Source organism: Chamaea fasciata, unplaced genomic scaffold (assembly GCF_029207755.1).
Source record: "Chamaea fasciata isolate MVZ Bird 193981 ecotype frontalis unplaced genomic scaffold, bChaFas1.0.hap1 SCAF_4, whole genome shotgun sequence".
In the NCBI taxonomy this organism is placed as follows: domain Eukaryota; kingdom Metazoa; phylum Chordata; class Aves; order Passeriformes; family Sylviidae; genus Chamaea; species Chamaea fasciata.
Window position 1 is genome coordinate 64,857,527 of NW_027094089.1, and position 72,089 is coordinate 64,929,615.

The following is a 72,089-nucleotide window of genomic DNA, read 5'->3' on the forward strand; positions in this document are numbered from 1 at the left end:
ATCTCTTCTCCCTGGGATCCAGTGACAGGACACATGGGAAGGGCTCACCCTCGTGCCAGGAGACATTCAGACTTTGTTTATTGAAAGGAACAGGCTTCCAAGAGCAGTAATCAATGCCCCAAACTTACCACTGTTTAACAGGCATTTGGACAATGTTCTTAATAATATACAGAAACACACACTGAATCTGAAACTTAATTTGAGGTCCAAAGGCATGATATATCAAAAGTGCTTCTGCACTTGAAGAGTTCAGATAGTATTAAATTGACATCTGCATCACAGAGCACTAATTAATTACCCTGATTCTTGGAAGAAAAATTGTACAGCTGCAACCTATATGCCCTGGATCATGTGATTTCTGGCTGGTTTAAGAGCCATCATTTATTATAAAGGTCTATTATTTTTATTTAGTTTTTGGTATTTCTGAGTGGTGACTGTCATATAACCTTTTAGCAGGCCTCTTCAGTAAACTCATAGGTCTCATCATCACACTGACATGGTTAAATATGAAGCAATAATGTGCAAGATGCATTGTGGTGTGTGTTTGCTAACAAACTGATGGGTTCCCTGTATTTGCCCTGGTGTCACTGCTGGGTTTATGTTCTCTTAGTTACTATTATTACCTTCAGGGTCTAACTGGCTTGGCAGTGTTTCTGTCTTGAAAAGGAATGGATAGTTGCTCTTGGGTGAATTGTTTTTGAATGAGTACACTGAAGTGAAAATTGTTGCCATGAGACCACTGTCTTGCACAAAATATTCATACAAAACTTTCTGATTCTTTGACAGTCCTCTACATCCTAAACACGTCTGGTATGATGTAACACTTTTGCCCATGTTTTTGATAAAACTACAAAATAGGTTTGGCCAATTGTACTTATTTTTCTTTCTGCCTTTTTTTTTAAACATTTTTACTTTTTTTCATTTTTTTTTACATTTTTATGATTATTCATAGGTGACGCCAGCTTTTAATTTGTTTAATATCATCTGCATCAGTCAATATGTTGCTAACTCAGTAAGTCTTTCAGATCAGTGGGGGAGGAGAATAGTGGGGAATAAGTCAACTCTCTTAGAAATTAAATATCATAGTGATGATTTCTGTAACTTCTACATTTAAATTTTTACCTTAGAAGTCAAACACACCTCACTAAGTAAGAAACTCATATTGCGTTGCCTTAACGTTAATCAAAACACTACTAACTGTTCACTATATTAATTCCTTTATCTGCTTATTCTAGAATGGTAGACTAATCTTACTGCAATTTAACAAACTACTGAGTTATTTGCTTTTCCAAGTTATAAAAAAAGTTATCTTGTAAATTTTTTTGATAAATTACAAAGTGTTTTTGTCTTAATACACAGCTTAAAATTATCAATAATTAAAAATTAATCAAATTTGTAGAATTTCTAGTGGTTATTGGTGTGTTTTCCTTCAAAAACTCTGCTTGCAAGTAATTTCTATGTGTTTTGACGGAGCAGCTCTTGCAAACAGTATGCTCTGCCAGTGTGCAGGCCAGAAATCCTGTGTAAAATTCAGAGATGTGAGAGCATTGTCCAAACACTTCTGGAACCCTGCCAGGCTGCTGACATGACCACTACCTGGGGAGCCTGTTCCAGTGTCCAGACACCCTCTGGGTGAAGAAGCTTTTCCTGATATCCAACCTAAGCCTTCCCTGAATCAGCTTCATGCCATTCCCCCCTGTTGTGTCTCTGGTCATCACTTCCTCTCTGTTCACAAGTTTCCTCAGGACTACAAAGCAATTACAACACTGACACGTAAGTGGTATAGTTAAAATAAGAATAAACCATTGGACATACATAGCACAGAAGAGGAATATTTAGCTGGAGATAATGCAGATTTAGCTGGGATAGAATTTGATTACTGCTCTCTGCCAACTGTTCTTTAATCTGCATCTCGCCAGTGCATAGTAAGACCTAGAGCAGGGAATCCCACTGCTTCATGTCTCCAGGCATTTAATCAATTTGATCTTAATGAAAGAAAGACCCAGTCCTTTGCTTGCTCCATGGAAACTTTCCTGTTCATTTAAGACCTTGTTCCCCCACTGTTAAGAGGTTTTCCAACAAATTAACCTGTTTGTGGACACATAAAGAAACTTTTGATTTGGAAGCAGTGATAGTCAGAATTGAATTCTTGAAATGAACAGAGGGGAAAATGTGGAAGGGAATTTGTTTTGGTATTCATATAATTGTTGCCATGAAAATTCTGCTTTTTGGTATAGGCCATATAAGTGATGCACAGGTAAGAAAATGAAGGATCAGAGTAAATTACATTCCACACAAATACCAATACTCTGAGACCCATGAGGTGAAGGAGGTGAAATGACTAACCTGTAATGAGGACATCAGTTTAATTATCATACTGGAGACTGGAGACAGGAAAAAGAACAGAGTAAGGCAGCCACTCCTAATGCCAGTATCAGCATTGACCAAGATGTCAATGTTTAACACAACTAGTGACTTCCTTCCTCAGGAAGAAGCAAAGAAGAAATATCCTACAAAGAAAAACTCACTGGAAATAAAAAACTAGACAATGTGAGCAAATGGCACAGTAAACATAAAAGAAATTATCAAAAAGCACCTTTTGAAAAATTTTAGTTGCATTAGAAATTAAAATAGATGGCATCATAATCAGAGGTGGAAGAAATGTGAAAAATATAAGCATAAAGGTCTAGGGAGATAGAGAAATGTCCCTCAAAAGGGACATAAGAAAAGAATGATCAGCCATCACCTTAATAGCCGTCGAATAGGAAGGTTGTCAGAGAACACAGAGCACCAACAGACCAGCAGGGTGTAAAAGAAATAGCAGAAAACATGGCCTTATCAGAATACAGGTTGGTTGTCTGTGTATGTGCCCATAGTGGAAGGGTTTCCAGCATTTTCAAAAACTCTTCTCTGAGGGTGTGTATATATCAGAAGTGGTAACTAAACTTAGGCAGCAACTAAAGACCTTACAGAACAAGTAAACAAAATAAATAGCAACAACTGCCACACTTATTCCCAAGCAATTAAAGTAAGACAGACAATGAAATATTTGAATTAAGTGGCTTCAGTACATCACCACTGTCTTGGTTTAAAAAGACAAGTGTCCACCAGGGAAAGCTGGAGCTTCCCTTGGGATGGAGAATATAAACCCCCTCCCTCCACATTATTATAATTTCGCAATTAGGGGCTTTCAGGCAAAGATATGAGAATAGAAATAACAGTTCCTTACTAGTACGTACAACAAAGCAAAACAAACAACAGCAACTACAGCATTAACAAAAAAAAACAGAACCAGGAACCTCCAAGGCTTTGCTTCACAAAACCGGGGACAGATTGATCTTGGTGCCCCTGTGGGACTCTGAGAGCACCAAGCTGGAAAGGTGGAAAATCTCAGATTGCTGGATGAGATATATCAGAAACTCCACTGGTGGTAGCTGGAACGGCAGGGATGTCCTGGCAGGGCAGGGCAGGACAGGGCCACAGAGTAGCAAAAAGCTACCAGTGCTGAAGAAGCTGCGATGCTGGGACAGGGCTGGCCCAGCTCCAGCAGGGCAGGAGGAGGAGCTCAGAATTCCTGGGCACACCAGCAGATGATGGTAGATTTCCCAGGACCGAACTTGGAGGTGACAGTGAACTCCTCTCACAGCAAGCAGCAGCCTGGCCGTCCTCTCTCCAATGCCAAAAGCAAGAGAGCAAAGCTGCCTCCAGCTCTGTCCTTTACTTGCCCCAAAACTCGCATGATCTTCCCTCTTCTGACTTTTGGCCACCTCTTTGTTTTGGTCAAGCACCCATAAGTAACCAGTAGTTAGTCTCCTAGCAACTTATGGGAAAAAATTCTGTAAGTAAAAAAGACAAATCTAACCCCCAACAATCACTTAAAAAATCCTTTGGTACCTGAAGATTAGAAATTGGTGAACATGATGTTTACACTTTTTTCAAGACTATAAGGGGATGCTCAGGAACCTGCAGATAATAAAGACAACTTATATTCTGAACAAAATAACTTTAAAAACCATAGTGAAAAACAGAGTTCATGGTCTTGGCTTTTGCAAATTGTGTGAATCCCTTCAGATGACAAAGTCTACTCCATCACAATCTCTGGAGCAAACTTCCAGGTCAGCACAGGTTTCTCAGAGATTTGATGAGTTGCAATGTCACCACAGAGAAAACTAGAAGGCAAGTTCCCATTGGAGTGGTGATTTGATACCCGCAAAGAGGGAAGACAGTGGCTGTACAGTATCAGTATAACAGACAGACACACTGCCTTTTCCTGTGCCAAGATGACAGAAGCACAAAATTGTGCTAAGCATGGTGTTAAGGCTGTTTTTCAGGAAAGTTAGGAGGAACTCATTTGAATGCAGGTACAGACTGATGCTCTTCCTTATGTATTTGGGAAAATGACATGCAAAGAAATGCACACACTGGACTGGAAGGAGAAAGGGGTCAGAATAGTGCAGGACAGACCAGTTTGATTTGTTTCACAATGGTTTGTCCAGGCATATAGAACAGTAAAACAACAAGAGGGGAAAGATTAGAATTTGAGCCATTAACCTGACCTAGGCACTTTGGGGAGCAGATCATGAATGATTTTGTCTTGATGATAGAGAAGAAACTCGTTGCAAAGATAGAAGGCAGGATGCAAAGTCACCTCTGGGACACTGTGCCTCTGCTCTTCTGCTCTCAGTTAAAAGCAACTTCCACTCCTATTCTTCTGCATCTGAAACTGCACTTCCCTTGGTTCTGCCCAGACTATCATCCTCATATTTCATACAAGATATTCCATAACCTGCTTCTGCCCCTCTACCAAAAAAAAAAAAAAAAAAGAAAGAAAAAAAAAAGAAATCAAAAAACAACAACAACAAAACCCCAAACCAAACCAACAAACAAAACACCAAAAAAACAAACAAAAAAACCCCTAAAAACAAACCACACTTCAGAACCACTATTTCCTTGACTGAAATAGTAAATTAGGAATGCTAACACATTACCTACCAGGTGGGGGGTATTCCTCTTGGCATCAGACAGTCACCCATTATGGAAAAGCTTTGTGAATTGCAGACCTTTGATTAGCTGCTGCTCCTCATTGTGGTAAAGAATGACCTACACAAATCTTTCTTTCCTGTTTCTCATGTCAGTACCTCCCTCCCACCCGAGTGCTGGCAGCTCTCTCCCCAGCTAGTTATTGACTCCAACCATGTTTTCAGAGCAACAAAATAGTCCTTCCTCAGGGCTGTAATTGTTGCAGCAATTGTCATTCATTCTCCAGCAGGCAGTGGCTGTAAATATTTAACTGACCATCCCTGATTTAATACCAATTTCTGTACATATTACCAAGTTGTTACCTACTTCTGTTGCACATCTGTGGTGTGCCACCCACAGACTTGGTCGAGGTGCTAGGTAGAAAAATGGGGAAAATAAAAAAGAACCTTCCATCCTACCCCACTCATTACAAAAAATTATGATTTGGCATCTAAGAACCTGGTATTTATTGTTATGCTTAGTGGTGAAAAGGCAAAGTCCCACTGAATATATGTTTGAAAGTGTGTTGATACAGCAGGAATTGGTTTAAAATGGAAAACATATTCATTTTGAAAAGAGACAAGCATATATTGGTTATCTGGCATCATGGTCAAGTGATGTTTGGGTGCTTGATGCCTCCTGATGCAGTGGATCATGATGACAAGGTTGTTGAAAAGCTAAATGAAGAACACACATACTCCTGTTCTTTCCACAAGTCAAAGAATTAGTGGGTTTTAGAAACATTTTCAAAAGTCTGCTGTTTTGAACAACCTCAGTAAGTTTCTTGAAGGAAATTACAGTTGTGTTTCTTTCAAACTACTGTCTCACTTGTTCCAAAGACTTGTCTATACAATCCCTGTGAACAGGTTAAATGAGAGAGTGGAAGACAAAAGGATTTAAGGAGTTGTATATATATCTGGAGAAGTGGGCGAGCAGTACCATGCAAGCACTGGATACAAAGAAAACAACCTCCCATTAATGTCACAAGACAGAACAATACAACATTCTTTTCCCTACAAGCCAAAATGACCCTGTTATATAGTTGTTGCATAAACACAACTCCCCCCCCCCCCCCCCCCCCCCAAATGCATTCTGGTTTATGCAATTCCATCATTTATAAATTTTTTTTTGTAATCCATCACTAGGCCACAGTACTTTTAAATCTGATTAGTAGCAGTTCTTTCATAATTAACCAGAGACAAAGTTTCTCCAAAACTACCATTTTAACATCATTATGATGTTGCTCTGTTTGGCCTGATTAACCAGTTTGATATTATTACAGCCCTGCGTAATTCTCCAGGATTGGTTTAGCACAGACAAAGTGCTTCTTCTGGTTTTGGCTGGGGTAGAGTTAATTTTATTCATGGTAGCTAGCTAGGGCTGTGTTTTGGATTTGTGCAGGAAAAGTGTTGATAATTTTTGTTATTGCTGGGAAGGGCTTGCACTGAGCCAAGCCCTTTTCTGCTTCTCACCTCACCAGTAAGAAGGCTGGGGGTGCACAAGGAGTTGGGAGGGGACACAGTCAGAACAGCTGACCCCATATGACCAAAGGGATATTCCAAAGCATATGACATCATGCTCAGCATATGAAGCTGAGGAGAAGAAAGAATGAAGGACTTTGAGAGCAATGATGGTGTTTGTCTTTCTGAGTCACCACTACTGTGATGGGGCCCCGCTCACCCAGAGATGGCTAAACACCTGCCCAGCCATGGGAAGCAGTGAATGAATACCTTGTTTTGCTCTGCATGTGTGTGCCTTCTTTTTTTCCTCTTAAACTGTCCTTATCTCAACCCACGTGTTTTGTCTTTTTTTTCTTTTCCAATTCCCTTACCCATCCCACCACAGGGGAGTGAGCCAACAGCTGTGTGGGGTTTAGTTGCTGGCTGGGATTAAATGATCAAAGTACTTCATTAACAGTAAGATGTTTCTTTTGGTGCTTCTGCTCGCACCAGCTGCAAGGTCCTAAGTCAGAACTCCAGTTGAAAAAGAAATAGACACTGAGTGCAGCAAACTAAAGAGCACAAGCCACCTGTGACCACACCACAAGCAGCATTAAGCTAGAAGAGACAGTACTGAATACAGTTATTAACAAAGATGCCTCTGTAAGAAAGGCACACAGATCTCAAAAAGTAACTGGGTACCAAAGACATGGTTATTGTTCTAGCTCTTCTTAACCACATGCTTGTTTTTCACAGGTGCAGTCACACAGAAAGTAACTGCATATCATTTTGTTGCTCTTAGGAGTAAAATGTAAGTGCAATAGCTTCTGGCAAATGAGAACTTTTATTTCCCTCACTGAGGGCTCAGCAAATATTTCTGCATCCCAACCAGATTTTTATAATCTCGTGCAAGAATTTGTTCCTGTGATTGTTATACATCGGTGCTGAGAATGTTATTTCCCTTCTTTTTACTTCAGCTATTAAAATAATCGCAGACAAACTCTGTAAATGCAGAAAGTTAGGCACCTTTTAGAAAATTGCCTCAGTAATTACAAAGAGTACCAAACAAACTCCTTACTTCTTAACATCTGCAAACCTAACCCTACTCAGTTAGTGCTTAGCTACATAGTTCCTGTTACAGCTGTAATGCAGCAATTTGCATATATATGTACAGTGTATACACATTTGTTAAAATACAGCAGGAACTGCCAACAGAAAATTATTTGAGACTAACTCAGCTGCATGACTTTTAATCTCATCTATATGAAGTGTTAAGGGAAGATTCACCACCCTGTGAATTCATCAGCACAGAGTATAATTCACAGTCTCTATGAAACACTCATTTTGTGTGTCCTGGTGATAATTTCTGGCAAGTACTCCATGACAAGCTGTGGGCAACATCATGCACAGCGATGAGTAGCCAGAGTAGCCCTTCATCTAAGGAAACATGGAAGAAAACAGGAGCTGGATATTTCACTGGAGAGACATACAGGACAAATACAAAAAAGGCACATGTGAAAACCAAAGAGAAAGAGAAAAATGAGAAAAAGGTGGAGCAACTGAATAGAGGGTAGACAATTATACATAAAGAGGCACTGAAATGATGTATAAAGCCAGGCAGAACATAAATGAGGAATCCTAGAAAAGAGAGGAGAAACTCTAACATGTGGAAAGTGTCTCCTGTCAAGTAGAAATACTCCCTCTAACAGAAGTAATCATTAGTTTAGTAAATCTTACTATACAGATGCTTACTACACAGATGTTTTCCTGGGATTTTAATTTCAAGGATCAAAATGCAAGACTCAGTTTTCCCCCCTGTCTTGGTTTAGATAGACAGGTATCTACCAGGGAAGATCGGAGTCTCCTTTGGAATGTAAGGCAGCCCCCCCCCCCCCCCCCCCCCCCCCCCAATTATTTTAAAATTGCAATTAAAAGGCTGTCAGGGAAAGATTTTGGGAATACGTATGGCAGTTCTTTACTAGGGATATAAAAAATACAAATGTTGTAGTACAGAAGAATAAGCAAGCAAATAAACAAACAAGAAATCCTAGAAAACCCTGACAGTCAGAAATACAACTTGACACCCTGTTGGTCAGGGTGTTGAAAACAGTCCAAAAGTAAGACCTCCTGGAGTGGCAGGTGTGGTCCTGTTGGAAGCAGAGATGGTCCTGTAGAGAAAAAAGGGTCCAGAGATGGATCCAGTCTTCATTTGGGAGTCCCGTGGGAACACTGGATGACTGGTGACACTTGTGGCTCCTTTTATCTAGATGGAAATGGTTTGGCTCCTCCTCCCTGGGTAGAGCATCTCACGGGATTATGTAATGTGTCATGTCATTGGTGAGCTTTAATGGCCCATTAACACAAGATATCGCCACGGAGGGAATGGGAGGGTGAGCAGAGATAAGAAACAATGCCCCACTTGGTTTTAATAGCCGGCTTGTTATCAGAAAGGCAGTTGCACCCTCCGTCCTGGAGTTACAACAGATAAAGAAAAAAAACACCTCCCCAAGTGGGTTTCAACAGATGGAATAGAATAAACTTCTTTTTTTCCTTTTTGGTTACAAAACCCAAGACACCCCCTAAACACTGAAGCTATTGACAAATACTTTATACTAATCCATGGTGCACATAAAGCCATGGAAATGGTCAACAAGCTGTCCTGGGGACACTTGCACAGAGAAAGGAAACACAGATGACTCCAGTGCAAAAGAACAGGTATCAGTAACTTATGACTCTGTCATTTGGACTCCGTGTCATATGGAGAACACAGGCCAAAAATGCCTTGCTATGGGGTGTGCAGGAGGGACAAAGGAAAAAATGTAGTGTTTGTACAAATTCCAGAAGAGGAATATTCATATTTCTTTGGCAGCTCTGCTTCCCTTTGAGATCACTGTTAGCACACATGACTTCATCCTCCACATCACACAGCTCTGCAGGAGCTCCAGGAAAGACAGCCCTCACCTGCCCCCAGTCTCATTATTATCATGATTATTACACCTAGAATTACCTTGACCTGGTAACTCTCAATTAATGCAAAATTGGCAGAGTTTTAAGATGTGAGGAGTATCTATTGACTGAGGGTTTTTTTTAACAGAGGGGAAGAAAACACCTGACAGATGACTAAAAACTTGCAGCTACAAAGACAGAGGAAGGTGTACACCAGAAGAGAACCATCATGCTTTGAATTCCCTTTTCTTTCGAGAGATGAGAGGACTGCATATCTGTGCTGATACGTGCTGGTATGTGCTGATGGCTGTCCTACTGTGCAAGGAGAAGCCTTAGTGTGCCAAATAGTTTCAGTTACAGAGCTTCCCAATTAGTCCTTAAGTAGGATTCCAACTTTTTGTATAGCACACTCTAAACTCTTCCTAATATTCTGCTAATTAATAGAGCAAGCGCACACTGATTTTTGTTTGGAAATGCAAAATTTTTAAGTTGCTGCATGTCAACAGCATGTTTCCTTTACAACTTATATGTCTTGCTTTTTATTTCCCTTGGGAAAAATTGGGGAATCATAGAATGGTTTGGGTTGGAAGGAACCTTAAAGATCATCTGCTGTGGGCCAGGACACCTTCCACCAGACCAGGTTGTTCCAAGGCCCATCCAACCTGGCCTTGAACACTTCCAGGTGTGATAAATGAGTATGATTTATGTTGACAAATCGAAACAGTAATCAATATTTTTTAAAAACAGTAGTTTAAAATGTAACTTTTTTTAGGAGAAGAGGGAGTGGGGAAGTCTCCCCCCCTCCTCCAGCAGATGTTCAGCAGAAAGGAAGAAACTTAAGATAACAGTGTCTATATTTATCTGAGATGGGAAATTTCTGGGAAAAGTCCAGGGAAACATTAATTAAAAAAAATTTATTGCCTTAGTGTGCCAAGAAACTATTCGGATGTGCATATATAGTATTTACTGACATAATATAGGCTTAGTACACATGTGTAACCAATGGGTTCACTGGAAGGACACAAGAGGAAGATGAGAGCTTTCCTCCCTGCGACCCCCGAAGGTGGGGAAGACCACCTAAAAGGGGTGGTGGGATATGCGCAGTGGAGGTGGAAATGGATGGTGATAAGGGTGGTGATGAAAATTTTATGAATCGAAAACAGGTGGGAATGGGTGGTGACAGAGATTATAAAAGAGCCGAAATGGGTAATTTTTATTCATATACGAGGCTGGACAGGTCCTGCTCATGTACCCCGCAGCATAAATTTGCTTATATATTAGAACCAATATTATCTACTGTTAACAAAATATTGTAACTTTAAGCTGCTCAAATTAAATTTGCTGCTACATTTAATTTTGTTTGGGTTTTTATTTCTGTTTGGAAAATTAGGCAGCACATTCATTTATAGCACAGGGATGGGGCATCCACAGCTTTTCTGGGAAGCCTGTGCCAGGGTCTCACCACCCTCACAGTAAAGATTCTTTTCCTTATATCTTATCTAAACCTATTCCCCTTCAGTCTGAAGCTATTTCCCCTTGTCCTGTCACCCCATGCCCCTGTAAATAGTCCCTCTTTATCTTTCTTGTGAGCTCCCTTCAGGTGCTGGAAGGGCACAATTAGGTCACCCCAAAGCCTCCCTTCCATGCTCAACAATCCCAATTCTCCTGGCCTTTCCTCGTATGCTGAAACTGTATTTAAATACACAAATATTTTCCTTTTTGTAGAGTAATTTGAACCATTTCTCAACAGCAGTTTTTATGAAGATCAACTGGTGTTACACTGAGGAAACTCCAGTATTAGAGAGCACTTACCAGACACAAATGTATTAAAGGAAAAAACAAATTACTTTCCAGACCCATTATGTTGGCAAATCAATACAAATAAATGCTTAAGAGGACATGACACGTTAATTCCTTTGATAAAAGTAGGCTTTATAAAGTAGCTGCTTTTTATATTAAAAAAAAAGTGTTACCCAAAGTGAATATAATTTAGCTCATTTCAAAGCATGTCAAAATGGCTATGCAGTTACCTGCTTCACAGCTAACTTTTGCCAGGTATTTTTTTTGTTTGTTTGTTTGGTTGGTTTTTTTTGGTTTTTTTTTTTTTTTTTTTTTTTTTTTTTAAATTGCATTGGAAATACAAAAATCTCCATCTTTCAAAGAAAACACTTTCAACACCCCTAGCGCCAATGATGCTTCCGGTTCCCATGCCACTGGGACCAGAAGTGGTCATGATGGTGACGAGAGGGAAGCTATCCAAGTTGCTGGTACCCCACAGTATCGGGCCTTGGCGGTCAACCACAGGCCCTGCACCTCTCTTGTTAAAACAATCCCCTCTCCGGAGGAGTCCAGTGATTCCTTGACCTCCAGTACCAAGCCTAAGGATCACTTGATAGAGGTGTGGAAGCTTGCTGCTAGGGATGGAAATTGGGAGATAGCAGAAAAACTAGCGGCACCAGTTATTTTCAAACAGGGAATGAACCCAAAAAGGAAGCAATACCCTATGGGAAATTGAAAGAGCAAAGCTTGCATAGACCACGGACGGAGGTCACCTTACTTCGCAAATTTACTCAGTGTAACTTTCTAGACCCATGTGCTTGTGCCACATGATCTCTGGCATGTAATGTCTCCTCTCACCTATTGAACTCCTTTTGTGGGAGTCACTAAAAAAAACAACTAAAAGGCTCTAAATAAGAACTATAGAAATGAGGAGACAAGGGCCTGTGGAGAGGGGGATTTTGAAAAGCCACATGATCAGGCTCAAGATATTCCTAGGGCTGTCCTTGAAGACATAAAACATGTTGCCCAAACCGTCTTATTCCAGACCCCAGATTGCTTCATTCCACAACAGAGTTTTGCTGATATTCCCCAGGGAGTGAATGAAACATATAAAGTTCATTGACAGGCTTTGAGAGACAACAGATTGACTGACTGTCCACAAGGGAGGAGCTGCTTAATAAACTGGCAATGTCGAATGCAAATACAGAGTGTAAAAAGATTTTAAGGGCTCTTCCCTTAAACCCAGAACCCACCATCCAGAAGATGGTAGAGGCCTGTGTGCGCCTGACAACCGTAGAAGAGACAGTCACCCTGGCAGTCAGCAAAGGAGTGGCAGAGAGTCTGGTGGCAGCGAAAACACCACCACAAAACAAGGAAAATATGATATGCTTTAAATGAGGTGAACGGGGACACATACAAGTTGAATGTAACAGGGATTTTTTACAGCAGCACTCTTGCTCAAACTGTCCATCTGCATCTTGCTTGGATTGTAGAGAAGATTATAAATATTGTGCCTAGTTCCAGTCCCACCAACAGGTCTACTACCAGCCAGCATCTGATGATTTGGTAGGTAATTTTTTAAATTTCCAGCTGAGTGTGAGGTGGCTGCATGCGACAACAACAAATACCAAGCTGTTTCGCCCCTCTCTCCTGACCATCTCAGAAAGTCAACATGTGAGGAAGTCATTTATGATGACACGTACTATAAAAAGGAGTGCAAATTCTGGGAATCCTACCTGCAAGTCCAACCAGGGACCTGACGCACGTTGGTAAGTGCACTTGCAATCCATTTCTACAATGAAGTAATCTACTGCATTCCAACAGGTAAATATGGCCCTTTGGAAACCCCTAGGGATGTTTTAATTATTGGGGACTCTAGTTTCAGACTTGACTATTTACAAGTGTTACCAGAAGTTCAAACCGTAGGATGAAATAATGAAATCACAGTGACTGTTGTATGTACCGATCAACCTTGGTTTTTACCTCAACATATGTCTATCGCTTAGGCCTTTCTGTTACCAGACTCTACAGATATTGTCCCAGAAAATCCTACTGCTTTCTGGGAGATTGTGGGCCATGACAGACCCATCATGGAATGTGGCCTATTTAACAAGGGTAATAAAGTCTTTCTTTTAGGAGTGGTGGACACCAGAGTAGATGCTATGATCATCGCCCATTCTGAATGGCTAGACAAATGGGAGCTTGTCCCAGCAAATAGCATCATCTTGGGAATAGGAGGAGCAGCCACGTCAATGAGGAGTAAGAGAACCATCCTCATTGAGGGACCTCTAGGCCAGATCATAACGGTAAGGTCATTCGTAATAAGAGCATCTATCACACTGTGGGACAGGGACATTTTGTCACAAGGGGAGCCAGGCTAGAAATCCCTTCTCCATGGGATGGATAGCTGGGGCCACTGTAGAGTGTGTCACCCCTTCATTAATGTGGAAATCTGATGACCCAATTTGGGTGAATCAGTGACCCCTAACTGAGACCAAGCTAAAAGCACTCGAATCCCTCAGAGAAGAACAATTACTCTAAGAACACATAATACCATCAAACAGCCCATGGAATGAACTAGGTTTTGTAATCAAAAAACCTGGTAAACACAAATGGCACATCTTACAAAACCTTAGGAAGATCAGTGCTGTCATTGAGGACATGGGTCCCCTCCAGCCTGGCTTACCCTCAGCCTCAGTGTTACCCTGAGACTGGAAACTAGCCATTATTGACATTAAAGGCTGCTTCTTTAACATTCCACTGCACCCCTGAGATGCACTGAGGTTTGCCTTTTCTGTACCATCTCTAAACAGACAAGCCCCTCTCAAATGCTACCATTGGTTAGTTCTTCCTCAAGGCATGAAAAACTCACCTGTGATTTGCCAAATGTATGTGGCCCACATCCTTTCACCTGTTCATAAGAAGTTTCCAGATGCTATCATTCTATATTATATGGAGACATATTGATTTGTGCTGAAACTGACTCCTATGTTGAGCTTTTACTCAAAAATGCTATCCAGACTGTTGAAGAAGCAGGATTTCAAATAGCTGAAGAAAAAATCCAACACACCTGCCCAAGACCTACCTAGGACTCTGGGTTGGTGAGTGAACCATTGCACCCCAGCAACTCTCCATCACGGATGACCCCAGAACTCTAAGGGATCTACATCAATTATATGGCAGCATAAATTGGGTTCGTCCACTCTAGGGATCACAGTGGAGGACCTTGCACCACTCTTTAACCTCCAGTGAGGCTGCAAGGACCTCAACTCCCCAAGAACCATTGTGCCAGAGGCCCGGAAGTCCATCCAAAAGGTATCTCATGCCCTAACCACGAACCAGGCTCATCGGGTGGATGAGCCATTTACCATTCCAATTTGTAGTTCTGGGTAAGTCACCCAGATCTAATGGATTAATTTTTCAATGGGATCCCACCCTAAAAAATCAGCTCTTAGTCATTGAATGGGTGTTTAGGTCCCATCAGCCAACCACAAGAAGTGATAGCTCAACTCTTTAGAACTAGAGCTTACCTCCGGACCCTAGCAGGGTGTGACTTTACATGCATCTATCTCCCATTGACTTTGTAGTCCGGATGCTTTGCTCCAGTTTGCTCTTGACAGCTACCCACAGCAAATTTTGATTCACTTACCAAAACATAAACTATTTAGTGAGACTTTCAACTTAGTACCAAATTCATTAAAACGTCCTTTGAAGGCTTTGACCGTTTTTACTGATGGCTCAGGTCAATCGCACAACAACTTGGAGAGATCCTGAGACTCAGGAATGGGAGTCTGATGTCCAAATCATAGAAGGATCTCCACAAATTGCAGAATTAGCAGCCATCATCAGAGCTTTTGAAAGGTTCGACCAACCCTTAAATCTGGTCACAGATTCAGCTTATAGAGCTGGTATAGCTGAAAGGGTAGAGCACTCTTTAATAAAGGAGGTGTCAAATCCAAATTTATTCCACTTGCTCTCGAAGCTAGTTGTTGGGGGTTAGGTTTGTTCCTTCTTTCTCTAAAGAATTTTTTCCCCATAAGTTACCAAGGAGACCAAGTGTTGGATACTTGAGAGTACTTAACCGAAACAAAGAGGTGGACAAAGTTGGAAGGGGGAGATAATGCAGGTAAAAGACAGAGCTTGAGGCAGCTGTGGGCTCTTCTTTTTCCGGCGTCTGGGGAGAGAGAGAACGGCTGTTGCTGGCTGGAAGTTTCACTGTGGCCAAAGGGATCCAGTCCTGGGAAATCTACTATCACCGGTTCAGCCTGAATCCTGAGTTTTTTCTCTGCCACCCGCGGGAACTGGGCCGGTTCTGCCTCGCCTTCGGCTTCTTCGGCGCTGCTCCTCTTGCTGCAGTGTGACCCTGCACCCCCTGTGCTGCCAGGACATCCTGCCCCTGCCTGCCGAGACACCCTGCCATCCCAGCTACCAGCCTGGGATTTTTCCACTGTTTCAGCTTGGTGCTCTGAGGATCCTGCAGGGACACCGAAACCAAACTGCCCTGGGTTTTGTGAAACAAAGCCCTCAAGGTTCTTGGTACTGTTTTCGTTTGTTATTAATGCTGTAGTTGTTTGGTGGGGGTTTTTTTTGTGTGTGTTTGTTTGCTTTGTAATACATACTAGTAAAGAACTGCTATTCCTATTTCCCAAATCTTTGCCTAAGAGCCTCTGATTGTAATTTATAATTGAAAAAGAAAAAAAGGGGGTGAAGGGGAGAGGTTTACACTCTCCATCCCAAAAGAAACTGCAGTTTGTTTTTTTTTTTTTTATTACCTAGCAGATACCTGTCTTCCCAAACCAAGACACTAGTCTATCTTCTCTCCCACCAAGAGGAACCTTATCACATTATGCATGTAAGGTCACACACTGACCTTCCAGGACCCATAGCAGAGGGTAACCGGAGAGCAGACACCTTGGTGATGGCTGTACAGACTACTTTGCCAGACATCATTAGCCAAGCCAAGCTGAGCCATCAGTTTTTCCATCAAAATACCATCTCCAGTTCGAATGTCTAAATTATCAAGGGAACAAGCAAGAGCAATCATATGCTCCTGTTCCAACTGCCAAAGATTTGCCTTATCATCCATGGGATCTGGGGTTTATCCCCGAGGATTAGAAAGCTTGCAGATGTGGCAGACAGATATAACTATGCTCCTTTTGGAAGTACATTCATGTCTCCATAGACATATTCTCTGGAGCCATTTTCGCCTCAGCCCATGTGGACAAAAAGGCAAAAGATGCAAAGCGCCACTTTCTCCTGGCCTTTTCCACTCTGGGCATCCCCTAAACCATTAAAGCTGATAATGGCCTTGCCTACACTTCAAAAAGTTTCAGACAATTTCTAGACCAATGGGGAACACTGAACTGGCCTACCCCACTCCCCAACAGGGCAGTCTATTGCTGAAAGAGCCCACCAAACTATCAAAAGGATCCTTGAGCAGCAGTGTGTGGGTGTTGAAACATCATCACCCATTGAGAGACTGCGTAAGGCTCAATGTTATAAACTTCCTAAACAATTCATTCATGGAGCCAAAACACCCTGTATCATCAGGTACTACTCCAATTCTAGTCAAGCCCAGCTTTCTGAGAAGCCACCTGTGCTAATCAAGGACCCCAAAACTAAACAAATCATGGGCCCTTTCTCGTTAGTAACTTGAGGGAGAGGGTATGCCTGTGAATCCTCAGGGTCGGGACCAAAATGGATTTCTGGAAAAGATGTGAAGCCCTGTGTTGCGTCACCAGATTCTGCACCTGCCAAAGACCCAGATGAACAACAAGAAACAGAATTAAGACAAAATTGAGCAGCTTAGAGAAGGAGGAAGAGAAAGAAACCTCATCCCCAGCCACCTCCCAACAACCTGCAGACTAACAACACAGTTTGAGAACCTCACATTAAATTTTCAGTCACTCCTTTCTGTTCATATCATTCCATTTCTTCTTCCTTAACTTACTTTTACCATTTCCCCCGTCTCTTTTTCTCATCTTTTAATAAAAAAAGAAAGGGGAAACTGGGGTGTGTGGGCTTTCTTCATGGTTTAAATACTTTCTAAACAATCTGTTTTGAGTTAGTTCTTTATTTTACAGAACAACCCATTCTCCGTGACTCTTCACCACATTTCTGATGGTGGCAGACCTTCACCCAGTCATCATAACCATCTGGGTGCTCCTTGCCTTCCTTCCAGTAGCGATGTGGATTGTGTCTCAGCCCAAACAAAACATCTGGGTTACCTTAGCAAAGACATTACAACAAGACAGTCTATGCATGTCCATGGGGAGTGTAAATGATCCTCTATCAACGTGCCTGGTAGGAACTCCCTTGACAAAAAACAATTATCCGTACACAGGTAAGAAACCCAACCCAGCAGGCACCTGGGATGAATGGACCAGGATTTTGCCACATGCACCAGAGGAACCCCAAGAACTGGACTTATTGGGGCCCTCCCAAGCTATGTATTGTGTTCAGTTTTACTATAGGAGGTCAAACCAGCATTGGACATTCAGTGAAACTGGTAGATCTATGGCTGGATATGTATATAGGAAAAATGCAATACCTAATGATAAAAATAGATACACACCCATAAATTGGTGCAATTACACCAGCCCCATCTTTTCTTGGTCCTCATCCCATCCCAAGGTATTACCCCAGGGGGTGTTTCTTATCTGCAGAGACAGAGTATGGGCAGGGATACCCTCATGATTCCAAGGGGGTCCCTGTAGCCTTGGCCAGCTCACCACCCTCACTCCAAACACTACATTAATAAAAGATTGGATGGAAGAGAGTGAATTGGCTTGCCAAAAATGATCATATGAACAATTTGATGAAAATTGCAATAGTCAAATTAACAATTTGAGTGAAGGAAAGAGGGTTGTGGTCTCCGTTTTTTTAACCTTGGGTGGCTGCAGCTAAGGCCCTCGGTGAGCTTTCTCACCTGAGTGCTGGCTTGGTATGCAGGCCAATGCAATGTCCACCGCCCTTAGTGATCTTTTAGTGGATGAGGAGACTACCAGGCACACGATGTTACAAAATGGGGTGGCCATTCATTTTTTACTACTTGCCCATGGACATGGCTGCCAAAACTTCGAGGGACTCTGCTGTTTCAACCTGCCATCACACAGCAAATCAATCCTCATGAACATTCAGAAGTTGAAGGGGCGAATTAAAGAACTGAAGGAAGAAAAGAACCCAGATGGGATCATAGTTTTCAAACAGTGGGGACTGACTGAGTGGGCCTTGTCTATTGTTAAAGGAATTTTGGGGATTTTAGTTGTTATTGTCATAGTTTCACTGATGTTTTCTTACATATTTAAATGTCTGAGAAAATCCATAGGAGAGGTCTTTTTAATAAATAAAGAAAGGAGAGTTGTGGAGGCCTGTGGGCCTGCTAGGGGACTTCTTGGGGCTATGCCTTGGAAGAATGTCCTCTAGACCCTATCCTCTCCTATGGACCCCTTGTTTAACTGACATGCTGTCAGTCAACCCCAGCACCACACCCCTCTGTTGGTCCATTGGCCGTTACACCCCTGGCTGACCATATATGGTCAGGTTTCTAGTAGGTTCTTTGTTCCTAATAACTCCATTGGTTTATACCCCTTTCTGTTTACCTTCCTGTTTCCCAACTGGTTATTGTACTCCCTTCTCCCACCCACACCTCTCAGTGATTGGTTGTTATGATTGACTCCACCCCATCTACAGACATATAAGCCTGGGCCCTCTAACTGTCAGTGTCCTTGTCCCTGGGTCCTTCTGGTGTGTAGGTGAAATAAACTACCACTGGGAATCCACATAAAGCCCCTTCCTGCCTCCGCTGTTATAGTTAATCAGCTGCTGCATGTGAGGGTGGTGTTTGTTGTATGCCTGGTGGGGCGCTCTCCTTGTGGGGACACTTCAGGAAGGTTGCAGCAATCCACCAACCACCCGTGCTGCAACAGTTCCCCTCACTGTTCTCAAGTAGTTGTTGAAACGACACATACCTCCTTGTCAGGGTGCTCTTAATGGTAAGCACATACTTGGTTCAAGAATCCTCTTTTCCATGCCTTTGTTTGGGTTTTTTCCATGTATCATTTTGAATATGCAAAGCTAGTCCATGGGCAGAGTGTCTGACAATCTTGTCTATGCTTGTATTTTGCAACAGGTTTAAACTGATACCTCTACCTACAGAGACCATAAACATATTAGGGGACTGTGTGGACATCAAAGGTGTCACATCACTTTGAGTGGTACTGAACTGAGCTGGTATCAGGTAGGAGCTGAGAATCAAGGCATCTTGGTCATTCCTCCTACAAATAATACTCAAAGGCTGCAGTATGACATACATGAATGCAGGATCCCATTTCAGATATCACAAACTTTACTGAGTTACATTCACTGCTGAAGTAAAAGCAAACCTACCATTTTTCTTTTCTGAAGACATCCTGAAACCAAGAATCAGGAACACCAGTTTACAAGTCTGTTGTGTTTAAAAATTAAGTTTGGGATAAGACATAAAGCACCTTGACAGAACAGAGTCAAGTTCCATGCAAAAACCCTTATTGTTCTGGACTCGCTTTACTGCTAAGCAAAGGACTGTGAAATAAGAGCAAGACTCAGAATTTCAGGTAAAAGCTAAAACATTCCTTCTGATTTTACTACTTTGGTGGGCAGGAGTCATATCCTGCCCTATGTTTTGAAAACGAGAAGAGTGATACAGTATTTCACCCAGATCAAGCTGCCACAGGTAATACGTACTTCAGCCAACTCATTAGCAGTCTGAATAATAACAAACAAACAAAAACCTGTAACTGCCGTATTTGACCACTGTATGATGGTATTTGCATCTATTGAAAGGGTGCCTCAATTTGAATGGAAGATGTAGAAGGCTTTTTTTTCTTTTTATTGAAAAAGCTGAAAGAGTAGCTGGCTTTTTAGTTGAGTCAGCTTTCAAGAATCAGGAGAAAAAAGATACATTAGGGTTTCCACATTTCTTGATTTTAGCTTATCTATAAAAACACCATTTGAAACATAAAGGTTGAAATAGACTTCCAAATGAAACCTGAGATAAATATGACATAAGTACACACATAAATACATTTGGACATCAATACTACACATAAACATCTGGACATTTCTACATTTTATTAAGCTTTTGCAACTGAGAACATTAATCACTAACTTAATGTTTCTCTGCATTTATGGAGAGTCTCAACATTCCATTCAATTTTGCTTCTTTCTGCCCCAAAATTACATTCCAAATTAGCCAGGCTGTCTGTGGGGAGGCTGGAATGCAGACAGTAAAGAACAGATTACCTTAATTCTATTAAAAAAAAAAAAATAATCTGAAGATACAACTTTTTCCAAGTCCTTACGTTCAGATTTGCTTTTGAAGAAAACATGCCATTCAGTTTTTAAGATCTTTCCGTCTTCTGCCTTTGCTGGAGATACGTATTACATATTCTGAAGCAAAATTAAACAGTTTATTCACATTTTCCTTCCACCTCTCTGCCCATTCAAGTGAGGGGATGATGCCATTATATGCTGCTCTCAAATCTCACAGCAACAACCATTTAGCCAAAAGGTTTATTTGCGTGACCCACTTCTCCCTGGTTGTCCCTGAAAAGACAAGGAGTTTAAGAGTGACAACTGCTAGTCCTGAATTATACCAACGAAAATCTCAGAGCTCTGCAAGAAGTTGTGTATTAATGGAGAGACAGGCCTCATTTACATCATGTACATTGATTAGGTTCTTCAGGTGGTTTTTAGTAACTTCCAAAATAAACTTCCCCATATTTTCACTAGGTGCTTGAAGGGAGGCTGGCAGGCCTATAGCTTCCAGGGTCAACCTTCTTGCCCTTCTTGAAAACAGGGACAATGTTCACCAGTCAACTGAGACTTCTATGGACTCCCAAGAATATTTAAAAATCATTGAGAGAGGCTCATGATGACATCATCAGTTCTGAGTATTCTCATATGAATCCCATCATGCCCTGTAGATTTGTAGGGAGCCAGCTGGAACAACAGAACCTGCACAGGCTCAGGGTCAGCTGGTAGTTTGTCACTCTCACAGCCATGGTACTCCAGCTCAGGGCACTTTGGACCCCCTTAGTCCATCAGCAGTGTTGGAGACAGAGGCAAGGAAAGCATTAAACACCTCTGCCTTGTCTCTGTCCCTGTTTGGGAGGTGACCATTCTAATCCTGCAATAGGCCAGCGTTATCTCTGCACAGCCTTTTACCATTAATGATTTAAGTAAACTCTTTTCACTGTCTCGCACAGTTCAGGCCAGCATCAACTCCAGTCCTGTTTTGGCTGCATGAATTTTTCTCCCTCACAGAAGCATCTCTATTTTTCTCCCATGTCACCTGACCTTGCCTCCACTGGCCATATATGTTCTTTTTCTTGCTTTAGCTCCAAAAAACTCCCTGCTCAGCCAAGCCAGCCTTCTGCCTTACTTGCTTGACTTTCAACATTTTGGAGTTCCTGTACATTTAGGAGGTGGTGCTCGAAAAGTGGCCAGCACTGATGAACTTCTAGCACCTTCTAAAATGTTTTCCCAGAGATCTCATTACTAGTTCCTGAAGTTTGCTATCCTCATGTCCACAGCTGAGTCACTTTTCCTCCTGTCAACAGATTTTTAAACTCAATCACTTTGTGGTCACTGTGGCCAAGATGGCCATCAATCACCTCCTCTGGCCACCAGGCCTCCTCTGTTAATGAGCAACAAATCAACGAGGGCATCTTTCCTACTCAGCCCCTTTACTACCTGTGATGCCTTGGTATCATCAAGTACCCAGGAGCTTTAGGAAATATTCTGGACCCCTGAAAGACAACACAGTCATCTGTCACAGCCAACACGGCTTTGTGAGGGGAAAGTCCTGTTTGTCAACTTTTCACGACAAGGTAACCCACCTGGGTGGGTTAGAACAGAAATTACATCAACAGAAACCAGTTGATGTAATTTTTTTTGACTTCAGTAAAGTTTTTGATACTGTCACATGATCCTTCTGGACAAAATATCCAGCTCACAGCTGGCTAAACACATCATGTGCTGGGTGAGCAACTGGCTCATGAGTCAGGCACAAAGGGTTAGAGTGAGTGGGGTGACATCAGACTGGTGACCTGTAATTCGTCAGATTCCACAGGGCTTCATCCTTGGCCCTGTGCTCTTCAACATCTTCCTACAGGATCTGGACACAGGACTGCAAAGCACACTAAAGAACTTTCCTAATGACACTAAACTGGGAGGAGGTGTTGACTGCCTCAAACGCAGGGAGGCCCTGCAGAGAGACCTCGATGAATCAAAGGGCTGGGCAATCATCAACTGTGTGGAGTTCAACAAGGGAAGGTGCTACACTGTACCTGGGATGTGCAACCCTGGATGTATGGACACACCAGGGAATGAGAGGGTGGAGAGCAGCACCACGGAAGGGGACCTGGGGATCCTGGTTTATGGCAAGCTGAACATGAACCAGCCAAGAGGGCTGTCTGGGGGGCATCAGGCCCAGTATCACCAGCCAGGCAAGAGAGGGGATTGCTCCACTCTACTCTGAGCTGGAGCAGCCTCACCTCAAGTCCTGAGGGCAGTTTTGGGTGCCACAATATCAGATAGAAAGGTATTAGAGAGTGTCCAAAGGAAGGCCGTAAGGATGATGAAAGATCTGAAGGAAGAGCCTTATGAGGAGCATCTGTGGTCACTTGGTCTGTTCAGCCTGGAAAAGAGACTGAGGAGAGACCCCATTGGAGTCTGCGAACTTCTTCGTCAAGGGAGGAAGGGGGTGGACACTTAACCTCGTGTCTGGTTACCAGTGACAGGACACAAGGGAATGGCCAGAAGTTGTGTTGGGGGAGTTTCAGGTGGAGTATTAGGAAAAGGTTTTCGCCCCCAAGGGTTTGGGTACTGAAACAGGCTCCCCAAGGAAATGGTCTCAGCACCTGAGTTTAAGATGTGTTTGGACAATGCTCTCAGGCACTTCATGAGATTTTTGGGGCCGTGAATCAGGCCAGGAGCTGAACTTTGATGATCCTTGTGGGTCCCTTTCAATCCAGGATGTTCTATGATTCTACTCTGTGTTTGTAGCTGCAGGCGTGTATCCAGCTAAATGACAATGTGAGATAAGTATCTTCCGTATACAGGCTTTGAACTTGCTGCTAAATTCAGAGGAGCTAAGAAAAACATGTAATTTTGAGTCTTACAAAATTCTGCATTAATCTGTAAAACAGGACATTTCACATTATTACAGACAGTACCCAGAGGCAGATCAACTTACATGTGCCTCTAAGTATATCTGCTAAAAGGAATGAACACAGCTGAAACAATCCTGGAGAACTCAGTATGGGCACCAACCCTGCATCTAAAAGCTCCATTGTAACACAACTAAAAGCCAAGTGGCATCTGTATGCTGTCCATGAAAGAACACAGGTATTTGCCTGTTTCCAGGAGCCCTCAAGTTCAAAGTTCCCTTCCTGGTCTGTTGTCAGTTACTGCACATGAAAGCTTTCCTTTTAAGAGACACAAATAAGAAGCCAAGTAATTTTTCACTGTGGAAAACATTAGAGTGTGTCTTTCTTCAGGAACACTGACCTTCTTAAAATCTCTAAAGATTAAAAAAAATGTAGTAAGAAAAACAAGGTACAAAATATTGTTTGTATCAGGCACAAGAGTGCGTAAGAATTCTTCATATTCCACCACAGCCTACTTTCTACAGCCAGTTCAGTATTTTGAAGTTTTCAGTGGTATCTCTTGCTGAAGCCACCTACTGATCATTTGTGTGTGAGCTAAAACTTGAGTACTCCCGATTTAAAACCCAAATGAAAACCAGAAACACTTATGATTTAAAAGGTTAAAATTACTTTTTTCAGCCCAAACTCATTTACATTTTTTGCATGGGCAAAACCCCAGCAACTCCAGAAAAATGTATGAAGTGTTTTGGAAGATAAAAAAACTACATATGAAAAATTGAAACATTCACTCCAACTGCTGGGAAGAGGACCAAAATATAACTACCCAAAGCGAAAGGTTTTTTCCACTTCAGAACAGCTGCTCTACACTGACAGCATTCTCACTCTGCTTAAAGTTACAGATCTGAGAACCTAGACTACAAATGTAAAAATGCCAGCAATGAAAGCAAGTCTTTGACACAGTAAAATAATACAGCAGTCTCTAGTGCCACTCAAGAACTCATCTTCCCTCTTGAAGAATAGATAAAGGCAAGTCCTACCATTTCACAAGGCAAAATGCCCTAAAATTTTATTCCTGGAAAAACAGGATTGGCCATTTTTACAGCTACATCTGGAAGTGCTGGACTGCAAGGTGCACTTAGTTATTGTTTCAAGGCAATAGTAATAGAATTCTTGGCTACAGCTGAATTTAACACCTTTGAAAAGGCCAGTTTCATGTGTTAAGAACTTGACTGGACAAGGGCACAGGCAAGTCAGTGCTGTCCTTTCTTAGAGCAGGAATTTGGACTGAATTACTTGTTGAGGTTCTTTCCAGTCTGGACCATTCTCTGGCGTGGCCATTTTGATACTCTTAGAAATTTTCAAAGAAACCAACCCAGGAAATTAGCATTTTACCTAAACTCTTGCATGTAGTGTAATTCATCATGTTCTTGCAGTTAGGAAAGTTGAGGAACTTGAAAGTGCCACTCTGGAGTCTATACAGTAAAACTAACACAGAAACCAGGATTCCTTTACATGCTTCTTTGGTGAATTATTTTACACTTCTTACAGGGAATTCTCATTTTATTTCATACACTATACACTAAAATTGCAATCAACAGTATTTCAAAAGAAACCAGTTTCCAAGTTCACCACACTTTCCGTTTCAACACTTAGGCATTTAAAATACATTAAAATTAGATTAATAATAAAGCAGACCTGATCTGAAGTCAGAACTTACAAAGAGCAACATCTTTGCATTATTTTGCCATGACTACTTTCCGTAAGTGATAACTACACAATGATTAATGATTAAAATGCAGATCAGTTTACAGCATTCACAAAAACAGACTTGCCACATGAGTCTGAAAAAAGCAGCAGCCTCTCATAATTTAAAAGTGACTATCCACATGCTTGTTTTATTTGCAAAAACCATCCCCCCAACCCCCGTATTTACTGATGAAACCAAGGACTAGGTTATTTAGAATGATTAAAAACCATTTTCAGGCTGAGTCTGAAGGGGGGAGAGGGCAAAAATGATGTATTTCAGTGGTTCCTTTGCACATAAACAGACTCGGCTGGACAAAATATTTAAACTAGCAGAGGTTTTAAATTACATACATCAGTGCTGAACAGTTCAGGAGACAATTTTATACACACCCCTCCAATCTAACAAAGAGAAATGCTAGGAACAGCCAATTGTTTTTTAGGCTTCCTGTACACTTTGACCGCCACTACTACTACTACTACAACACCACAGATTGGTATGATTATTACACTCTCATGTGGAGCATTAGAGTAAAACTAAACCCTGAAGTTATCAGTGGAAAGTCAACTAAAAATGGCACTTACACATGCACACATCAGTTTCTATTTTGCTTTATTTACATACTTAGTTAATGCAAGCCTTGCAAGCAAACTGCAAGACACCCAAATTTGCATTCTGTGCAACTCTGCCCCATACCCATTTTTCATTGTTTTTATACAAAGCAAGAGATGCCCATTTGTCATCCTCTGCCACACTGCAGCAAAGTAAGTCTTCCATTTACCTGTAAATGATAACATTTAAATTTGCTTTGGTCATTTTTAGTTTCTATTTTACTAACAGTTCCATTAACAGTGAAGTTGGAAACATTTTTAAAAGACCAGTAAAGCCATCAGTCCCCTTCTTACAACTTCAGAAAATAAATTCCTTTCCACTGGCTAACAGTCCATATTAAATATCAGATATGATGCTTATAAAGCAGATACTAACAATTCATATCCATTCCTTATGTCAGAGAACTGGTAAGAGGAAAAGTGAATCCTCAATGCAATCGCATTTGAAATCTGATCCCCTTTGTATGACTGCATGACATATTCAACTTGTGTCTGTAATTTTTAAACAGTCCTTTTTTAATTACACTTCGGAAACTATATCCCCATTTTTAAAACAAGTCACTCTACAGTGTAAGGAGAATACACAGAGTGGATTCCCTGAAGTTCATTTTCTAAGCCATTTAAACAATAACTAGGTTAGCAAGTCAATCATGTCCAATGGGCCAGATCCAGACCTGGACAGATTAAGAAACATTTTGAAGCAGTGTTGAGTAAATAATTTTGGTAAGCTGTAAAACTGCCACATGCAAGGTATACTGTACTATAACAGCTCCAAATCCTTTATAAAAACCTTGCATTCCTTCTTCCCGTTTTATAGTATTTATGCAGTCTTTCATTCCCTCATACTGAGTATTGATTGGAAGCACTTCATAGCCAAGATCTGTATTGTCAATTATTGTGCGTGTCCCCTGAATATGAAGGCGGTGCAAAACTGTTTCCAGTGGGTAAAGCATGACATCAGCACAAAGGCTAGCAGCGAAGCTAGCAATAAGTTCTGGAAAATATGCATCCAGCATGTTCTGCACAGAAGTGGAGCTCTCAGTTGGAAGGTTGTGGGAATTATCCCTTTTCAAAACAAACAGGACAAGCTTCTGGATGATGGAACTGATGACATAGTGAAGAACTCCGTGTAGAGCAGTGGGAAAAGTCAGGACCATCAGAGGAAGGAGACGCTTGCTATGGGGTACTCCCAAGCCTACAACTCTCCCAATTCCTTCTTTGATGCAGTCCAGGATGCCAGGATTGTCTCGAATGATTTCACTCTACAAGCACAAAGAAGGAGTTACAACTCATACTGAGCACTTCACTATCATCCTGACATCCACTCTGACACTTCATCACTGCTGAACTTTTTAAAAAAGAGCTGAACACTTGCGTGCTATTGTGTCTACACAGCTGTATAAATAAAAGTCCCTTGTTATAATGGTCTTCACAGCATTCAATTCAGCTTCTTAAAGAATAGACCTATCTTAAAGAGGTGAGGGGTTTTTAATGTATATTACAGTCATCTGTGTTTCTACCAAAGAAATTCAACTTTTAGCCCACTGCTGAAAGTATCAGAATGCAAAAAAGTCATGAACTTAAAATATCTACATCTGGACCAAAATGCAAGGAAGTACTTATTTAATTCAAAATTCCTTTACTTTAAAGACTATGACTATAACCCTTGAACTTGAATCTACATAGACTTATATAACTAGTATTTAAAGGTCATTTTTGACATGAATTTAATAGATTCAGTTGTGAATGTTTTCATGGCATATGCATTTAAAGTACTATTCTTTACCCATGCTGTCTCTTAGTAAAGAAATAATTCTGTTGATGTACTGAGAATAAAAATCACGTAATAATTATTTACTCTGTTACATGCCACCTGTCAGTATGGGATTAAGCTAGAAACCTTATTTCCCCTACAAATGGTTATACTCCAGTGCTTTATCATGTGGTTTACATACAAAATTCAAGATTTTGGTGTTCTCCTAAATGTCCAAGTGTCTGAATCCATGTGGTCTGTGTCCTGACCTCATGCCAGAATAAACCATCAGAATACTCCTCAGTATTTTGAGGAAATATTAACAGCCTACAGAGCCTTCATGGTCTTTTCTATGTGGGAGAGAAACTAGTTCAAATGCCTGAAAACATAATGTTGTTGCAGACGTTAAGTACAAGTTAAGCAGCACAACCCCTATTGACTCCTCTTCTGTCCCACACCACTACTGCCATTGCACTTAAAACGATTCTTGCTTTGGCCTAACACACCACCATGAGGTTTGCGATGCTAATGAAAAAGAACAAATGTGACAGCTACAAATTTCCACCATTTACAGCTATTTTGATGAAATGTACTGACTTGGAAAGTGGCAGACAGTGTTGAACAGCATGGTTTATCAGATTTAAGACAATTAAAGTCAACATAAACCTGCTAGTAAGGAAATCCAACAATCTTTTAACTTTTCTGGTTTGTCACTGGTCATTGTCCTCTTGCAGCACAGGAATGTATTGCAAACCTGGCAAACCAAGTTGCTCCCCTGCACTGATTAATACAGCACAAAAATCTTCACAAACATTATCATTACCTCTGTTGTGCTTCTAATAAGCTTATGATGTTTCCACTAACTCAAGAACATATTTCATGCTTTATATAGAAATATTTCATATTACTATATTTCAACATATATACACACACACTTGTTCACTAAAATACTGCACACAGCTGAAGCTACTGATCTCAAAATCCTCAGATCTCAGTGGAATTTTCATAACCAATCCATTACAGAGAAGATCACCTACCTAAAAGGCTGACAGAGATGCTTTTCTGGTTTTTTATTGCTTTCCTATGAAGTTGCCTTCTAGCAAAGAAACTTTATATTTAACTTCTTTATGTTTTATTTGCTGGAACATATAGGTACAGCATGTCCCTATTTCATATGCAATATATTCCAATTATCTACATTAAATGTCCTTTCTAATTCTAGATTTAGTTAAGATAGTACACTAATATACCCTTCATAGTAAACACCCACTTCAGCAACGTCATACAACCTCAAGCAAAACAAATGCAACTACTGCAGCATAAACCTGAATTCAAAGATTCATTTCTCCACATAATCTCATCTATTAAGAGTAACAGTATCTTCATAAATGTTCCAAATATATGTAAGTTACCTGTACAGTTTCAATCAGGCTTGCAGAATAAAAAGGCATTGCTATCACATGCGTTAACCTGTAGAAATTAACAATGTAAGAATTAACATAATGACAACACTGTAATTTTAGCCAAACATGCACCTGAAAGTTGATAGTTATCTACCAAATTATTCCTGAGAGAAAATTATCTAAGAATAACTCAATTACTAAAATGTACATCAGCAAGCTGAGATAAGCTTCAGTCAAAAGTTTAGTTCTATTTCCATATGGTCAGACTGATTAGGAAGAATCTAATCTTTTACATCAGTTGAGTTCATAGACACAAGGACTTAGTATGAGAAAACCTGTGAAAGTGGTGTGTGTAATCAAGATTGCTCAAAAAAATCAGCATTTGTAAAGTACTGTTAGCATCTTGTCAAGTAAACACAGCAGCAGATAAAACTTATGTCCATTTGGTAGTTCTATTATGTTTAGATAATAAGACATAACACACATGCTATACTTACCCTTTGAGTAAAAGGTGTCCACCTATCTGCCTGAGGTTCCATTTATGTGAAAGCTCTCTAAAAAGAGAAGTATTTACCACAATATGAAAAATCACCCACATGTAATTCTTAAGTAATTCTTCCATGAATGTCAACAACCAGTTCTCATATTGGTGTTCTACTATTTATGTTGAAGTATTTCCCGTATTTGGAAAGACACAGCAAAACATTTAGTAAATCATGTTGAACTTCTGGTAGTTTTTTGGGCTTGTCACACATTCTATCAAAAAAGGTTTCAGTTATTAATTAATAAGATGCTTGCAAGCTCTCACAGCAACTGACTTTAACCAGTTCTGCATTTATTTAGCAACCTTCTGTACAAGCGCTTAAAGCAATTATCAGGGAACACTGGAGTACTTTAAAATCGTCATACTTTTCCTTTATCAAGAAATCATTTTTATTTCATTTTGGTTTGGTTGCACTCTTCTGTTCTTTAGGTTAAGTCTACTCTGTTGTTTCTTTCCTAAAAATCTACATCATATACTGGCACAGTCAGACAAGAACAAAACAAGTACAAGAGATCAGATTAGAAGTTGCACAGTAATTCTGTACAGACATAACTGAAGTTTTTTGTCCACACTTTTAGTTACACACTTCAAAATACAAACAGCAAATGTTTACATCCCACTTGACAGAAATGTAAACCCACCTAGGTCAAGATACAATTCAAATACCAAATGTACTTACAATGCATATGGTCAATACTCTAGCTATGAGGTATATAGATACTTGTCTGAAGTGCTGGGGACACTAGACTTTGCATTTTTAATAACAAGCTGTGATGTGTTCAGCTTCAAGTGTTGTCCAGGAATCACAATCAGACACTGCCTGCAGTTAAAATAACTGTAATCTAAGAAAGGCAAGATTTTACCCTTTTTGAAGATTTGTGTGTTGTTAATAGCTATCACATTTTAAATACATAGTTCAATCACTAAACAGGAACAGATCGTTTTTACCGTTATGTATTTCAGATACTTGGATCACATCCACTTACCCATAATACTTAAATGATGTGGAAAATTAAACCAGCCAAACTAATGTGTGAAAGCCTAACCTGTCAGTCCACAAGGCATAACTCTCCCTGCAGTGGAAGAACAATGATGCAGTAAGTTTGTCTAGTACAAAATGTTCACACCCATTTCTGGGCTCCTCTCCTAAAACAGGGATATCTTTTCACATAACTATAATATACAATTGATATTTCACTTCTCTGTGCTCTTTGGAGGCTGATAATGTAGTTAAATAACCTTTTAAATCAGATTTGCTGGCACAGCTGCTACAAGCAATAACATTCTCCTTCCTTAGACCACCGAAACATGCAAGCCACCATTAAAAAGGAAGAGAGAGCATTCAGCAGAAACCTGCTGCTGGGTGGTGCATGTATGAGACAACCATTTAGCCAGATCACTTTCTGAATCCAGTTAATTTCCTGACTGTTCACATACTGTGTTTCCACAAAGATGGGAGTAGCCCAGAGGAAGGAATAACCTGATTCCAGCAGAAAGGTTTGCCTCTTTTGGCAGCAGCACCAGCTGCTGAACTCGTCCACAAGTAGAAAATCACTCTTCAAATTTATGAGAATTCAGAACTATGAAGATATAAACACTATTATCACATCTCATGAACTTAAGCATACCCTAGAGCTGTATCTAAAACACACCTGGAGGAAAGCACATACCTGGAAATTTCAATTACCTGTGAAACAGAGCTGACCAAAAACCTAATGAACACACTCTATACAATTTAAATATGAAATGCTTTTACTAATGCTTTTCAACTTGCAAATGCCTACTTTTACTAGTATGGATGCATGCATCATAACAGTATTTGATTCAGGCTAACTGTATTTCTTCTTTTTAAACAGAGTAGCTTCCATGTCCCTAAATATTTTTAGTAAAAAAATTACTAAACTTCTGTAGCAGAAGATTGACACAGTGATGTAGAATGATGAATATTGCTTTAAATGAAGTCAGTAATTTTTAGTTGCATCATCTTTTTTATGGGAATACAGAACAAGGTACATATAGTTGTTGGTCAAGGAAGGCAGAAGACAAAGCTGCCAGACACATGGATGCTCATTTACCATGTCTTCTCATTTACTAATGCAGGCCATTCTGCTCTCCCACCTACCAAAGACAATGCAAATACTCAGCAAAATGTAGTGCTGGCTCATTAGCTGTGCAAGTTTTCTGTATTTAGATTAATAAGACTGAGAATTTTTACCTTAGATATGGTATTTGCTATTACCACACAAAAAAAACCTAAATAAAAGAAGAGAATTATGATTTTTTTTTTTAATTACAGAGTTGAATACCAAAGACCAACTTGCTGCAATATTTCTACACTCAGACCAGTAAGCAGACACAAATAAATAAAGTTCCCAGGAAGAATCCCTCACTATTTATGGATTATAAGGTTGTCTTTTCAAGACAACCACACTGTGTTTGGAAACACCTACTTAATGTCTGGTTGATCTCATGAAGTAATATTTTTCAAACAGCCTTACTAACACTTTGAAAATAAGTCAACAACTTATTAATTTGTTAGAAGCAGTAAAAAAACCCCACGCAATACCTTGGCAAAGGTGTAAATTCACTGATGATGCCTTCTGTTCCCAGGGTTATGCCCTGAACTATGAAAGTGCTGCCCATTCCTTTCCAGAGAGCTCTTGGACCCTGTATGTTGAAATATGCAACATAAAACTCAAAAATATTTTCACCTTATTCATTAAAAAATTTCAGTAAATTTAGACCACACAGAGCTACAGTTCTACCATTCAACTTTGTCATTAAATTCAGGTAACAACTCTTTTTTAACCTATGAAGAAATTCTTGTTTTTCTGTAATTTCGAAGACTTGTCAATAATTTTGGAAGGATGTCTCTGACTGTTAATACTCTATATTATAAACGTAACACCATTTTCTACGGACAAAAAGAGCTTGAGATGTCAAAAGTACATCCACAAAAAATTCAGATTTAAGAATTTCTTACTGCCTTCTGATCTGAGTTTAAGGATTGCCATTCCCCTGCAGAATTGGAAATGTATTCAGTACTATCTTTGGAAGGAGTCCCTTCAGCAATAATTTTATCCACATAACAATTAAGGATCTTTTAGAACCCTAATGAAAAGAAAATCAGTTTCAGGGACCTTTTGTTTTCTAACATCCATAAATCTTTCCCTACTAAGCACTGTATTTCTGAATAAAATAATGGTTAACTTGATCTTCTTGGCACATTTCTGTAACCATAAAAAAACCCAGACCCTTATAATAGCCATGTTTTTCAACACCATCTCCATAAACACTTGGAGATTTCAATGTACATACATGCTGTAGGAAATCTCAGTGCTCAGATATAGCCTGACACCAAATACTAACCTGTGTTTTATTGATGCAGTACATGATATTGACAATAGTAAATGGTGTGAGATGATAATTCCGTGCATGATAGTTAACCTGTTAAAAATATAAATAAGGGCAGTCTTAGAAACACACTTGCAAATACGACAACTCTGAAGAATAAAGACTTTTCAAATATAAGAATTTTATCTCGGTAAAGATCAGCTAAAAATATGAGTAAGTTCTCACTGAAATTTAGGGAAATGGGCAGCCATTTTAAGTATTTTTATGTTGAAAGTTTAAACAATAAACCATACACAAATCCAAACCTATGAAAAAAAGCATCCTGCTTGTAAATGGCAATCTGAAAGTTGCTCTGCAGACCCCGAAACACTTGCTGTAATTTGCCTTCCACTGCCCAAACAAAAAAGAAGGAAGATTTTTCAAAATAAGCTAAACTACGTAAGACAAAACATGTACTCTACAAGTAAAAACTTGTTAATGTAGCCGAGTCCCCCTAAAAATTGCAAAGCTTCCTATACTACATACTTTCACACAGAGTATGAAAATACAGAGATGTGACAGTACACAGGAGGTTTGACTGGAATAGGTAATACAAAAGACATACCTGACACTGACGACGTAGAACAATGCAAGGATGTGCCAACACATTTTCTGTAAATAGGCTTTAAAGGAAAATTGTATTTAATGCATGAGAAGCCACTAAAAATCTGTAGAAAAGGCTTGTTAATTTTCTCTAACAGCAACAGATCAGTATTTGGAAAAGTGAATTTTCTAGTGAATTAACAAGGCATTTTTGATGGCTACCCAACAGCCTCCCAAGTAACAAGTTACATAAAATCTGACATATACATTTACTACGAAAAAGCCCCATATATATGTAGTATGCACATATTTTTGTAAGCAAAAAAACCTTACAAAATTTCTTAATCTCACTTTTCTTCAAGTATCAGGGTACAAAAGAACCACAATTATGAAAGGATTAGTTCCCAGTTTTATGCTTATTCTGCATACTGTATTATTAATCAAGACTCTCCTTAGGAGGGCCAGAGAAGGACTGGTACTAACAGCTGACTACTTATTCACCAAAAACACTTCTGACCCAAACCAACTCTCCCACCACTGCCAGAAGTTGTATTTCAATCAAAACTTCAGAAAAGTTCTCACTTCCAAGGCAGAATTCCTGGTTGCAGCCATTCAGAGAAAAATACTCATTTCATCTCAAAGTGCCTGAGTGATCAGAGAATTTACCTGTATGTTGTTCAAACCTGGGACATGGATTAGAACAGTAGAACATCCAGGATTTTTACAAACATCCCAAGCTACAGGATCATCTGTGGTAGGTTTCTCAACTACCGACAAACAAGTACAAGTGGCACAGAAAAATACTGCAGTTTTTTAACTATTGAGCTAATTAGTAGTTTGCTACTAACGAAAGAGCTAAAACTTTCCCTGGATATCAGTATCTTAAAGTTCACCACTTTCTCAAAAAATACTGTCAATAATCAGGGTCATGACAATGAAAAATAAAATGGCCATTCAGACCACTTGGTTCGATGAACATCATGGTCCCAGAATACTAAGGTAATAAACCTGAAGACATTTTCACCTTCTTAGGAAACATCTGCATTGCCTAAAAATATTAATAAAAGTTGCAAATGTCAAAGGAATTTTCTGGGGCTACTTTCAGATTACTTGGACAGCGTACGCACATCCTGGGCATTCCACATGAAAAACTGTTTCTTACATTCACGTAAGTATTTTTTGAGCAACAGTTAAAGAAAACAGAAACCTAAATGGTGGTAGTAAGCTTCTAAACACATTTCAACTGCTTATGGCTATTGGAATAAAAAAACAGTATAAAAGTTTATGTAGGGTTTATGAGACAAATTAGAGTTTTACTATTCCTTTGTCACTGAACACAACTCTTACCTTGCAAGGCCAATACCAAAGCCAGCAAATCTGTTCAACTGCTCTGAAAAAGAAGACAAAAACCAAAACAAAACCAGATCATACAGCAACAATAATCACAAAACAGGAGAAAATGCCATGCACGGGATCTGAAAAACTAATTTTGTCCTATACATGCACCAGAAAATTACAAGCAGTAAACCACAATATTTATGGTAGCTCAGCAACACAGGATATAAACAAATTATTCCCCTAGAAATATCTGCACTTTGGACTGCATTTGAGTTTGTACATTCTTATATAAAATTATGCTTTTCCTACAGGGAAAAAAAAGAAGGGAGAAAGCGAACAGTAAGGCAGGGAGTGTTTTAATATCCAAAAAAACCAACTGAAACCAACTACTGAAAGATTTAGCATGCATGAGTTTACAGTAATTCTGAAACAAATTTAGATAACTGAGGTGAGAATGATGTTAAAACAGTAAAAAAGCAAAATTTTGGGAGAAGTTACACAAAAAGCCACAGATGGAGTAAAAAACATCAACATAAAGCAAATTTTCAAGCCACTTGTTTATCTCCAGTCCTTTGCAAAAATCTAGTTACTGGAGAATTAAGAAAGTAATGAATTCAACTGTCTGTTGTCTGCTACCAGACAGACATTTGCACATTGGGAATTATCAGAAGGGATTTTAAGGCAAGCATCTGAACAGTAAAGGCATTTTAAAGTTAATGCTCAGCCCTACAGTCTTCAGACTGAAAGCAGTCTGAAAGGGATGGATAAAGTCAGCAACTTCAGTGGGGCTCCACACAAATGCAGCAGCACTCCCAAAAATGGTAAGATACCATTTGCAGCTGCTGGATTCAGTAATTACAGCAACTCCTTATCAGTCCTCCAAAGTGCAGAATGAACACACCTTCCACATGTAGACAGGGGGAAAAATGCAGTGTCCAACTATGCAAGGGTACTTAAACAGTGCTTCAACCAGTGCATACGTGGATGGAGTCCACCTAAAGGCAGTAATCTTTTTAAGACTCGAATAAAAACCCCGCACTACAGGCAGAAAAGAAAGACTGGCCCAGTAATAAAATTCCTTTTCAGGTAAATTAGTATTTCATAAATCTTGTGATACTCAAGTGTCTATAAACTGCTCCTTTTAATTAAAGACAAAATGTAGTACCCTAGATACAGCAAATTTTCCTTAATTCACCTCAATTTCATGAAGACCTAAAACGACTTTACTTATGCGGGCTTTTACTCAGCTTCCTAACAACTACTGAAAAAGCCTTGAATTCAGTTGCTTCCTTAAATCCTATGAGTCCCACAGTTCCCTCTCTATCACGCGTGGACGGGGGAAGTTTACGTCAGCAGGTCAGGTTTCAAACTCGAGAGAAGCCATGCAGTCTAAAACACCAAGACAATAACACAGCACTGCTAGACCTTAAAGGCACTTCCGGCCCTTAAAGAGGGCGGAGTGTTTCCACAGGATATTTATTGTTTACATGGGCAACGAAGACTAAGCTGATTGCACACTGCTTAACAAGAAGCTGCGGGTCGCGTTCTGGCACTCTCTGATCACATTAGCATGGAGCGACACAGTGCTGGAGAGCAACAGGCAACGACGGAGCAGTCCGTGTTTTTCTAAAGGACTTCCTTCTTTGGCGTTTCAGCACCGCCAGTAAAAAGGAGGGCCCAGGCGGCGCTCGGCCTGCCCGCCGAACAGCCCAGGGCCGCCGCCCGCCCTTGCCCGGCCCGACGGGTCCTTGCCCGCGGGAGGTGGGAGCCGGGGCTCAGCGAGGGACCGGGGAGCGGCCAGAGGCGGCGGCCGCCCCCGTGCCAGCCCAGGCCGGGCCCTCCCTTACCGGCGCCGGGGCCGCCCGCCCCGAGGTTGGCCTCCTCGTTGGGACCGGCGCCGCCCAGAGGGGTCCCGGCCCCATACGGCGGCGTCTTCTCGCCCCAGTGCAGATTGCGGCTGCCGGGGATGTCGGGCGGGCTGGTCACCCAGGGGCCCAGCTCCGAGCCACTGCTGAAGGGCCTGGAGCCGGGGCCCAATTCGTCGCGGCCGACCCCGCGGTAGCCGAGGCCGTCGAAGCCGTCGGGGCGCCGCGGGTGCATAGCGGGGGTGGCCGAGGGAACCTGGTGAGGCCGAGGGAAGCGGGAGAAGCCGCGCTCCAGCCGCACCGGCGGCAGCCGACCCGAGCTTGCCGCCCGCCCTGGCACTTCCGGCTGCGGTGAGGCCGCGCGCATGACCGCCGATGAGGCGGGGCCGGGGCGCTGGGCCAATGGCAACGCTCCAATTGTCCGGCCCGAGGCGGGGCGTCCGGCTCGAGGGGTGGGCGGGCGAGGGCGCCGCGGGGAGGGGGCGGGGGGGGCGTCCGACCTTCCCGCCCGGGCGTGTGGGGAATTCCTGTGTCGGACGTGCTCCTGGCCTTTTCCCGCCGGGCCGCCCCTCGTGGGGAGGCCGGCGGAAGGAACAAGGGGTGGCCGGGGAAGGGGGCTGTGCGGGCATAAGACAGCACTTTCCGGGGAAAAACGTTCTTCTTATCGATCCTGGAGATACGAACAACACAGCACACGGCAAGCGCAGGGACGAGGCCAAGAAGGGGGGATGGACTATGGAGAGGAATACAGATCACCCAAGATCCCGATAGCCCTCCGACCCATTTTCGTAAATGGTCTGAAAGAACAGATTGCTCATGACAACTGATTGCATAGAAAGTGAGGGACACTGCAGGACAGGGAAGTCAGTCCATAGAAAGTATCCCCCAAGTCCAGGCAGTGCCCATAGGATATCCCATTGGCTGGATGGATACAGCTGGATCGGTTCTGACACCAGGATTAACATCCCTTCAGCTGGATCAATGCTGGAACCAGGAGTGGTGATCTTTTTCTCTCTTCCTCTTTAGTTCACCTCTTCCTTTGTGTCTTCCCTTTAACACTACCTGTTTATTTAAAACTCGTTGCCATGTGCTTATATAGAAGGTCAGGGACTAAAATACCAATTTCCATGCTGAATGTGTAATTTACTAATAAAACTTTCTGATTATTTGCAGTCCCTCTGACTTTCGTTGGTCCTTTTAACCATGAGCATTTATGAATCTTCCTTCCCCTTAGGAGTGGGAAGTCACACCTTGTGGGTTTAATGATCCCACAGAGTCACAGAATCACTTTGGTTGAAAAGACCTCCAAGATCATCACGTCCAAACTATGACTGTCAACCAGACCTGGCACACCCTATCTTTCCTTAAACACTTCCAGGGACGGTGATTCCACCACCTCCCTGGGCAGCCCATTTTAATGACTGGTCACCCTTTCTGTGAAAGAAATTTTTCCTAATGTCCAGTCGAAACCTCTCCATGCACATTTAAGACCATTTCCTCTTGCCATGTCGTTTGTTGCATGTGAGAAGAGGCTGACCCCCTCCTTGCTTCAATCTCCTTCCAGGCAGCTCGTCTTTTCCTGAGAAGCCCAACAAGGTCTCCCACAACTGGGTCTTAGTCTGACACACAGGTGTTCTCATTTTGTGCACTAGGTTAAGCCAGTGTTAGTGCGTTCAAGTCTAAGTATAGCACAGATGGGAGGAGTCATCCATAGCTGTGTGAGAGGGAATCTCATTAATGCATATAAATATCTCAAAGGCAGATGCCAAAGGATGGTGCCAGACTTTTCAGTGGTGCTGAGTGACAGGACAAGGAGCAATGGCCACAAATTCAGCACATGAAGTTACAACATAGCTGTACTGTGGTGTGTCAGTTTTAGTCTTCCTGAAGTAGTGGAAATCACAAAATCAGAATAGTCAGGGTTAAAAAAAATCTTTAAAGGTCATCTAGACCAACTGCCCTGCAATAAGCAGGGACATCTTCAATTTCCAGCAGGTGTTTAGGGCCGTGTACAAACTAGCCGTGAATGTTCCCAGAGATCTGGCTACAGTCTCTCTGGGCAACCTTTGCCAGTGTTTTACAAGTCTTATAATACTCTCAGTCCTTCAGCTATGTCAACAGCGCTACTCAGCTTGGTGTCATCTGCGAATTTGCTGAGGGTGCACTCAGTCCCACAATGTCCATGTTATTGATAAAGATACTGAACAGTACTAATGAAAAATTAAATATTAGTGTTAAACAGAATTTCAGGTGTGGGGTCCATGCCTTTTACACAGTGTCCCTAGACCATTCCCTGGTGTTTGACTGTGCTCCCATAGCACAGAACCTATTTTCACATGATACAGCAGAACTTTGAGCTGCTTTCTTTTCTTTGAAAGAAAATACAGAACAATTCAGAGGATTACTTCTGCAGTGGGAACAAATTGGCAACAGCCTAAGTGCACTGAGCAGGAATCACAGTGGGACACAAAGCTTCTGTGCTAATGATCCCTTAAATTTAATTCCCATGTGACTTAATATAGAGCCAGGCATAAAGTTTCTGTGCTTGGTCTTGGAAGCATGACCAGCCTCCAGGAGAGAAAACAGAATGAAGAATGTCAATAAGAGAAACCAGTAAACCACAATTCCTCAGAAAAAAATAGGAGTAAGAGTGTTGTTCCAAAGAAACCACAGTCTTTTTCCACACTGGAAAGCAAAATTACAATTGGAATAGCCAGATCCATTGCTTTTTCTAAAACAATATTCATTGACTAAGTATGTGTGTGAGAGGGAGAACTGTTCAGCATGAGGAAACTATTAAAATTAAAATATATATTCTCTTGGAAAACGATGCTAGTAGCTACTGCTCTGTTAACCAGTTAGCAAAGGACTAGACTGCAAAGCCTACTACTACTGAGATTTGATTTACACCACGTGTTTGAGATCTGCACAGTGGCTAGCTGCCCTCTCATTTGTATAATGGAACAGGGCAGCTGTGTTCCACGGCAGCCAGGGGCTTCCAGCACCACAGCTTGAAAGACAATTGAATTTGGTCTATATATTGGGCTTGTGTGACTGCAGGAGTGACTTGTGTGGGAAGACAGCAAGACCTGCCCCTCTGTCAGGCACAGCCAACTCCAGTTGGCTCCCAGCCAGATCTGCCATGGCCAAAGCTGAGCCCATCTGTGATTTTGATAGCAGGAGAGGGTAAGGGAAAGGTGGTTTTTCCAGTATCCTACTGTCCTGGGTTGAAGTATATTCTATCACCATCTTCAAGAACTGTTGAAACCAGGTGAGGCAGTGCTCCCTGCCTCCTCCACTCTGGCTTATCTTCTGTTAATGGGCCCATCAGCACCTTTGCCACACAGCTCACAGATAACCCCCTCCTGGACTACCTCCTGTTAATGGGCCCATCAGGCCTTATCACGTGACTCACCATCCCATCGTGAGATGCTCCGCCCAGAGGGAGAAACCAAGCATTCCAGCCTGGATATAAGCTGAGACTCTGAACACCAGAGGGGCGTTTACCCACTGGATTCCCAGAGGTCCCGAGCTACCAGACCTTTCTACAGGATCACTGCTTCAGGAAGACCACCTCATCTAGACTGCTTCCATCACTCCACTCAGGTTGTATTCTGACTCTGTCAGTGGTCTTTTGTATTATCGCATCTATTTTATTTTACTTTCTTTCTTTTTTTCCTATTAAATTGTATCTCTGACTTGGAGCCTCTCATTTGTTTTGCCTTCAAACTACTACACCTACTCTATTTTAAACTGGCAATAAATTAACCTTCTCCAAGTGAGGGTCAGGTTTGAATGTTAATTTGACATTGGCTTAGATGGGACACCCAGTAGTGCTTATGTGATTTGGGGGTCTTCACCCCATGCTCATGTTTTACTTCCCATAGCAATTCAGGATGAGAACACAGATGCTTGAGTACCAGCAGGAGGCTCACCCACAGCCAAGGAGAGCAGCAAACTCACAAGCTTTTTCCTCGGTCTCTCAGGCCTGATATCCATAGTGTCCTTTGTTACATCCCAGTGGTGGATGTCCAAATAGCTCTTTCCCTTCAGCTGCTCATATGTTGAGTGCTCTAAGAAGAAAATCTTTGGTTTGCCTCACAATTGTACTAGGCACATAAATAAACCCTCAAGCATCCCAAAAGGGCCAGCAAAAGGGAGCCTGGGGTTTTAATATCTGCTGGCAGTCTGGATTTGAATCTGTGATATTTTCCTGCTGTCAATCTCTGCAACTCCCTGAATTACCCAAACAGGAAGCTGGAAGGTGCCACAGGCTCTTGGGTCTCTCCCTCACACTAACAACTGGCACCCAGCATGTCTGTGCTTTGGCTGGCTGGTGCTTGTTCACCAATGCCCATCAAGAGTGATCGGTGCCAGGAAGAAGAGTCTGCAAATTGCCCTCATGGGGAAATTTTCAGTTCTGAGATGAAAAGAAACAAGTCTGGAAGTAAATGGGTCTTTGCAGGGTTGTTTCTCCTCACAGCTGAATCTAATGTGGGTGGTTGGGTAGTCCTTTGCTGCTTGTGCACTAATACCTCTACTTCAGTCTTCTTTTGTGTACAATGTGTAGAACACCTGAAATATTAGATATACCTCCAAACCATAAGAGTGACACCCAATTGCAAAGCTAATATATGATACCATGTACAATGCATTAATGCTCTTCTAACGTTTTTGACAGCAGAATACCAAATTCTGTAAAATGCTGCATATGTGATTAATAAATAGCAAGCCATGAGTAAACAAAGTTCAGAATCTGTTCCTCAGCTGAGCTGAAGAAGCATATATGGGAAATGGGAATCAGAACTAAAGAAATTAAAATATTCTTGTTATAGGTTGTTATTGGAGTAAACCTACCTGATATGAAGTGGTGTTATCCGGGGTGGGGGGGTGGGGGGTGGTTCATGAGAAGAGTGCATTAAAGAATTCAAAGAATTTGTCTGTTATTAAGATTTGGATGTAATTAATTCATCTACACAACAACAGAGATGTGCAATGGCATATGTGTACATGTGGTGTGCCTCCCCTGCACACCTCCTGGGGCCTCACTGTGATCTGAGAAATGCTCATTAGGCCTCGATCTTCACAAACAGCACCTGGGCTGAGCTCCTCCTGAGCCTATCAAAATCAGTCTGTTCCCAGGAATTTGTACTATCTAATGAGCTCCCGTTTTTTAATTAACAGCCTTGGAAACTTATTTTTCTTGCCTGGAAAACAACCCAAGCAGAATAACAATTTTGTTATCAAACTTTCAAGGAACATACTGGCTCAAATTGCAGTCAGGATGAAAAATTATTATGAATGAAACCCACTCTCTTGTGACTTTATAAACAATGGCCCAAAGTGAGATCCTTTGAGCTCTCCAGGACAGCAGAGACTGTGACCAGCACCTTCCTCTCTGTGGGGCATCTCAGAGCCAGAAGACTCTCAAGTTTGCTAAAGTTGGAGGATCACTGAATGACAGTGATGGAGCCTGGACTGACACCCCCGCTTCTGCAGGCTCAACCGTTTGCCCATTGGGAAGATCCAAAGGCATCAGATGTGTGTCCTTCACTGAGTTTGAGGGGAATTTGTTCCAAGTACTCTGTGAGTGTCTTGTAGAGACTCTTCAGGTCTGTGTGCATGAGGGTGTGAATGTGCTATGGCAAATATACAAGGAATTCTGCTCTCCTACATTCTTAAGTACTTCAGATTTGTTAGGTTAGGGTCATGAGGTATATTAAATTCTGTATTAATCTTCAGATAAAATGTTTAACTTAACCTATCATTTAAGTGCTGTTAAAGTTGTAGGCCTAAACTGTTGGCCAAGTCTGGGGCACAGTTTAGCAGAGGGGTGTACCCCGAAACTTGTGACACACTGGGACAGTCTTCCTTACCCTGTTTATCCTTCCCCCTTCCTGTCCTGGGTTGAAGTATATTCTATTACCGTCTTCATCAACTGTTGAAACCAGGTGAGGCAGTGCTCCCTGCCTCCTCCACTCTGGCTTATCTTCCGTTAATGGGCCCATCAGCGCCTTTGCCACACGACTCACAGATAACCCCCTCCTGGACTATCTCCTGTTAATGGGCCCATCAGGCCTTATCACATGACTCACCATCCCATTGTGAGATGCTCCGCCCAGAGGGAGGAACCAAGCATTCCAGCCTGGATATAAGCTGAGACTCTGAACACCAGAGGGGCGTTTACCCACTGGATTCCCAGAGGTCCCGAGCTACCAGACCTTTCTACAGGATCACTGCTTCAGGAAGACCACCTCATCTGGACTGCTTCCATCACTCCGCTCAGGTTGTATTCTGACTCTGTCAGTGGTCTTTTGTATTATTGCATCTATTTTATTTTACTTTCTTTCCTTTTTTCCTATTAAATTGTATCTCTGACTTGGAGCCTCTCATTTGTTGTGCTTTCAAACCACTACACTTTCCTATCGTTATCCCCAGCCTCCACAGAGATAAGTTTTGGGTTGATTTTGGATTTTGATTGACTGGTTTTGGGTTTTAGTTTGCTCCTTCTTTGTGTGTTTTAACCAGAGCAGTAGTCATAAATAATAGAGGGAACCTTGCAAATTAGCTACATCATACTTTCTGTTTTATATTAAACCTGCTTTTGCCTATGCCTTTGCTGTGATTCTTTAAGTGACCTTATAACATTCATTTGCCATAGAACATTAAGAAAAATAAACACATGCGTCCATGAATCAATACATTGGCACAGCATTAGGTTTCTGTTGCTGCCAACACAGGCTTAAGCAGCACCATCTTGTGACAACAGGTATGAAACTCTCTGTAGGGTCACACACCTGGGTGTTAACGCTGCACTTGCCAAATGGGGAACTCAGCTTCTGGCCATTGCCACTGATCTTGACCCAAATCATTCTCTTGCCAGCTACTTCAGCCTCACTCTGTTTCACTGGCGCTTAATTGAAATGCAGACAGCTAATCCAGGTATCAATCAGCTCCCAGAGCACCCAACAAGGGAGCTGCTGGGAACTGGGCTTAATGTCTGGTCGTTTTAGTTTGTTTTGGAAGCTCTACTTCTGTCATTATAGGTGTCCTGCTGGTATATTAAGTCTTACCTGGTGTAGTAACTCTTATCATTGTTAGAATCACACCAGGAGTGAGATTAATCTGTCTTTCTTGCTGAGGCTGAAGAGAAATGCAGAAGAAAACCAAGTTGTATGTGTCATCAGTGAGGCAATGCATGGGGTTTTTGAGGTATATGGACAGATGTCAGTTTAGATGCTGAGCTATAGGTAGAAAAACTGTTAGGTAGTATTAATAGACTTAATAGACTCCTCACCTATTAAAAGAGAGAGTGCACACGCTCTCCTGCACGTCAGTCCATCTTGGAGTATGCCATCAACTCTCCATGAATAATAAATAATAGTGATAATAGCAAACAATGCAAGAAAATCATGTGATAGAAAGGAGGCTGTGGCTGGTGGCAGAGCAAAGGACAGAGATCTGTGGGCTAAATGTCACCTCTGACAAGTTAATGAATCTGTGTAGTTTCAATCTCAAATGCCTGATGTAGTTTCATGGGATTTCATGGGAAAAATGCATTTGCAGTTTCTTGGGATTTCTACTCCTTTCAAATTAAGCCAACCCTCATGCTTTATAGGCTTTTTGGTCCGACACCAGCATCTAAATAGATGAACATAATGATGATTGCTGCCACACTTGCTGTTACCAATAATTTTTCAAAAGGTCATGTTTTCTGTCACTGCTTTAAAGGAGGCTGTGAGGCTTGGTGCAAATGCTCAAACATGAACATGGAGTGCTAAACATAGGCATGTAGTGTTAAACCTTAACACGTGGGGTGTCCTAGGGTACTTGTTGGTTCAGAAAGACACAGGTCCTGTTGTAGCTCTTGTGTCACATCTGCAGGCCTCCTCTGGGTGGTTTGTCTAAGCAAAGGTATCTTAAGTGTGCCCACCCCACCTGGGTGCTCTTCCTTGGCTTTGGGATTGCGGAGATTCCCCTGCTCTGACACAGTTTCTGGGTTTTCATTGTTATGTCTCCTTGTGTGGGATGAACAGAGGAGTGCTTCCTCACCTCATGGCGGTCCTGGAGGAACGAGCACACTCAGAACCTCACAAACTTGCTCAGGTATGATAGGTGGTACACTTCCAATAGCTGAGACAGTTATTTCACAATATTATTTCAACTTCGTGGCATGTTTTTTGGTGGTGCTAGGGACGGACACAGATCCTCTTCCAAGGAGCTCACAATCTGTGAAAACAAATGACGGATGGAAAGCATACCAAAAAGTGACAAGGTGAATGAAGTACCTTAGTAAATACTCTTTTCTATGCTATTTATTCAAGTAATTTATTCAGATTTTTCCATTGATTCTTTTATCTTCTGTACCATGCTTAGTGTTTTATAGCTGTTTATTAGCTGTCCTTGCAGTACTACACTGAGGCTGATCACCTCAAAGTTCAGAACTTGAAAACTGGCAGAGGTTAAATCTTCTCAGTCTCACAGTAAGACAATGAGAGATTTCCAGCAAGGTTAAAAGATAGGCTCCAACTATGCACACCTTTTTTGCAGTAATTGTTTCTATTTATAATGTGCTTTTACTTTCTTAAGAAGTGTATAATTCAAGCAACTTAACATCATATGTGTTTGCTTTACAGATCAGAGTTATAAAATCAAACTCTGATCTTGCCCCGCCACAGATGCCCAGGAACACACCACACCCTGTGAGCTTCGGTGACCATTACATCAAATTTTGCCTACTTCTTCTCTTCAGCATCCCATGAGGATGATCCCTTCTCTTCAGCTGCTCCAGAGTGGGATGCTGGCTGCTGCTTAAAATAAACCCTTTTCAGAGCATTATCTTGACCTGGGGTAATTTTCTAATTTTTTGCAGCCGAAATTCTGTATCCCTTCCTGCATACTGCATATACCTGGTGCAAAGTCCACACTGTTCCTGGACAGAACACCACTTACACGTGCCACATACCACCACTTTCCCCATTCCTCCACCCTTCACCCCACTCCCTATTAGCTATTTCTTAGGTAGCTATTCCTTACCCTTGCCATGGACAGGGAAATTCCTGGTCCTACCTGCCATTGTGCCTTCTCACAGCACAGCCAACATCTGAGCTAAAAAAACACCCTAAGTAATTTAAGGCAATTTGGGTCATAACATGTTCAGAGTATTGGATTCTTTGGTTTATGCAGAAGGACTGCTGATGGCTCACAGACGTTTAGTACAAAATTCCCAGTTCTCCATCTGGAATTTCTAACACAACCCTGTTCCACCTGTGCAACCTTTCTGCTCTGGTCTCTTTATTCAGGCAGCCTTATCCTGTTTAGAGAAACCCTGAAAGTAGGATACGTACAAGAAGGGCGTCAAACTGTTTGAGTGTGTCCAGAGGAGGACCACTATGAAGGTGAAAAATCTCGAGGGCCGCATTTACAGGGAAGGGCTGAGGTAAACTTGCTTGTTCAGCCTGGAAAAGAGCAGGTGAGGGGTAAGCCTATTGCTTCCTCATGGGGGCCAGCAGCTGGGGAGGGTCAGGTTGACATTAGGAAAAGGCTCTTCACTGAGTGTAGTGGGGCACTGTAATGACTTAAAGAGCACAATCACCTGTCTCAAACACTGCTACTACGGAAGGACTTTGCTGTGAGATGAGCACAGGTGGGAGCAACAGCATGGCTCTAACTCCAAGCCTGGTGTAATTGAGATGTGGCTAGGACATCCTGGGTAATGGATGCAGACAAAAATTGCCTCTGTGGCAAACTGTGTAAAGAAGCAACTGCTCATAAGGTCAAAGATCCCTTCAAGTTATGGAACAGATTGCACCTGTGACCACTGACGCCCCCACCGCCAAATATGCCTACATGGATACCCAAAACCTGGTCTGTAAATTAGGCCACTGTGGAGGGAACTTGACATAAGATAAAGGTGTTACTGTTGTCTCAGTGTTATCTCAGGCCTAGGGATAGGTAAACAAATCTGGGAGAGAAGAACGTGTCACTAATAATGGACATAAAGAATGCAGCCTAAAGGAAAGCAAACTCAGCAACCATGCTGATACCAGCTCTGAATGGGTAAAAGGTAATTCTGGCAGGGAGAGATTGTGACTACAAGTCAGAACCCACCAACTTGAAAGGAGAGAAGGACTGAGCATGGGACTAATTAGTGTGAGAAGGAAGGGAAACATTTAACCAATAGAATAAGAGAACTGTGTAACTAGTTGTGAGAGACTGGAATATTAATGCTTAATTACTCAAACAATCTGCCATTTACAGTCACTGCCCAGTTCAGAGGAGGTGCACACCCATCACACAAGGCAACAGCTGAGTGTTGAACAAGATAAGGGAAGAGACTGATAAGAGGCAAATCCTGTGAGATGGAATCGTGCTTTTCATCATGCCAGTGTCCATACACAAGTGGCTCAGCTGTGAAGACTCCCCTCTGAGGAAGCACCAGGACATTCACAGTGGGTCTGATGGTGTTCATCTCTGCTGATTTGCCATAATTGACACAACTGATACTACACCCATGTAAGAGGCAGCTGTAAAGTTTCAGAAACTGTCATAAAACATCAAATATTTCCAAAGCATCCCTTGATCCACAACATTCCATTGTAAAACTCACCACCCCAGGGGACGTACTTGGGCATTCTCACCAAGCCTGAGCCTATAGTAACCCACTAGATATTTTTGTTTCAGAGCCTTTCCCCATCCCATATGGATCAAGATTGCAACCATCACTTTGACAAGACTGTAACCAACATGTGAACAAATGGATGTAAAAATCGCAAGAATCAAATCTTGCCATAGAATCCACAGGTGGTGATCATGTGGCTGTCTACACTTATCCTTTCTTTCTCTTTCTTTCCTTTACCTTATACATTTTCTTAAGTGTTATTTTTATACTTTTATATTGCAGCATTTCTAACCAAAATGGCTACATTTTAAAAATTGCCAAGGACCTTATTTTAGTTTAATGGTCGGAAGTTTGCAAGTAAAAGTTTGTTATTGATCCTCCAGAGACCTTTGTTTGTTTCTCCTGCACACTGCCCAGGGTGCACCAAACAAGACTCCCCTAAACCTGCCAAGCAGACTGAGGCACTGATTAATTAATTAATTTCGTTGTTTGCTAGAATGTATAAGTGGTGAAAAGTTTTGAACAACTCCCACCACTGAGAAGCCCTGGGTGATTAAGTACCAACAGAATGCCACTGGATCCTTGAGTGGTGACTATGTTCTCCTTCATCTGACTGTCTATCTCTCTCTTCTCTTTTCCATTTCTTTCTCTCTCTCCACCTTATTTTACTGTTCAATGAAATCCATATTGTTGACTTTGGCATATGATCAGATTTCTACCTTAATTCAGGCAGAGGCATCTTTCAGTAATCAGATCATATCAGGCACTGGAACAGACTCCCCAGTGAAGTGGTCATGGCATTGACCTGGTGGAGTTCATCAAGTGTCTGGATGATGCTCTTAGTCATAGGGTTAATTTTAGGTAGTTTTGAAGGGAGCAAGGAGCTGGACTTGGTAATCCTTATGTGTCCCTTCCAGTTTGAGGTATTTTATGAGTCCCAGCACAGCATGTTCTCCCAATGGACAGAAACACTGAGGGCACAACTTGGGTAATTTATACCATGGCTGGTTTCTCCACATTCACAGCAAAAAGAGGAGAAATCTGGATAATCTGCATGACACTGCTATTTTCCCCACCTTGCAGTAGTTTTGTGGCAAGAAACTTTCTAAAGCTGTACAATATTTCAGGTTTATTTACAGCGAGGTCTGTACTGATTAGTATAGACATTTCAATTCAATCAACTGGAGTGCTAAAACTGTACTTGAAAAAAATACCTTTTGCTTAACTTTAATAGCATTTTTGTTTGGGAAAAATCAATGCCAAACAAAGAAACTGTCATTGTCAGCCTTATCTAAATTTGTTTGTTCATGCTGTAACATATATTTGAAAAGCACTTTCAAGTTTTAGAAGGAGAGTTAAGGTTAAATATCAGCAACAAGGGGCAAATGCAGCTGGTTACTTCTTAGATGGTTAACAACATTATGTGGATATCATGCTCTTCCAAAGTCATTACTGCAGTTTTGTCTTTAAATCACCATGGAGAATTTGTGATAAGTTTAACAAAAAATGTCACTGAAAACAAAAAAAGAGAAATTACAATTCTGAATGTGATGATGGAAGCATTTGCAGACTGGTATTGTTTGTCCAAATCAATAGAAGAGTGACTGATTGATGACTAATTTCTGCTGACTTTATTTCTTACTAAATTCGTCACAGCCAAGGTTGCAGCTAGGAAAAAAATGAACAAACAAAACACAAAAAACCAACATACTGAAATGGAAGAAAATTAGCAGACAGCAGCCTCAGAGAGAATGGTAGGGGGACCACTGGAAATTTCAAAACATCAGTCTTTTGCTGTAGTGGTTACCTTGCCAGAGTGGCAGATATGTTCTTGCTTTCTATGGACCCAATGAGGACACAGAAGGCAAAGTGAAACTAGATGCTTAATGTGTCTAGTGCCTTTGTCATTGCCTCTTCTCATAACATGAAGGAAATGCTGTATGAATCTTTGATTCATACTTGATTTCAGATCCATTTTTACCCTAAGAACTTTGCACATTTCCATAATCCACAGCAAACCAGTCCTGAATAATGAGAGTTGAAAGCAGGTCTCTATGGAGTGATAAGTCTTTTTCATCCCTCTCTCTCTAAAAATGGCTTCCCATGCAGAGGGGTGGAGGAATTCAGCAGAACTCCCTCTAAACTACTGCCCATCCTTCTCCTCGGGCTTAGTATCATTTTGTGCGTCCCTGAAGTGATTCCTGCTCCTACAGGCACACCATGGAAGGTCACACGTGGTGCTTTGCAATGGGAATACTCACAGAAAGCAGAGTATTCATGGCCAGTAGTGGGTGCCCTGCAGATCTCTCTGCTAAGCCTTTTCCAGACTGCCTATCTCCAATGCTTAAATGCCCCTCACTACAACTTGCTCTCTCACTGTGCTTAACTTTTAACCACTTTTCTACACTCCATGACCTGCCCACCTGGCCACCAGCCTGGCAGCACTCCTGGTCACCAACCGTTTGGTGACTGCAAGTCAGCAGCAACAGCATGACTTCATATGCCTGCTTCCATTTCTGGCATCATGTTAAGCCCACCTGAAACCTTAGCTTCATGTTATGCCTCTGATCCTCGGAAAGAATTTAAGCACCATTACTTCTGCTTTTCCTCCCATTAATAACCTGTTTTTTCTAATCAGTTTAGGATGAAGCATTATTTGCTTTATGCATTAATAGGTTTAAAAATCTATTATCATAGTAAGAAACTTAAATCTAGTGATTAAGGCAAATAAATTCCTTCGGTAATTGCTTTTAATCTCACCAAGTCAAATGATTACACAGCTATCATGGGAAGGTATTTGCTAGGTAGTGTGGATTTGCTTCAGAAAGAAATCCCATTTTTCATTAATGCTCTGACAACTCCTCAGTCTACTCACATAATTTGCAATGCTCTAAATGTACCTTACCATCACTCCCTGTATCTACTTAGCCACCTGAACTCTTGCAAAAGTTCTTTCTCCATAGACAGTATGGAACAAACTTGTCCCTTGCTTCCTCCCTAGTCTTTTGGTTCTGTACATATGTACTTGTATAAGTTCATGTGGGGCTGTAGTCTTTTTGAGGTCATAGGATTTCCCTATTGATGAATATAAAGCTATACAAGAGTGTCATTCTTTGCAGACTGAGGGAGTTAAAATCTGACCTGCAAAAGGTTCAGGTGGCTATTAGTTGAAGAACCTTACATTGCAATACATGTGATGCAGTGGTTTTCATCTCCTCTGCCACTTAATTTTTTACTGTGATGTCTGCCACCCCCCTTATTCCTTTGTATGTTTCTAGTCACTTTCTAATGGATAGTCATCCGTTTTCCTGTTTCCTAAGTTGCATACTCAAAAAGATTAACATTTTTGCTTTTATGTTTCCTTGTAATGCTCCTTTACTATTTTCCCCTTTCATGTTTCTGGAGGAATAGAGGCAGTTAATCCTCTTTACATTGATTGCCTCAGATTCTCTCATGTTTTTCTGTCTAAATTTTTTCTTTTAGTCAATTCCATTCATTATTTTCTTCAGTGATCAAGACATTTTTTCTAAAGAACAAGCATTCTCATTACCAGCCAATTTTCTCCTTATTACATTTCCACTGAATGTAATGAAGTCATAGCTGCTCCTCCCTATGAGACTTCATTCTTACAGTCCCAACCCTCATAGTGAAATCCAGAATGTTTGGAAATATCATCCTGCAGTTCCTTCCTCCTTTTGTTCTTCCTCCCCTCCCGCCCTCCCTGCCCACAACTTAATGATATTTAATAATGTAGATTTTTAGTGCTTTTACCAACTGCAGTAGGCACTGGGTTAGGATGTCTTTAATTTTAATAATTCAACGGAGAAACTGAGGTCAAACCAAACAGGGTTCACTTTCAGTTGTACTCTCACTTTCAAAGGAATCCAGTCATACCAGGCAGAATCCTGAAAGCAAACCCAAACACCACAGTACAGCCCTGCCCACTGACTGCCTGCAAAATATCCCTGTGCTATTAAAAACACCTGTGACCAAACAGGGCAGATCTCTGGCTGAAAGAGGACAGCTCTGGGAGTCCGGGGTAATGTTGTCATACTGTTTATTTGTGTGTGATAGAACAAGCATCTATAACCCTAAGAAGCTTAATATCTTTGAAGAGTCAAAAGCGTATATAATAATTTTTTTGTCACTACCTATTTTTATTTATTTCTAATTTTAAAAGGGTGACATTCATACGTTGATGGTGTCTTGACACTATAATGAGTTGCTTTGGCGTTATATATCTTTATAATTATCCAAAATAAGTTTCCTTATGAGTTGTAAACTGACAGATTCTTTTGGTTTCTGAAGTTGTAGTGCAGTATCATCCAAGTACTTTAAGAATATTTCATAAGAGAATATTGTTCTAAAAAGAAAAAAGTACATCCCCAACCAGACTGAAAAGCAGAGACTACACTTGCAGGACAATAACTGCATTTCTTCAAACTGAAAGTACTTAGCCATTGTCAAAAGAGATTTGCTCCAAGTCACACAGATATGGTTCATTATAATCATGTCTTTTTAAAAGTCTAACTCTGTAAGAACAGGAATATAGCTGTATACTGGCATTTTAGATACTACTTTTGAATGAGACTTTCCGGTGCTATCAAGGCAAATTTCAGAAAAATAATTCAGAGGAGTGTAGCAGTAGCACTCATTTTTTCTAATATCAACCACAATATCAGAATATGTTGTTTTTTAAACTTCCAGTGGTTTACAGAGTTACAGTGCTGTCTAATAAACAACAGAAAGATGTACAAAAGAGAATTCTGAAAGAGGATTTTGAAAGTTCTTTACATAAAACAAAGAAAGGAAGGCATAAGTAAGTTGCAGCAAATAAGTAACTTTAAATATATGTGTTTAAAATTGTTTCACTAAGTTTGTTGAATAGCACGTGGTTAAAATTTTCCTTCCTGTACATTATATTCCAGAAGAAAGCTTCTGATTTAACTAATGTGTTATGGACTAAATGCCTCTATTGTTTGGTTCCTTAGGATTCAAATATAAAAGACATATCCTTACTGAAAGCAAAACTGATTTATCGGTAGGGTACAAAATAGAGAGATTCTCAATGCTGTTTGCTCTCAGTTTGCTCTTTTTGTTCTCTATCCTATTTTTAGGAGTTTAAACGTGAGATTGTAAAAGCTGTGGTTAATACTGACTTTACCAGATAGGGTGTGTTCAATAAAAACTAGCATGGTCTTATTTTTCTTACTGATCTGAAAAGCTGGCATATTTTATTATTTTGTTGAACATACCACATCTTGCAGTCACGCGTGCTATGTTGGAATGAGTGTATAATGGCCTCTGGATGAACACTGTGCTCTCTAAAACTTTAGGTCAACAAACCACTAAAAATTTTCTTATTATCTAACCATACTAAATTCTACATGGTTTGAGACAACTGGTGATAATCCTGCAAGACTTGTAGATTCTTCTACTTGTGTTGACAGATTGTTCTTCATCCTCAACTCTGTCATCCCAGGACCTGTGGTCTTTTAATTTCAATCTGAACTTTTTAGTTCAGAAGTTCCTTTGTCCAGTAAAACTAATTTTTCAGAAATGGAAGGTTTTAGATTATCAATGCAAAGAGCCAAAAATTATATATCATTTTAGAGTATATATCATTTTGAATGCCATCAAACATACAATGAAAGTCAAGGAATTAGAGGGAGCAATGAATTTGCTATAGATTTTTGCTCTACAAAAATTGTCAGCTTGCTGGTTTATACTGCTTTCCTTTCTGTTAACACAGAAAGATAACAAAACAGAACAACTGTTTCAACATAGAGTTTATATTAATTCTATATTATTTCTTTCCCCTGTCAGATCATAGCATGGCTTTTCATAGCAATTCTATATAAAATGGGACAGATTTGCAGCATGGCTTCTTGGGAACATGTAGACCAGACAGCAGGGTTCCTCTTGTAGCCCATTTGCTGACAGTGGGACAACTGGGTCTGAGAGTTGACTCAGAAATGGAGCAGGGCAGCAAACCTTCAGAAAAATGTTAGACCTGGGGCAGCATCAATTTCACTCTCTGCCTGAACTTGCCTCTGAAGCATTTTGTGTGGAGCCATGTCATTATGGATCCATCTCTGTGGGAAAAACAACCAAAAACTGACCCAAAGAACTGCAGCTGTTGCTCTCTAAAGTTAGTGCTGCAGACTGTATACATAGTGGGGTAAAATGGGAAACATTTCTATTGCTATTTGGGAAAGAATGGCTGAGAACCTGTGGAATTGTTTTTTATGCATTAGTCCTTCACAGCAATCATCCAAGAATTCATTAAAAATATGAGAGAATTATTAGAAAGACAGACTAATCTCAGCAGAACTAATATCGATCTTTCAAGACAGTAAAATAGTAATTTAGTAATTTATTTTAAAGATGTAGGTAAGTTTTATTTCAGTGAGCTTTTTTTGTGCCATCATGTATATATTTTGAAATAGTGACAAAATATAAAATATTAATCATCCCTGTTTCTAAATCATCCATATTTGAGAGAAGAAACATACATTTACAGTCATGGGTAATTGTTTTTGAAACCTCCAAACTGTGGACAATGGATCAATGCCAGCAACAATTATTGACTCAAAAGCCTTTGACAAAATCTTTGTTAAGATTATATCCTGGAAACTAACTGCAAGCAGGATTAGAGGTGTATGACTGGCCTGGATCAGAAATTAGAGAGAATTCCTCATGTGAAATGCTGTAATCAGTTTTGACGTTCCTTTCTCAAAGTGATACTGTATTAGGAGTGTTGTCAGCAAACAGAAAAGATTTGTTGGCTTGGGCTAAAATAGAGAAATAGAAAAAGCAGTAACTATGTATACTTTTCACTCTAAACTATCATTTTACCTAATAAACGATAAGAAGAGATACAAACAGATTTAAAGGAAATACATTTAATTTAAGAAATGTGGGAGGGTACAAAGCATGGTTAATCCTGTGAAGTCAATTGTTGGAAAGATCTTCACCTTGACACAACACCTTTGCATTAGTACAAATACATACAGGGCATGCTATAACAATCACTAGAGATCAAGAATTAGAATTCTAACTAATTAGTAGAAGGATAATTTCTTAATTGTCAAAATTTTTACACTTCTGAAATTTGAAGTTTACTGTAAAGACATGGCACCGGAGCACATGAAACAGCAGTGTAGGCTAACAATTGTTGGGTTCAAAAGAGACTTACCAGACCAGCCCTAACTGAAGTCCATTCCAGTCCATTGGGAGAACAGTGGTGGCTTGACACCCATGTTATCCTTTGGTCATTTTCTCAATATATACGAGCCAACAATGTATTTGTTAAGTTCCTTTGCTGTGTCTTTCAGAACAGAAGATGGAAGATATGGGGACCTGACCCCTGCTGATAACTCCAGGTGAATGAGTCGAGACTGGCTTAAAAAAAAAAAAAGGAGATGGCAGCAGACACAGAAATGAAGCAGTAGCTTTTCAGACATGTGTGGTAAAAAAAATGACTATAAGCAGAGACCAGCCTGAGATCCATTCATGTCCTCCACAGCTCACCTCCTCCTGAATGAGATGCAGACTGACTATCCAACTGTCAATAATGGCATTTGGATTTGTAGAGTCACTTGTATTCCTGCAAGGACTGGGGAGCTTTATTGTAATGTGTTCTTCAGGCCTGGATTGTAAAAAAAGCTGTGCTTTTTAGCTGGTAATGTAACCCAGCCAGAGAAAAAGGAAAAAGGAGTAAGGCAGTTTGAAAAAAAACAAATGAAAAGTATACAGAAACAATAGCCTGCATATTTTAGTTTTAGTGAGAGCATCAATTTTCTCTGTAGAAGAATGCAGTTACACAAATTTTGTACTGAAATATGTTTGGTAAAACAAGAAATCATCATACAACTGGGTCATAAATATGATGTGATTCATAGGGGTCAAGACAGAGGTGGTGCCCAGGCCCTGGCTCCCTGTCAGCTGCCAGAGCAGTGGCTTTTGTCCTTGCCTTCTGGCAAACCAAAGCTGACCAGGCCACACAGGCCACTCTCTCCTCCTGTGCTGCATGGAGGCCAGAGGCAAGGCTGCCCAAGGCCTCCTGCTTGGCAAGCTCTCCTGCCCTACCATGGCACATGGCACCATGACTCATCCAAAAGTGGCAACGCACGAGCCACTGGGCCAGATGAGGATGATGGAGGTGGCATCCCAATCACTGCCTTCCCTTTGCAGCTTTTCTTCTGTCTGTGGCACTGCCTCCTTCCTGGTACTCAGTACCCACAGCTGGTCCAAGGCCAGGCATTCCTGTGGGCACAGGGTGGTGCCTTGGCTGCAGAGAGCAGTGAGGGGCAGATGGCCTCCCTGGCATCCCCTGGTGCAGAGCTCTGGTGCCTCCCCCTTCCATAAGAGCATAGACAATTTTGGGATGGGCTATCCTGAAAGAAGGGAGATGCCCTCTTGGACTGGGGCTTTCTTTCCTTTGCCCACTTTTCCTATGGCAATTGGAGCTTTCCTTAGCAGGCTCTTGCAGTGCTTTCTTCTCAAACATGTGGCTCTGCCACCTGCACAAACCCTTCTACGGTTTCTTGCTCTGTCTTTATGCAACCGGGGATCAGCTGGGCATGCCTGCCTCTTTCCCCCAGCCCCCATCAGCACTCCTTGTCAAAACTCTCCTGGATCCTAAGGCAGGCATCTGCTAATTGCTCCCAGTGACACAAACCAACACTCATTTCAGTTCCAAAGGTTCACTGATTGTACCTTGCTCCAGCAGCTCTGCCCAGAGAAACGCACCAAAGGCAACTTGAGTTGAAAAAGGAAATGTATTACAGCTTGTTCTACCATTGCTTCTTACATACAATTACAAGTTCTGTTACAAGCTTGCTGCATCATAGTCTCTGATGACTCCATGGCAAGTGACAAAGATCACTACCAGTTCACACCTGTCTCATCATTGACAGGTTACAAAACAGTGGATGTACAAAGAGTGACTAACATCCCTGGCCCTCTCTAAATACCCACCGAGCTGGAAAGAAATTGCCCAACACAAAGCAGGTTTACATAGACAATGATACAGACATAAAACTGGACGACATGTTGCACATTTACATAGGAATTGATACAGAGAGAAACATAATGATCTGCGTTGTGTAAATACATTGACTTCTGTAAAAATGGCTCTGCACAACGTGAACCTGTACAGAACTATACAATGACCAAAGTACCCAGCTACACCTCCATCCCCCTGTAGCTAAAGACATAGAACTGTTTATAGCTCTACTGCTGCATACATACTGAGGTAAAACTGGAGACAGACAGAGACATAACTATATATAGGCACAATGGTAACCCACAACATATTGGGGTAGGACAAGATACAGAGAGAACGAGGCCAGTCCACCTCCCCCCGCTCCCCCTTGATGGTTTGGTCCCGCACAGAGCAGCCCTTCTGGAAACGTCGAGCAGACGGAGATCTATGGGAAGCAAAGGGAGCACTGAGTCGCTTGCAGCGTGCCCTCAGCCCCGCCATAGCCTCAGCACACTCACAACCTCCCCAGTCCTTCCAAAGCCCCCTAGCCCATCAGTGCCCCCAGTGCTGCCATCCCCCCGAGCGTCCCCAGTGCCCTGAGCCCCGCCAGCCCTCTCAGCCTGTGCCTCTTCCCTGCCCACCCAGGCTCCGCTGCCATCGCCCTCAGCTCCCCCAGAGCCCTCAGCTCTGCCGTTTGCCCTCAGCCCCCGCCGCCTCACTGTCCTCTCAGTGCCGAAGTCACCAGCAGCGCTTCAGCAACAGCAGGGTGCCTTCACAGCGCTGTCCCCTGTGGCAGCCCCGGTGCCTCAGCCTGACCGGCCCTTCAGCGGCTCCCCGGTGCCTTGAGCCCCGCGGCCCCTGAGGGAGACGGTGCCTGGAGCCACCGGCACTTCCCGCCGCTCCCGTCAGGTCCGGTCACCCGAGCCCTGGCGCTCGGAGCGCTGTTCGGCCCGGCCTGGCTACCAGCCCGCACCCCAGCGCGGCCACAGGGGGTGGGGTGGCACGGCACACAAGGCAAGAAGGCACAGGGGCAGCAGAGTGGGGGAAGAGGGGAAAAAGCAGCAACTCCCTATCCCAAAAGCAAGACCCACTTCTTTAGCCCTTGAGCTAGAACTTTTGAAACAGAGGCCTCAACATTGAAACCTTATCTCAAAAGTGTAGCTCAAAAGACAGCTACACCGAGAAGTGGAGGGAGAGGCATTGCAGCTGTCCCATCTTCACAGCCTCTCCCTCGGCCACTTTCTCCCATGCAGAGGTACACTCCTCCTACAGAGGTACAGCACATGGCCGTGTTGGAAGCCAAGGGCTGCAGAGGAGCTCTTGTCAAGCCCTGGCCAGCAGCAGCCCTCGGCAGCCCTTGCCGGCACCTTGGGCCGACTTAGGGCAGCGTGGAGAGGAAGGCAGGCAGCAGAGCCTGGCACCTCCGTACCTGGGCTTCCTGGCCTGCCGCAGCCTCCTGCATTGTTGGCGTCTCCTGCTGTCCCTTTTCCTCCTCTTCCACTCAGGCTGGTGTTCTTTGTCTCTGGCCCAGGCCTCTTCTCACCATCGTTTCCTGCTGAGTTCCTCCACCTGGGGGTAGCCTGCAAGCCTTGACACAAGGTTGGATTAAATGGGCAAAGCCAGGAGGCACAAGCTAAGTCCCTTCATGTTGGAGCCAATGCAAGCACCTTTTACCTGCTTGACTCGGGAAGGCTCGTCAGGGCTTCAGCCTTATCCAGGGCCTCAGTGGAGCTCTCGCTCTTTTTGCTTGGAGGCAAATCTGGGGGTGCTTAAAGCAGACATTCTGGAGGTGTGTTGCGCTAGAATATTTCTGTGCTTTTAATTTTCCTCTTCCTTGTCCTAATTTTAATTTTTTTTAAAAATAATAATGTTTGGTGAGCTTTCTTTTATCATTCATGCTTGCTCATGTTTCTGTCTTTGTGACTTTTTTTCAGTGCACTGCATTGAATCCACTATTTGTCACCATTTGTGAAGCTTTTTTTGGTTTTTTTGCAGTTGTCAGCTACTTGTTAAAAATAGCTACATTATGCTGCTATTAAATATTCATTAAATTGAGTTGTGGCAGGCCATGAGAAACATCCAATTAAGCAGTTCACTTTCTACACAGAAGTCTACAAACAAGCAATCTTCTTCTTTTCAATAATGCATCACAGGCTACCTTTAGTATCTGTAAAATAATTGATAAGGCAAAAGTTATTTTTAAAATACATACTAGAAATAGAAAAGTAGATTAGAGGGGGTGATTTGCCTTGGGAATTTCTTCTGACTGTGGGAAAAGCAGAGCATGCTTTAATTTTTACATAGCCTGGAGGAACCTGAAATGCCACACCTAATAATTCAATATTTTCTATTTCTGACATACATTATCTATTACTAAGTCTTTAAAACCAGAGTAGGAAAACACATTGTAGGCTTTATTCACCCAGAAACCGTTACAGGGCACTAAATGTGCGGGGCAAGGCACAGTGATGTTTTGGGTCTATACAAATTATCTTTTTTTGTAGCTAACATGCTGATACGCATATGGATGTGTGTGTGCCCAGTCTGCAGCTGGAGGCAGAACTGCCATCTGTGCAGGCAGAACTGAGGTGGTTGGAGCAGCAGTGACAGCAGAGGCGAATTGGCTCAGGCTTCACATAGCTCAGAACATCTCTCTGAATTCCCAGGGCCAGCCCATGCTGACCGCTCCCTGGCACACTACTTGAAGACATTAAAGCTACCTAGGTTTGCTGTAGGCCTTATCAAACAGCTGTCTCCTCTGCAGTGCAGACCTGCCTAAAACTCTACCCTAGTTCTGCCAGGGGGGTGAACAACCTGCAATGAGGCACTGCAGGGACCCGGGGTCTGTGCCCTGAGCAGCTGGGCTGCTCCGTGGGTAACAGTGCTACAGGGCAGTGGCAGCAGCCTGGTGTCAGTCTCCCGTTTCCCCAGCCCTGGGCATGTCCAGATACTAGGATTCTGTGTAAGCCTCTGTATCCCAGGTTATGCACTCCATGCCTCCTGTGTAGCACCCATCAGTTTCCATTTTGCCTTGTATGTATTTTACTTCCAAATGAACTTTCTGGTTATTACCAAAGCCCTGTGTACATGCTCTCCCTAAACTCCATAGGACATTGGTTCAGCAGACCAGAAATTGTTTGTCCACTTCATTCCCATTTAAAGTGTAGGATTTAATTGTCTTAAACATGAAGCAAGGCACTACAAGATGTACAGTACTTTTTTTTCCCTTTTTTTTTTTTTGTTTAACTTGAGATAAAATTACAATTACTTTCTTTGTTCCTACACTGTAATATTTGAGACACAAAATCCTGTATTGACCTTGCACTTATGTCAGAGGAGGGGTCCTATGAATGTGGCAGCTAACAGTGACCACCTAAGCTACTTAGAGCCTTTCAGAAAAAGGAAATAGCCCGATAAGGGTCCCAGCTCTGAAGGAGGGCATGCTTTTTTGTGTGACTGAGAACGATCTGCCACTACAAACCCCAACAATACCAAGAAAAGGAGGTGAAATCCACGGAGAAGGAAATTTATGGGACCAGTGGTAAAATTCCTACCTGAGGAATCCTAAGCAGGATTTCTTATATGACAGAAGTGTGCATGCATCTAGGAACACAGCAGCAAGGTCATTCTTTACTAATTTTCCAACTTGCCCTTGAGGTAGTGTGCAAGAAAAATACTTCGTAAGCATTTAGATTGTTTAGTACAGTATCACTATTAAAGTTACATCTCAATTAAAATCTTATTTAAAACTATGAAAATAATGCATTTTCTATGCACAGAAAATAACTCAATTAGAAATGAAAAGTAAAGCTGCAGTTCTGTTTTCATACTTTTTCCATGTTTTCTACATTTTTTAGGAAATCACAAATTCGCTCAGAAGTCCAATCTATCTGAAAGTCCATGCTTATCAGCTGTATATGTGTAATAGATGCAGTGTATAAATCCATGTATTAAAATCGTATGTGGTAAATTTATACATTGTAACTAAAACCTGGATTCTCAGTAGCCATCCAAGGGCATCTCCAAAATTCCAAAGTCCATTGTCCAAGCTGTGAAACCACAAAATTTGCAACAGAAACAGTGAAGATAGCCTGGAGATGGCCCATTAATCAAGGGTGGGCCGCACTTTCACAGCTACTCAAGAATCTGATATCGATCTTGGTGGAAAATCTAGGAGATGAGTTTATCAAGTGCCCCAAAAGAAGATGTGGGAGATCTTTTGGGACGTCTTTTCAATTTACCAGGAAATCCTTTCAAAACCTCACTTGGAGAGAAAAGAATACATAAATATTTGGACTTTTCAATAGACATTGCCTCTGGGCAGAAAAACTGTATAAAAACCCTGCACTGAGGCCCAGAATTTGTGGGCAAGATTGGAAGGCACCTTTGCTGCCGTCCCACTGCCCACCCAACATTCGATCAATGTTGTCCTAATTTATTGTGGCGTTTCAAAATTGATTTCTGAAATTGCAAAATAAATCTTTGAATTTTAGATTGGCTCTTAATAATTTATAACATATATGCTGAAAGAAGGAAACAACTTCTCTACTATCTACTGCTATGTATAAATAATGTACATTATTTATTGATTTTCACCTGTGGCTTTTCATATTCATATTGGTTTTATGGAGGAAGAAACAGAAGTTTGAAGTTTTACTAATTAAAATGCTGACATGGCAAAAACTGTGACATGAATGAAACAAAACCAAGTCAGACTGTGATCTTGCATACTGGTATGTATGGAGACAGTGGCATCGTTCCTTGAAAAAGGCTTTTGCAGATTTTATTTTTTATTTTTTATTTTTTTATAGAGGCTTGCCACAATTGTGCCTGGATATCAGAGGAAATCTTCCTGTCAAGCATAATTAGAATTACCAGCTTTTGATGTTTGTCTTATTATTTACAGGGATCAGCTAAAGCCCAGTCAAATCAATGGAAAAGCTCCTGGGATGTGTCTCTGCTGTGCCAAGTACAACAATATTAAGCAATGCCTGACTTGGTGTTAAGTGGGCTGCCATGTGCTGGGCCATGCAAAAGGCAGCAACCAGGGGATAGAAAGGAGAACATTGACAGAGCAGGTTAAGCCTCAAACAGGCTTTGGTTGCAGAGGCTGCTCACTCTTAGCTGGTGCAGCAGCTCCCTGCAGTTAGACAATGTGTGGCTTGAGCACTACAAAGTCATGAGTAGTTTGGCCTCCAACTGAAACTCAGGCAGTGTCTGATAAATCAAGTGTCTTAGGGTTTATGTGCTTCTCACCACATTATTTACTCAATAACTTGCAGCAATATAACATCAGTAGCAAGCAGAGGGTGTTTGAAAACTCAGTCTACTGCTTTATTGCTAAACTGTCAGGTAATGTGTAATTCCTTAGACCTCTTATCTGAAGTACCAGTCCTAAAGCTTCCATAATACTTTAAAACTTAGCAGGAAAGTATGCAGATTTTTAACAGGCTTGTAGTTGTATAAGTACAAACTTGTGCAAGAGAGTTTTTAATAATATTATGAGGAGCAGATTAGCTGTAATACTACTTTGATGAATTTTATATTCCCTTTAATTGTCTCCCTTTAAATTCCTGCAACTCTTTAGAAAGGGAAAAACAGCAACCACCATATTCTGCAACCCGGAATGATTCCTCATGGGCTTCTTAAGCCAAAAATAGATAATGCATAGAAACGGAGTGGTCATTCACATTGGAAAGTTATTATGAAAGTGATCCATTTGGCATTTAGTGAGACTCAAAGAGAAGGTTGTGGTGCAAATATAATTTGTCCTACATTCCAAATGGAAAATGCAGGGATTATAAAATACACTTAAGGCCGTATTTTCAAATTATAGACTTTTGTTTTGGGAGTTATCCTTTTTCCTGTGCTTTTTAAAAACTTGGCAGAATAAAAGCACTGGCTGAAAGAGCTCAAAAACCTCTTATAATTGGCACCCTAGAATGGCCATCTTAGTGAGCTTTCAGTGCTTTTGGGCTTGAGTTTAGCAATCTATTTTTGTCCAAATAAAGCCTGGGTTCATTTCAGCACCAGCAGTATGCTTTATAACACATTCTGTAATAAAGAAGCAGCATTTAGTGAATCAAAACCTAGCAATAAAATAAAGCAGCCTCAGCTTTGTGCATTTACTGACAAAGTTAATTTTGCAGTCACCAGTCTGAAGTGGTTCACATCTCAGCAGTGTAGACAAAATTGAATTTTGTGGCCTTAAGGTTATGAAAAAAAAAAGTACACTATACTTATTGTTTGGCAATAAGATGTGGTGCACCTGTGAAACTGTCCTCCTCCAGCAATCACTTTTAACTCTGCCTTGTCTGATCTCTTTCTTAGGCTCTCTAGCAGGAAAAGCTCTAGGGTTGTCTTGTACAGGCAATGTAGTAAGAACTTTTCTGTCCCTTTCTGAAATGATTTTACCCAGCTTAGACTCCACCGCAGAAAGCTGCCTGGTTTTCCTAAGCTTGCAACTGGTCCAGTCTTTTGTGTCCAAAACTGCTGTCTTCTCATTGGCTACACCAATGTTGAGAGAAGATGGTCATATTTTAATTTCATAAGGTGGAATTGCTGGTGCTTAAGGCCAACTGTTGGTGTCACGCCCCAGCATCACTTCTAGAAGGGTTGTTGTAGTAAAAAGAAAGTTCTGGCTCTTTTGTTTTTTATAGGAATTGCTGATAGTATGCAAAATGCTAATCAACTTCATTATTATGTATTTTCCCTATTTAATAACTAGAATGGGCCAGCATTTTGGCTATTCCACACTTTATGTGGTTAAAAAACACTACATAAGAGGATGTCTAGTGAGAAAAAAAGTGGTTTTATCTACAAAAAAAGACAGAAGTTCTGAATGACACAACTTCAAGGTAGACCAGGGTGATGCATTTTCAGATTTTCCAGCCATTTTATTGCTGCATTGGCTATCATAGAAGTATCCTTGCAGTACCTTGGCTGGAGTTGCAGATTTATTAAGAGGTGGTAGATAATTATTTTTGTTGGAACATGTTTAAAATAGGTAGTAAAGCTATAATTTTAGGTATGAATGCCTGTTCTTACTTAAGTTCTAGCTCCGAAGTTCTAAAACTGATGCCTCATTAATTCCTGCTCTCAAATTTTACATCAGCAAATTCATTTAATGTGTCTAAAATATGCAGTTTTCTTTCATGTGGAGCTGGTTCTTCTGCACGTAAGAAAGATGTTCCATTAGATAAATGAACCAAAAAATTCTTTAACTTTTCTTTGGCCTTTTACCCTTTTCCTTCCAAACAGAGCTTATGTCTTAGCACTTCAGATTCTAGGGAACATATGAATTTTTCAGTAGCCCAGAATGAAGCAATTATGTTGTCTCAGTGCAAATGTGACACTCAAGAAGGTGCAGTTTTCTTAAATTATATTTCTGTTAATTACTGTAAGCCTTTCTAACTAAGCTGTGAAAGGTAACTTGATTGCTCTCAAGTACAAAATCTGGAATAAAGCCAACATGAAAATGTCTTTTACTTCCTGCTTGAAGAAGAAAACTTTAGAAAAATATACTGACAGTATCAATGAAGTAGACACATATTCTGTCTGAACTTTCTCTTTTTTCTATTTAATCTATCAAATTCCAAAATAATTTCTATTCAAGCACTTCTTATGAATAACTTCTTTATAATCTGTTGAGAAGAAACAATAGCTGCCATTAAAATAGAATTTAATGATACCAAACTGAAAAGTTTAAATAATTTTATTCACACTTTTCTTTAGTTATTAACAAAATCACTGAATATTGAGATATTCTTTAAACTAAAAATGTGAACTAGTTTACAGTTTGGTTTTACAAGTGTGTCTTGGTTTAGGAAGACAGGTATCTGCTAGGTAAAATTACAATCAGAGGCTCTTTGGCAAAGATTTGGGAAATAGGAATAGCAGTTCTTTACTAGTATGTAATACAAAGCAAACAAACACAAAAAAACTCCCCCCCCACCAAACAACTACAGCATTAATGACAAACGACAACAGTACCAAGAACCTTGAGGGCTTTGTTTCACAAAACCCAGGGCAGTTTGGTTTCGGTGTCCCTGCAGGATCCTCAGAGCACCAAGCTGGAACAGTGGAAAAGTCCCGGGCTGGTAGCTGGGATGGCAGGGTGTCCCGGCAGGCAGGGGCAGGATGTCCCGGCAGCGCAGGGGGTGCAGGGTCACGCTGCAGCAAGAGGAGCAGCACCGAAGAAGCTCGAAGGCGAGGCAGAAAAGCGGCCCAGCCTCCGCAAGTGGCAGAGAAAAACTCAGGATTCAGGTCGAACTGGTGATAGTAGATTTCCCAGGACTGGATCCCTTTGGCCACAGTGAAACTCCTCCGGCCAGCAACAGCCGTTCTCCGCTCGGCGTGCTTTGCGGCGGCTGAGCTCCTCGAGGAGCGGCAGACACGCGCCTCCCCGAACGCCGGAAGCAGAAAAGCACGCAGCTGCCTCAAGCTTTGTCTTTTACCTGCGTTATCTCCCCCTTCCACCTTTTGTCCACCTCTTTGTTTCGGTTAAGTACTCTCCAGTATCCAACACTTGGTCTCCTTGGTAACTTGTGGGGAAAAAATTCTTTAGAGAAAAAAAGGAACAAACCTAACCCCCAACAAAGTGATAGATTTTTATGTAGTGATTATGTCTTTGTCTATCCCCTCGAAAAACTTATCTCTTCAGTTACCTACTGTAAATCAAACTTAATGTTTCAGAGTCTGAAGCTGCTGAGGTTTTGAGCAAATCAGAAGCTAACTAGAGAAGAGGATCCAGTGCTCTACTGTGTGCACCGAGGGAAGAACAGTCATAATTGAGAGCTTCCCATTTTAAGAGACAGGAATCAGATGCCTCAGTCAAGATGTGCATATGAAATGATCTCTCAGCACTTTGACAGCTCCAAACCAAAACTGACATGTACTGACAGTCTGTGAATCAAAGAGGAAGGGACATTGGAAGAAATAGGGAAATACTGTGAAAAAGAAGAAGAAAAGATGAGGGAAATAGTAGGGTGCTGAGTGTAGTAAAAGTATTGAGGAGGTGCCTGGAAGGTCCACATACATATTCACAAACAGGGAAGCTTCCTGTTGTGCTCTTTGTGGAGGAACTCTCAAGCACTCTGAATGACTCTTGGTAAAATCAGATAGGAGGAAAGGCTATGCACTCACCTGAACAGCAAAGTATCTTTGCTTTCATGTGGAGCTTTAGGTAAAATAAGATTTATGTAAGCAAGTCTTTATTAAGTAATTTAAAACAGGTTTCATATACACTTTAGGGTTTTTTTGGCAGCTGACGTGCAGACCAAAAAAATATGATTTACTGTTGTAGAGGGGAAATGAGAATGATGAATGAATGTGTGTGCAATGTCCATGATGTACAGTCCACAAGGCTGATATGTAGGACAAAGCAAAGTCACTCAGATTTTATTTTGCTGGAAAAATAGTGCTGTGTGTTATTTTAGTCTCAGAGGCAGGGTCATTCCCCAGTAAAAAATGAACTTTAAAGGGGCCTGAGTTTGGGACCATGGTTTGCCATATTGTGCCTTGTTCAGAAAGTGCTGATGTTGACAGGTACAAATTTTCATAATGAAAAATGCAAAAAATGGGACCACCAGTTTAACTAAGTGCAGATTACTGTTAAAATATCTGTTGGAATTTGATGGCTGACTCAGAAAGAACTTTTAGAGATCCTATTTACTTAGCATGCCAGTACTGGCATAAATCTGTGGACATTTTCATGGTATTGGAGAATATACTGTTGTGTAGGGGTTGACTCACATGTCTACTTTTTAAACTTTTATTGAGGAGGAAGGGGGATTTGTGTTGATAATACATGAATCCTGTTACCTGGAAAGTCAATTATCAGAATTTTTAAAATCAAATCAGTCCTCTAAACAAACTAAAGAGTGTTCTTATCACCTGCCTTATAAGATGCATTTTACATTTAAAAAATAACAGTAATGCACTGTTGTACCAGTGAGCCATCAATCGTTAGTTTAGGCACTTGTTGACTGTGGGATCTGCATGAATATCAGACTACATGACTACAAAGAACATGCAATTTTAAAATATTCTGCTCTTCAAGAATCCTCAGAAGAAGAGAATGCTGATTAGGAGGTACAAGAGCTTGTTTTCATCTTGCAATATAAATTAATATCTCTTCCACTGGCTGTGGAGAGGAAAAAATTAAAAATTATTTTGAAAACAAGGGTGATTTTCTTCCCATGTTGATATGTTGGAAAGGACCATAAGAATTTTACAGAACATCTCCAAAGAGTTTATGCAACGTTCATAAACATTGTACCAAAAAAAGAAAAAAAAAAAAAAAAAAAAAAAAAAAAAAAAAAAAAAAAAAAAAGAAGAAGAAAAAAGGGACTGTACTATAAGTTTGTACTGTGATTCTTATTCTCAAGGTACAATTGACCGGGCTATTAGTAGATTTCCATATTTAGTATAGAAGTCTTTCCTAAAAATGAACTTCTGTGGAGTTGTAATTCTTCTGTCCTGTCTGTGTAGTGGGTTAAATCTGGAAAACTGTGCTCCTTCTGTGATTCATCTTCATGGTGCTGTTTCAAGGTGCCAGTGTACATTTCACACCTGTGTGAAATATGTGTCCTGGACACCTGGTACTCAGCAGCAGTTAATCTCTTTTACAGATCTACTCCTAATGGGCTAAATGCACTTACTGACATAAATATAGCCATATGGAGAGGACTTAGGTGGGGAAGAGATCAAGCAATATTAAAGAAATTGGACAAAAGGGGCCCTAAATATGGCATCTCGGACTATATGAGAAATAAGAGCTGAGCTAACTACTTACGTTCTCTCAGATTTTCACAAGAACTGGAAATTGGGGATCAGCAAATTTGCAAAAGCTTTTGTTACCAACATACCTAAGCATATTAAAAAAATGTCCTATACCTCATAGTGGAAGGAGTCTCTCCCTTCCATTCTGATGTTAAGAAGAAATACAATATCATTTAGGTGACTTACTAAAATATCAGAGCCAACCTTGATACATTTCTGATCTAATACTGAATATTTTTGGACCGGACAGTGAACTCTTGTTTCACACCAGAAAATACCAATATCTCTCTCCACTACCAGGTTCTTCTCCTTGTCTTTCCATTTTTACTCCCTGAATTTGCCTTGTAACATCTGATGACACACTAGATCATAGTCCAGGTTATGTTTCAATGCAGGCAGTGTTGTGCTACTCACAGCAACTCTCAGCTAGTTGCTCTGCGCTAGAAAATGAGCCCACCCAAGTGGAAGCGCTTTGGCAACTAATGAACACCTTGTCTACTTCGAATTGTTGGATCTTCTCCCCATTTTTCCTAGGATGGTATAGGGAGAAGTCAAGCATTCTCACATCTGTGAGGAATTCTTCCAGCTCTCAGCATCTCAGCTGTCAAAGGCAGCTACATGGTGTGTGAAAACTCAGCATATCAATAGCAAATTTCCGGAACCCTGTTCTTAGACTAGGAACTCTCCTGATCCATGTTTTATGGACAGTCCAGTGGTCTGTAGGTTGCCAAGCAATCACTTCTCCCTCTCACTCTGCTTGTCACTTGTGAAGCCCTTGCTACAAGAGAATAGCATAGCTGCAGTGCAACATTTCCGCCCTGCATTTCCCTTCCCTAGAGCTTGCTATTTTTAACAATCATTTTAAGAGCAGTGCAGCTGTACCATGTCTTTGTGTTCAAGTCAATGTGGCCCTGCTGCAGTTAGTCAGGGACAAGAAAGGCTTTTTAGAGCTGATTTGCACAAACTCAGCCCTAGTAATGAGATTCCTATTATTAACACACCCATGACACTGGCCCAAGTGGAAACACTAAACATCAACTCTGAAGGAAATTTTGCTGCCTCTGCAGCTCTTGCTATTACTATCTCTGCTTGACAGCAGTAGCAAGGCATGATTGTGAATCAAAGGAAGGTAAGGTCAGAAAGGAAAAGAAAGCTGTTAGTGGTGTGTTTTTTGGTTTTATCAGGTTTATGTATTTATTTGTTCCTTGTTTTATACTGGTTTATATAAGTTAAAATAGTTTATTCCAGGTACCCCATGTTTTACCCCTTTATGGTTTACCCCAGTTATTGTCATTTATCAATCATTATTTATGTGACACCTGGGTCCTGTCTGTCGCTTCAAAGCCTCACCCTGATGTCTAGAAAGTGCCAGTGAGGGCATCAAATGATTGGACTGGGTCCCGGGTATCCCCTCCCTTGCGTTATTGGTTTGTTATCATATTTGTCATTTATGTACAGAGTCATACCCTTCACACCCCTGATTCGTTCCAAGCTGTACCCTACCCCCTATCCCTCCCCTGTTTATAAGTTGTTGTACAGAAAGGAACCCCACTTTTATGGGCTAACTCTCTGGGTGTGAAAAAGTCCTGCGTGGGCTAATAAACCCCAGTTGAAGGTCCCCATAAGAGAACTTTATTCCTCGCCACTGTTCACGTTTCTGTGAAGGCAAGAGCCCACAGGATCGGGGATGTATCCCAGGACACAGAAGCGTACCTGTTCTGCTGCTTCAGTGCCAGAGCTAGCCAGGAAGCGGGATGCGGATCCCCAAGAGATGCACCGCATCTCAGCAGTAAGCCTTTACCAGCATTATCCCTGGAAAAGCACTGGCCCAGACTTCACTGAAGTGCCTGGTGTGGTGCCATCTGCTCCACCTCCAGGAGACGGATCATTCATAAGAAAGTAGAGCAAATGCCCAGTGAGATGAACCAGATAGTCATGAATTCTTGATTGCTTTTTTCCTTTTTCTATTATAACTCTATTTACATCCAGGATCACTTTTTTTTCAGTCCATTGAATTTCTTTTGCTAAAAGGTTTCTCATCCTTTGAATCAGAGCTCTCTTGATTAGGGCTGCTTGTGGCAATGGTGTCCTACACCTGATGAGCCACTTTGACTCCTGTCCTGCCTTTGGTGACTGTGGTGCTGGAAAACATTTCTTTTGTACCTGTGCAGAAGCCTGTGCTGCTCGAAGAACTCCATGTAGCTCCAAGGCAGTTGTTGTTCACCTGGATATCCCTTGTTCTGTTTTCCCACATCCTTCTATATGACAGCTGCCTTTCTCCAGCCTTTTGGCCTGCAGAAACAGCCAGTGGTACCTAAAGGTCAATCAAGCAAAGGATGCCCTAAAATGTTATGTCCATGTGCTCTTTCACTCCTTGAGAGTGGTGTATGAAAATAATGTCCTTTTTGGTGAAGATGGGGGCATACCACAGGTGTTGCCCCTAGCCAGACTGTCCTGCCTCTGTATTGGTCTGTCTCTGCTCACTAGACAGGGCACTTTTAATTGTCCTGGAAACTGACGTGCCTCATGTGAGCCCAGTTGGGTCACCTGCTAGATGAAAACTTCCCCTTGCCCTGTAGCAAACTCTATATAGGTTTTCTTGAGTCTCTCTTTTTTTACCTGATCTGGAGTTTCCATGAAGTCCCTTAGATTTTTCTCTTCTTTATTGTTGCTTCTTGCACTGTTGCTCATCTAGACACCAGGTGCAGAAACATGCATTGTTTTTATCATGTTGACAGGTGTCTTCAAAGAGCTGCCCAACTGGTCCCGGCATTACAAAAATTAGTATAAAAAGATTTAAAGACCAAAAAACTTATTGCAGCTGTCAGTATGGAGAGCTGAATGACCAGTTTTGGCTATGGTTTAAATGCACAGAATAACATGGATTTCATGGACAATCTGTACAAAGGAAACAGTCCAAACCAATATCTTTTTGTGGACATCTGAATTTAGTTGCCTGCATGCGAGACAACAGCAAAAGTGTTTCTTGATGGGAGAGAGAAGCTCAGGTGAGCATCTTCCAGACAGCAAAACACTTGAATCAGTGCTAGTAATCTACTTTTAGAGAGGTAAATTACACCCTGACTTCCTATCTCACTTGTGATCTCTAGGTGTTACTGTGCTATAAATAATAACACTTCACAAGAGAAGGAGATTGAGAAATTAACTAGGAGAAAGACTGAGTTTTTTCATCTTACAACATATGGATGATCAAGATGGGGAAGAGAATGTGCTGAACTTGGAAGGTTTGTGTGAGGCTATGGTTCCACTCTTCCTTGCAGGATTTGTGATATTTCTTTTCCTGTACAGAAGTTGGCAGATAAAGCAGATAAAGTAAAGATTAAAGCACAATGACAAGCAAATTTGGAGAAATTTGCATAGTAACTGCCTGGCTAAATTTTGCCTGTGAGCTCTGTAAATCTGTCACTTTCATGAATGTAAGATCCTCACACATCATTGGCCAAAACCTGAGAGCCATCACGTATTTTCACAGAAAAAAAGATAGTTGCAAAAACAATTTAACTATATTTCCAACCCTAAGAAGCTATCCTACCTTCTCAGCCATCATTTAGTATGGCTGTGTTCACTGATAGAAAGAAAAATCCCTATGTCCACTAGTGATTGATATTACACAAACTTTTAAAAAATGAACAGAACAGGTTTCGTTATAGCCTCTCAATAAACTTCTTGATGTTAATTTAGACAATTTTGCATAAAACTCTGTAGCACCTTAGCACAAACCATCAGTAATAGTTCAACATACTTTGTCAAGGAGAGCACCTCACTTCTCAAACAGGCTGTTTTACCTGTTTAGAATTTAAGAACTGTAATATGCATAATATAATAAATCTACCATAAAGTCACAAGACACCCAGGAGAGAGCTTAATGAATTAATTTTCCATTTTGTTTCTACTGTAGAAACCTCAGTAACACTTTTAATTTGGTTGTACAGTGCTCTGATGAATCCAGAACACATCTCCGTCTATTTTATTTAAATAGTCGATTTTTTAAAAACCACCCATGATGCAGGACAGAAATTGAGCTTACGTTCAAAAAAACTCAAGTTAGTAAAGATTGTGAAATTCCTAAAATTGCCAAAAATTATCCATTATATGTCATAGTCATCAATTTTGAAAAATGTTAACTGATTTTATGAACATTTTAGAGACTTCAGATTTACACCTTTACAAAATTAGTAGAATCCAGTCAATTTGATAATGTGCTTTCATTTCAGTACTTGAATTCTTTTGTCCTGTTTCCTCACATTATGAGTTTATTATCTGCAGTGCTAAATACTCATATTCCTGGAATTCTAAATGAAGGCTGAAAAAAATCTAATTGATGATGTAATTGGCAGAACAATATTAAATGCATGCCTCTCTTTATAAAGATTTTATCTTGGTTTAATTGATGGTTCTTCCTGACAAATTATTTGAATTATTTATCCTCATACCTGCACTATCCGTTACGAAGAGCATCAGGGCACATTTTTGAAAACTCATCTGTAAGAAGAAAGAATGATTCCATGGATTGGTGAACATTCAACACATGAGGTTAATCCAAACTGCTGATTCTTTCTCTAAAATTTTGAGGAAATATTCTGACCGTATTGAATATTTTATTTATGTTTATATTTGATTTTTTTGCACAAGTCCCAGAAATATTATTTTTTCCATTTTTACTCTTAAGTGTTTCTTCAATATTCTTTTGTAATATAACTGCTATAGAGAGAAACAATGTAGTAGGAATTGTGTTAATGGCTTATATGAGCACTTAAAACTGAAAAACTAGGCTTTTCTTATTTTCTTTTTTCTTTTTTCTTTTTTCTTTTTTCTTTTTTCTTTTTTCTTTTTTCTTTTTTCTTTTTTCTTTTTTCTTTTTTCTTTTTTCTTTTTTCTTTTTTCTTTTTTCTTTTTTTTCTTTTTTCTTTTTTTTCTTTTTTTTTTCTTTTTTTTTTCTTTTTTTTAACAGAGTGAAAGAACACTAAGATTTGTTGTTGCTAAACATTATATTTTGCTGTATCTCTTCACCTTTCATTAAAACCGTTTTGGCTGAAGTAAATTCTGATATTTTGTGGGATGTTTAAGCAAGAGAAATCCTGCTATCTCCTGTTTGTCCTAAGGAATATAAAGGTGTGCTGTCCCCACACATCTCTGGAAGAACAATT

General features: G+C 41.1%; 1 protein-coding gene and 1 long non-coding RNA gene across 3 annotated transcripts; both read right to left on the bottom strand.

The window, feature by feature from the left end:
* Window positions 1-24,022: 24,022 nt before the first annotated feature.
* Window positions 24,023-36,853, bottom strand: SLC25A46 (solute carrier family 25 member 46). 2 transcript variants are annotated; one of them, XM_066181833.1, is made up of 8 exons: window positions 36,512-36,853; window positions 34,674-34,716; window positions 33,349-33,406; window positions 32,760-32,837; window positions 31,957-32,057; window positions 29,344-29,400; window positions 28,856-28,913; window positions 24,023-26,952 (listed from the first exon to the last, which is right to left on the bottom strand). In XM_066181833.1, the coding sequence occupies exons 1-8, from the start codon at window positions 36,762-36,764 to the stop codon at window positions 26,374-26,376; spliced, it is 1,227 nt and encodes a 408-aa protein (XP_066037930.1). In that variant the 5' UTR covers window positions 36,765-36,853; the 3' UTR covers window positions 24,023-26,373. The 2 variants fall into 2 exon arrangements, with proteins under 2 accessions (XP_066037930.1, XP_066037931.1); XM_066181834.1 differs by having other exon boundaries at window positions 34,674-34,711; window positions 36,512-36,659.
* Window positions 36,854-55,914: 19,061 nt separating this feature from the next.
* On the bottom strand, window positions 55,915-57,753 carry LOC136288943 (uncharacterized). The gene is made up of 2 exons (XR_010720656.1): window positions 57,569-57,753; window positions 55,915-56,584 (listed from the first exon to the last, which is right to left on the bottom strand). It is a non-coding gene; the product is annotated as an uncharacterized lncRNA (long non-coding RNA).
* Between the last annotated feature and the right edge of the window lie 14,336 nt (window positions 57,754-72,089).

What these genes read in the sequence shown, in the direction of transcription:
- SLC25A46 (XM_066181833.1), bottom strand. Translation starts at nt 36,764, where the DNA reads ATGCACCCGCGGCGCCCCGACGGCTTCGACGGCCTCGGCTACCGCGGG. An exon ending in GGCGGGCGGCCCCGGCGCCG is followed by an intron (nt 34,717 to 36,511) that starts GTAAGGGAGGGC and finishes CTTCTTTTTCAG; the next exon opens with AGCAGTTGAACAGATTTGCT. An exon ending in TTCTACGTCGTCAGTGTCAG is followed by an intron (nt 32,838 to 33,348) that starts GTATGTCTTTTG and finishes TATTTTTAACAG; the next exon opens with GTTAACTATCATGCACGGAA.